The following is a 72,089-nucleotide window of genomic DNA, read 5'->3' as shown; positions in this document are numbered from 1 at the left end:
TCTTTTCGTTTTGTACGTTTTATACGTAAAAATTGTAACATTTTTTTTTTTTTTTTTTTTTTTGCTTTTTGGATTGAAAATAAATACAACAAAAATTCAATTTTATTTCCACAAAATGTTCATGGATCTCCAGATACTAGGATGAATATGCTTGTCGTGTCGTTGCTTTTATTTCTTTCAACTAAATCTATGCATTTATTGCTTTTGTTGATTTGTTTAGATGGTTTTCTGCGTTGGTGTTGTTTTTTTTTTTTTCGTTCAGTTTTTTGTGTGAAAGCTACTCCTACCAAAAATTAAATAAAAATGCTTATAGATAAATGTGTCGATTAAAATTGAATTTCATTGAGGATCAAGTGTTTAAGCACGCAAAAGCTTTTTCATTTCATGTAAATAGCAAGTGTTTTAGATAAGGAACGTATTCCAAGTGTCAGCTACATTGCAAAGTTGAGGGAATATAACATTAGCAAAAGCTTTCAATAAATCATTACTCTCCAGAAATTTTACTCAGAAGTATGCCAAAGAAAATGCTCACCGATAGGGACTCACAATAAGGAAATATACGTACCAAGCAACCACTTACTTTTCAATGGATACTTCATATGCATTACTTTTAAGTACTCTTATAATGACTTACATATAATCAGATACTTTGAGTTTGCCGTTCCTTTTACACATTTAATTTGAAAATTTAAATTTATTTTATTGAAAAAGGCTGGTTTGTGAGACGCACATGTGAGTACGACAGCGCACTAACGAACAAGAGGCCCAGGTTCGTATTCTGTGTGTACAACATTTTACTCCCTATTTGTAGGTAAGTACTTACTTAAGTAGTTATTTGTAAGCGAGTGTGGTAAGTACTTGCCTCCAATATCCTCACTGTGTTGAAATAAAGAGTTAAAATGTTAATGAATAAGAAGTGAAAAACGGCTTTTTTAGCCTTTGAACTCATAACTTTCCAATGTAAGTTTTTGCTGGGATGCTTTTTAAACATTCTAACAATTTGAATTTGTATTATATACTCTTCACTTTAACATTCTAACAACTAAAACAAATATTCTAAAATCTATTTATAATTGTTAGCATACCTTCCCTCTATCCTTTCCCACTCCTTTCGCTCCCAGAATATTCTAAATTTAATCTTACAGCCATTTGTTGAAATTTGTGTGTGTGTAACAAACGCGTCTGGCTTTGTGCAAGAAGAATATTTGTATCACAAAAATAATAAAAATATAAATAAAAGGAAATAAAGATAGAGAAACGAAGCAGACGGACGGACGGACAGACGGACTTACTGATAGATAGAGAGCAGAATAAAAAAAAAAGAAATAAGAAACATTAAATGGTTACGTTTACATTTAACTTTGTTGATAAAGTTTTGTGGTGTTTTATGCGAAGGATTCATGGCGGCAAAAATTACAGCGAGATACTGTTTTTGGGTCTTTCGTTACGTTTTAGGGGGGATTTTATGTCGATTACTCGCTATGGCCGCTATGTTGGTGTTGATGGCGTGTTGACGGCAAAGTCTATGACAACGACAACGACGACGTTGTTGATGGAGACAAAAACGAAACAAGTAATTTAAACTGGCAATATTTGTAAGCGCCACATTGTAAACTTTTTGTTTGTATTATTTTCATTTTAATTTTGCCATTTTTTGTTTGTTTGTTTGTCAGTTTATGTTGTCTTTAAAATTTGTTAAATGTGTGTTTAAGTTGATAATAATTGTTATTATCAGTGTTGCCGTAACTGTCTGGGAATGAGTTTTGCAAATCAGCAACAAAAACTTATTTTACAAAGTGTAAATTGTTGAAATTATAGCGAATTACAATTACGGGATAAATGTTTTTACTGCATAATTTTGCAATTTAAAAGTGTGAAAATATTATTGGTAACTATGCAAACTACTAAAGTAATCTATCACTATTAGAATAGCTATCAACACTTTGCTAGAATTTAAATACATGTTAGAGTAAAGAAAAATTAATGTTTGTGCTATTATAGTTAGAAAGAATTTAACAGAAATATTTTTAGAAATTCTTTCCCAGTAATTTATATTTATATAATAACAGAAACATCACAATTATTTTCACATCTTTTTGTTATTAAGAAACTTAAAGTGCTTTAAAGTTTAAAAAAAAAACATTTGATTTAAAACTTTAAGCAACTCTGCCTTTAAACCTGCAGCAATAAATAAGAAAAAAATATAAACACCGTATGATACTGATAAAATGACAGTATGTATACGAGTAGTTAGATTTGTATTTGCTACTGTATGATTTTGTGTTTAATACTCCTATTTTTTATGTGTACATGCTGCTTGGATTTCCACAATCTCTGCCTAACTGAGCTCCCTGACTCTGGCTAAAAACATTGTGATGGTGTTTGATAACAAGTAATTTTTTGTGTAGGCGTGATGATGATGATACGATACGTTAGTCCAAAATACAGAATACGAGAAAAAACATTAAATTTTGTTGGTTTTTGTGCAAAACTTATGTTCATGCGAACAAGTTGAGAGTTGGAAATACTCTTCTGCATGCATAGGAGGGGAAAAAGGATTTCACTTTGGAATATAAAGTGTGTGCAGGAAATAATTTGAAGGGACGGCTGTTATACAAAGGCATCGTAGAGTTCATTTTCATATATTTCGATTCAAAGTCTTGTCTTGTCTTAGTCTATAGTCTAGTCTATAGTCTAGTCTATAGTCTAGTCTATAGTCTAGTCTATAGTCTAGTCTATAGTCTAGTCTATAGTCTAGTCTATAGTCTAGTCTATAGTCTAGTCTATAGTCTAGTCTATAGTCTAGTCTATAGTCTAGTCTATAGTCTAGTCTAGTCTAGTCTATAGTCTAGTCTATAGTCTAGTCTATAGTCTAGTCTATAGTCTAGTCTATAGTCTAGTCTATAGTCTAGTCTATAGTCTAGTCTATAGTCTAGTCTATAGTCTAGTCTATAGTCTAGTCTATAGACTAGTCTATAGTCTAGTCTATAGTCTAGTCTATAGTCTAGTCTATAGTCTAGTCTATAGTCTAGTCTATAGTCTAGTCTATAGTCTAGTCTATAGTCTAGTCTATAGTCTAGTCTATAGTCTAGTCTATAGTCTAGTCTATAGTCTAGTCTATAGTCTAGTCTATAGTCTAGTCTATAGTCTAGTCTATAGTCTAGACTATAGACTAGACTATAGTCTAGTCTATAGTCTAGTCTATAGTCTAGTCTATAGTCTAGTCTATAGTCTAGTCTTTAGCCTAGTCTATAGTCTATAGTCTAGTCTATAGTCTAGTCTATAGTCTAGTCTATAGTCTAGTCTATAGTCTAGTCTGTAGTCTAGTCTGTAGTCTAGTCTATAGTCTAGTCTATAGTCTAGTCTATAGTCTAGTCTATAGTCTAGTCTATAGTCTAGTCTATAGTCTAGTCTATAGTCTAGTCTATAGTCTAGTCTATAGTCTAGTCTATAGTCTAGTCTATAGTCTAGTCTATAGTCTAGTCTATAGTCTAGTCTATAGTCTAGTCTATAGTCTAGTCTATAGTCTAGTCTATAGTCTAGTCTATAGTCTAGTCTATAGACTAGACTATAGTCTAGTCTATAGTCTAGTCTATAGTCTAGTCTATAGTCTAGTCTATAGTCTAGTCTATAGTCTAGTCTATAGTCTAGTCTATAGTCTAGTCTATAGTCTAGTCTATAGTCTAGTCTATAGTCTAGTCTATAGTCTAGTCTATAGTCTAGTCTATAGTCTAGTCTATAGTCTAGCTATAGTCTAGTCTATAGTCCTAGTCTATAGTCTAGTCTATAGTCTAGTCTATAGTCTAGTCTATAGTCTAGTCTATAGTCTAGTCTTTAGCCTAGTCTATAGTCTAGTCTATAGTCTAGTCTATAGTCTAGTCTATAGTCTAGTCTATAGTCTAGTCTGTAGTCTAGTCCTATAGTCTAGTCTATAGTCCTAGTCTATAGTCTAGTCTATAGTTTAGTCTATAGTCTAGTCTATAGGTCTAGTCTATAGCTAGTCTATAGTCCATTCTATAGTCTAGTCTATAGTCTAGTCTATAGTCTAGTCTATAGTCTAGTCTATAGTCTAGTCTATAGTCTAGTCTAGTCTATAGTCTAGTCTATAGTCTAGTCTATAGTCTAGTATATAGTCTAGTCTACTCTATGGTCTAACCTATAGTCTTATCTACAGTCTAGGCTTAAGGATTAAAACTAAAATAGAACTTGATTTTAACTGTTTCAAATTCCTTCGAACATATCCTTTATTTTATGTTCATGTATATGGGGTTTCAAGTGTGTGTGTGTGAGTTTTCATATTATCTAATAAAGTTTAGAATTGTATGTTTAAACCCAAATATTGGCGTCGTTTTCATTTCATTATCTAGATCAAAAAATCTTTTGAAATACCAAAAACTGTTTGTGTTAAAGCATTATTAACAAAGTGTCTAGTATAAAACGTATAAAAGTGACATCCATAATGGTTGGACTAAATATTAAATATCGGAACAAGTCTTTAACTTTATATATTTTTCTAGATTTTAAAAATAGTAAATAATTAAACCTGTTCCTAAATGTGTTATCCTCAGCAAAAGAAGGAATTTTCAAATTTCGTTCATAACTTCATCTAACTTTGAACTTTACAAAAAAAATAGATAGGAGGGAAAAATTTTAATTCGTAGAATGTTTTCTGTATCCTTCGTTTTCCTTTTCAGCAAGATTTTACTGTAATTTATAGCATTAAACCAACAACTAGCAATTACTGATACCAATACTGATTATTTCGATATTGCAACTTGTTATAAAAACTCTAAACAGCTAAATATAGCGATAACGTATACAAATTGGAAACAAAATGTTTAGAGAGTCTTTAAATGATTTCACACATATTGAACATGTGTAAATGGTAAAATAGTGTTAAATATTCAACGAAAAATGTGCGGGCATTCAAAATTTACACTTTATTAAACATGAAAATTTGGTCAAGTCCTTAGTTTCAATTAAGATCTTACCAACAATGTATGCAGCAAGAAGTTACTTTGAAAAATTCAGCAGATGTTTTTAAACCATTTAGTGGGTTTACAATTTGAAATTAAAAACAAAATTCGGCCTTAATTGTATTTGTACTGGAAACATTTAGCCTATATTATACGACTGCAAACAAAATATGTATGTACGTGTATTTGTATGAATATTTAATGCCAATGACCATGGTTTTACTACGCATACACTTGCACTTAAAACACATCCTCGTTAACCATGCAAAAGGATGGATGGACGGACGGACGTGTAAGTATTTTGTGTTGTATCCTTGTTCTAGTTTTAATGATAAATGTTTCCTTTTGGTTCAGTTAACCAGAATCTTTTACAGTAATAAGAGACGTTATTAAGTCGATTTTAAGGCATTAGATAGATGTAGCAAGAGTTTAATACAAGTACCAAAACAAGTGTTTGTATCTATGTGTGTGATTGTAAATACCACACACAAACATTTACAATTTGCGGTGGTTTTGCAACACATGGCAAGTGTTCCAACATATTTACTCGTTTACTTACGAGATCTGATAATCTAACTAAGGCACCATCTATGGAATAGCCAAACAACCAACCGACCAATGTTTAAGTCCTCTACTACTAAGGCTTTTACTCTTGTTCTGGCACTTTCATTATTATCATTATTACTATTATTATTCTCAGCATTGCAATTGTTGTTTGTATTGTGTTGTTAAAGTTAAATGCACATTTGTATGTTTAAATTCTTGTTGCTGCATGTATTTTTTTCATATTGGTTATATGGTTTAAACCACATTAACATGTTTGTTACATCTTTTAGGTTTCCTTAGCCCCAGTAGACAGACACCATCACATACGCATTCAATAAGAAATATGTAATTGTAATTTATATTTAGCAATGATTTAATATTAAATTAACATCAGTTTAAAGTTTATTTTATTGGAAGCCAAATTGTTTGAATAAATTGTTTAATATTCTCATATAATATATTTAAGAACCTTGCAGTTCATTTAACCGAAAACAGTGTTTTGTGTTAAACATACATATATTTGCTGAGGGTTAAATATTTTGTTGTTAATAAACTAATTTAGCTGCAATAAAATTAATATTGCAACTAAGTTAAAGTTGAGACTGGTGGTTAAATGTGAAAGTAGAGGAGACTTTAGCAGTAAAATGATTTAAGTAATTCTAACTTTCGTTCGTATTGGCTTGTATTTCATTTTGCTTATTTAAAGAAAGGTTTTTTATGTAATGCCACTTTATGTGTTAAAATGTCTGCAACAGAAGTGCTAGCGCGAGCGAAGCCCTGGACAAAAATGTCATTACAATTCGAATCCAGAAATTACATGATTTAAATGTATCGTTGCTTAATGAAAAACCATTTAGTTTTAAGCAATATTTACCTGGACATCGTAAGTAAAATCTAGAAAAAGGTGAATTAAAATATTTAGTTATGCATTATTTTAACTACTGCCTCTAGTTTAGCCAGAAAATGGACTTTTATGTTTTCACTCAAAAAATCGATCTTTAGTGGGAAAATAAAGTGATCACAGATTATCTTTCTTTTTGCCCTAGCTCCCCTAGTTTAACCAGAAAATGGACTTTTATGTTTTCACTCAAAAAAGCTATTTTTGGTCTGATATTCAAATGATCACAGATGTTCTTTCTTTTTGCCCTAGCTCCTCTAGTTTAGCCAGAAAATGGACTTTTATGTTTTCACTCAAAAAAGCGTTTTTTGGTCTGATATTCAAATGATCACAGATTTTCTTTCTTTTTACCCTAGGTCCTCTAATTTAGCCAGAAAATGGACTTTTATGTTTTCACTAAAAAAATCGATTTTTGGTGAGAAAATAAAATGATCACAGATTTGCTTTGTTTTTGCCCTAGCGCTTCTAGTTTAGCCAGAAAATGGTTTTTATGTTTTCACTTAAAAATTCGGTTTTTGGTGGAAAATTAAAGTGATCACAGGTTTTCTTTCCTTTTGCCTCTTGTTAGCTAGTTAAGCTAGAAAATAGACTTTTATATTTTCACTCAAAGATTCGGTTTTTGGTAGTTTTTAAAGTGATCACAGATTTTCTTTCTTTTTGGCCCTAGCGCCTCTAGTTTAGCCAGAATATGTATGTTAAATTAATTTCAATTATACTATTTGCATTCGCTTTTGGATTAGCAAAAAATAAAATTTATTATTTGCTTTCGCTAAACTGGCATTCGCAAAATCATACATTTTTTCATATAAAATTGTATTTTTCATATTGTTTTTAATTTTTATATTGAAAATTCTAATTCCAATTTTGAATAATTAAGAACATAGTTGTTTTATGTTTCTCCAAGACTTGAATACACTAGATATTCACCAAAATATAATTGTTAGAGAAATAACAAAAACATGTACTTACATTACTTCCTGACTTTTTCAGTTGCTTCCATTAACATTACCGATTCGATGAAACGATTTTAAAATATTTTATTAAACTAAAAAGTATACCGAACGCAAAAACAAAACGCTTTAAAACAAAGTTCATACAATCGCTCCGTTTTTTACAGAAACAAATCAAATTTAAAATAAGAAATAAGGTGATAAACCGATTTTCTAAATTTTCTTTATCCGAAAGCGTACACTTAACTAACCTTGAACACGATAACGACCTTTAAAATAAAATATACAAATATTTCATTATTTTTTCGAAATTTGTAAAAATCTGCGCCAACTTAAGTTATCATCGCGTACCGTACCGGCCGTACCGTATCCAACATGGGTAGCCATTAATCTGAAATTAAAAGTAAAAATTTTAAATAATACATAAATAAATGTTTACACAAAAATAGATTATTTAATTATTAACAATAAAATTTATAAAATACATAAAAATAAAAACTAAAAATTTATAATAAGAATCCGTCACCTCCTCGTCATCTCACTAACATTTGTTCATTTATAATTAAAACTCAATTTACAATAATTTTTAACGAACTTAATCCTCTTTAAACATCCTCTCGATTCGTTTGTCATAATTTTTTTTAAATGTCACAAATAATTTGAATTCTGTTTTGCAGTATGTATTGATGAAACCTGTCAATTGGATTTACAAAGTTGCCACTTAACAAGTTTGTAACCAACGGGAAGTGAAAAATGACAAAAACAAAACAAAATCTAAACACAGTCGACTACAACTTGTTGTGGCGTGTTGAATGCCAATAAATAGAAAACGATAGAGTAGCAGCACCCACCTCAAATAGGCATTTAAAATATTGCCACCCAACAACAGCAGCAGCCACAAACTTATATTAAATAATAAGAACAACAACGATGATGATGGTGATCACGAAGAAGACTACGACAGCATCCACAACAATAATCATTGACATCCTTTTTGGAAAAGACTATTATAACAAGAACAAAATGTTGTAGTCTAAAGAACATCTCTAGAGGATGACATGCTAAATGAGGCTTCTTGCTTATTGACATTCGCTAAACACTTTTACAAATTCAATTTGTGGCTTAAAGTAGTTGTAGTTCAAATTTGTTGTAAAGCGCCACCAAAATACATCAATATACAAAACAGTATTAAAAGAAGCTTGAGATGTTGGCAACAACAAAAACAAGTTATCGTAGCTATGCTTAACGTTAGCAATTGACAACAGTAAAAAGGGATTTACACTCAAAAATAATTGTTGGTAATGAGTTGAAAAATAGTTAAATTTTTAACAACATCTGTACAATACTCTAGGCTATAGACTTGACCAAAGTATGTACTATAGCCTAGATTATAGTCTGTACTACAGAATTAAATATATTCTAGATTACAGTATGTACTATAGACTGGACTAAAGATTGGACTAGAGTTTGAATTATAGTTCGAACTGTAGTCAGAACTAAAGTGTGGATTATAATCCGTACTATAGACTGGATAATAATCCGTACTATAGATTGGACCAGACTATAGTCTTTACTATAGACTGGATTATAGCCTTGTCTATAGACTGGACTATAGTATTGACTATAGACTGGACTATAGTCTTGACTATAGACTAGACTATAGTCTTGACTATAGACTGGACTATAGTCTTGACTATAGACTGGACTATAGTCTTGACTATAGACTGGACTATAGTCTTGACTATAGACTGGACTATAGTCTTGACTATAGACTGGGCTATAGTCTTGACTATAGACTGGACTATAGTCTTGACTATAGACTGGACTATAGTCTTGACTATAGACTGGACTATAGTTTTGACTATAGACTGGACTATAGTCTTGACTATAGACTGGACTATAGTCTTGACTATAGACTGGACTATAGTCTTGACTATAGACTGGACTATAGTCTTGACTATAGACTGGACTATAGTCTTGACTATAGACTGGACTATAGTCTTGACTATAGACTGGACTATAGTCTTGACTATAGACTGGACTATAGTCTTGACTATAGACTGGACTATAGTCTTGACTATAGACTGGACTATAGTCTTGACTATAGACTGGACTATAGTCCTGACTATAGACTGGACTATAGTCTTGACTATAGACTGGACTATAGTCTTGACTATAGACTGGACTATAGTCTTGACTATAGACTGGACTATAGTCTTGACTATAGACTGGACTATAGTCTTGACTATAGACTGGACTATAGTCTTGACTATAGACTGAACTATAGTCTTGACTATAGACTGAACTATAGTCTTGACTATAGACTGAACTATAGTATTGACAATAGACTGGACTATAGTATTTACTACAGTCTGAACTATAGTATTGACTGTCCTGACTATAGACAGAACTATAGTCTTGATTATAGACTGGACCACTGTGTTGACTACAGACTGGACTATAGTCTTGACTATAGTTTTGACTATATACTGGACTAAAAACTGGAGAATAGTATGGATTTTAGTCCGTTGCACTACAATTTCACCCAAGGACATGCCGTTTGTTCCTCATTTATCAGCAATGCCATAATATTCTAAATGCAGTCACAATCAGAACTAAGACAAAGTGTAGTAATTAATTTCCTGATTTACTTATCGATATTTCCTATTCCTCAAATTAACTAAGATTTCGATTGCGAGTGTCAACATTGAGTACGTTTGAAAATGTATGTATTAATAGGTGGCCTTACGTCAGAGTCCATTTGTGCGTGTTGTGTCGTCTGTTCGACAACTACAACACCAATATCATCTATTTGCAGTCAGTTACTAACAAAACCAATATTGTCACAGTCATCACTGGTGCTTTCTCTCTGTCAACGATTCACTTCTATTACAGTTTGTGCACTTGCTTCGACACAGTCTTCGTGTGACGTGTTTAGCATAAAAAAAACTTTGTTTTTGTAACACTCTTCCAGCAACGAGTGTTTCCAAGAAGTTTATAAGAATTTTTTTTTGTTCACTTGTTTTACTTTCTTGACTACTTAAGCAATTTAGTTCTAATTCCAAACTTGTCATCGGTTTATCTGTGACATTATACATTACATGTTCTGGGGATTTAGAGCACAAACATGTGAGATTGTCGTGTAATAACAAATTTCAAATGACACCAATATATTTAACAAGGACAAAATTCCCCAACCAATGTTTAGAGTTGAAATTACTTTTAACTCTTCACAATTGAAAAAAAAGGGTGATACTCATCCAATATACAGTTTAAGATATCTTCTCAATCGCAAAATAACTGTAGAGGAACCCATTAAGCGCAGAGGTCCTCCTCAATGCCTAAATTGCCAAGAGTTCGGTCACACCAGAACTTTCTGCAAATTACCATCTGTTTGTGTGAGATGCGGAGACATCCATAAGAGTCAAGATTGTCCTTACCCAAAAACAGATAACAATAAAAGAAAATGCAGTAACTGTGGTCAAAATCACACTGCTAACTATCGCGGATGTCCAGTATATCTACACATCCAACAATCAAATAAGGCCAGAAGACCTTTATATGCTCAATATAAAGCTTCTAACTTCCCAAGCCTTCCTAATACTTCTAGTGCTCAATATAGAAGTATCACAAATAAAAGCAATCAGAATAAATCGTATGCCCATACGACAAAAGAGGGTTCCGTTACCCAAATGAATGCAAATCAAACTTCTAGTGCCCAATATAGAAGTCTTACAAATAAGAATAATGAGAATTTGCAATCAAACAATGAAAATAATGCCCCATTATTTTCATATGCACATGCATTAAAAGAGGGTGTGCCTGCACCCGAAACAAATTCTCAAAGCTCTATTGAGAATCTAATTCAAACCATGAACAGTTTCATGGCAAATATGCAAAATATGTTTCAACAATTAATGCAGAATCAAAGCATGCTCATGCAGATCCTGCTAAATAAAAAATGAATTCTCTAAGAATTTGTTTTTGGAATGCTAACGGCCTTAGCCAACACAAGAATGAAGTAGAACAATTCCTGCTACTTCAGGAAATTGACGTACTACTCGTCTCTGAAACACACTTTACCCTAAAGAATTGTTTCAGAATTAATGGATACTACACTTATGATACAAAACATCCAAGTGGCAGAGCCCTTGGTGGAACAGCCATTTTAGTGAGAAAAAATATTAGACATTTCCCAATGCCAGAATACAAAAAGGACCATATCCAGGCCACCTCTATAAATATACCTGATAGTCGAGTTACAATATCTTCAATATATTGTCCTCCTAGGTATAATGTTAATCGAGAGCAGTTTCTCGAATACTTTAAAACTCTTGGCCCAAGATTCATAGCAGCTGGTGATTATAATGCAAAACATACATTTTGGGGCTCTCGCCTCATTACTCCCAAAGGCAGACAATTGCTAGAAGCAATATCGTACAACAGACTAGATGCCATATCTAGTGGCCAACCTACCTATTGGCCTACAGACCTCAATAAGATTCCCGATCTAATTGACTTTGCTGTAATCAAAAATATAAAACGAGAATTTATTTCAGTGATCCCTTCATTGGACCTCTCGTCAGACCACTCGCCTACAATTTTAACGTTATTAGAAACCCCAAATAAATTGGAAAACTATTGTTCTTGTTTCCCTAACAAGAAAACGAACTGGTTAAAGTATAAAATGTATGTTAGCTCACACCTGCCACAAAACATTTCATTGAAGAATGACCATGAAATACAATTCGCTGTCGATATATTTACGGATATCTTACAAGATGCTGTCAAAGTGTCTACACCCCCAGTCACCTTGGGAGACTTCAAAAAATCGAAATGTCCTAGGAACATTGAGTCTCTTATTAAAGAAAAGAGAACACTCAGACGTCAATGGCAACAATCACGATCTCCAAACATAAAGGTTAAACTTAATCAGTGCCAAAGAAGACTTCACATCGCTTTAAAGGATAATAAGGAATCTAATCTGAGAAATTATCTCAAAAACTTAGACCCTACTAAGAAAACAGAATATAGTCTCTGGAAAGCTGTTAAAAATATGCAGTGCCCTATTGCATATGAGTCACCTATACGCCTCCAGAATGGTCAATGGGCAAGAAATACGTCAGAAAAAATTGAAGCATTCGCCAATCACTTGGAGAATGTGTTTACTCAAAATGATACAGATTCTTCTATTAGTGCTAACATTATAAATAATGTGGTTCCACACCCAATAAAATTCCGGTTCTCTACCGTGAAGATGACAATCAAAGGTCTAAAGGCAGGAAAATCACCTGGTATAGATAAAATTACTACCACGATGATAAGTAACCTGCCCAATTCAGCACTGAGAATTATTTTGTTCATCTTTAACTCGATGCTACGTATTGGATACTTCCCTAACTCATGGAAAGTATCCGAGATTGTTATGATACCAAAACCGGGGAAAGATGTCACTCAAGTGACATCATACCGTCCCATTAGCCTGTTGTCTTTATTCTCAAAACTTTTTGAAAAGTTATTGCTTGAAAGCCTTTTAGTACACTTTAACGATAATCGCATTATTCCTGGCCATCAGTTTGGTTTCAGAAGAAAGCACAGCACTATCGAACAGGTACATCGAATAACAACTCTTATTCGGAAGGCCTTCGAGAGCAAGCAATATTGCTCTGCATTATTCATAGATATTTCTCAAGCTTTTGATAAAGTCTGGCACGATGGACTAATACACAAAATTATCACATTACTACCTGCGAATGTTCACAAACTGCTTAAAAATTACATATATGAAAGATCTTTTCAAATCAGATCTAAAGATGTGATCTCTTCACGTCGAAAAATATCTGCTGGAGTACCCCAGGGGAGTATTCTAGGTCCGCTCCTATATATTTTATATACTGCAGATATGCCAACGAGCGCACTGACTCACACATCTACATTTGCGGATGATACCGCTTTTGTAAGCATGCATGCAAACCCTTCAATAGCTTCTGAACAACTCCAGTTTCACATCGGCGAATTGGAAAAATGGCTGGACAAATGGAAAATAAAAGTCAATGCTACAAAATGTACTCACGTTACATTTACTTTAAGAAGGGAAAATTGTCCTCCCGTGCAGATAAACAATATAAAAATTCCTGAACAAAGCCATGTGAGATATCTTGGTATCCACCTTGATCGCCGCTTAACATGGACTCACCACATTGAAGCCAAGGTTACACAAATAAAATTAAAGTCAGCTCAATTGTACTGGCTAATTGGACCACGGTCTGCTCTAGACTTGGAGTACAAAGTGCTTTTGTACAAAACAGTTATAAAACCGATATGGCTATACGGCATTCAACTGTGGGGAACAGCCTCCTCATCTAATGTTGAAAAATTACAAAGAAAGCAGTCAGCACTGTTAAGGTCAATAACAGGTGCCCCGTGGTACATTCGCAATAGTAATATTCATAGGGATCTCAATGTCCCCATAATACGCGAGGAGATCAAACTCTCTTGTTTAACCTACCTGTCGAAACTAATGGATCACCCAAATCCCCTTGCCAGGGAGTTGCTGTCATTTGAGGGTCATAGACGACTGAGAAGAACGGAAACATTGGATTTTGCCAGATAATCAAATTATCGAGAACTTTTGTTGAAATTGCAGTGGCAATAACGACGTTAGTTATAGTTTAGGTTAAGATTTCAATACTTATTGTAAATTTCTATGTAAGAAAGATTCAATAAATAATAAGTAAAATGAAAAAAAAAAAAAAAAAAAAAAAAAAAAATGACACCAAGAGATGCTACTGCTCAAATCAAATAAGTGTCTGTAAGTATGTGTCCGTCTGTATGTCTGGCCGGCCTGTCAATCACAAAATACACTTGAGTCATCAACGACATTAGCATGTGTACAACATCGACGACGACTACGATGATGATGATGATGACGATTGACTGCATGGTCGTTCATTTAAATGAAAATTTGCGTTTTGTGTGTACATAAATAAATGAATGATGGAAAATGTAAAAAATGAATAATTGACCATTTAGTCACTGTAGAATAAAAGCAACAACAGCAACAAGAACAACTACATTGAATAGAAAATGTATATTAATATTCTACTCGAAATGCATGTAAATAAACGATAATCTCATTTTACTTTGTGAGGATTTAAACTGATTTTGTGGTTGAAACTCATGGAAAAAAAGGCATTGAAGCATTGGACATATTGTTAATAAATGTCTGTGAGATCACCACGACCAAACGACCGTCGAAACGACCACATGCTCAGAAATGCAGCCTGTAGATACGCATTCACGTACGTTTTGATACATGTTCATGTTCTCTGATATTATGCCACATTGGAGTTGGCACTGACCACACTGCCACTGATAAACGTGATACCGAGTTAATCTGCTTTTTTTGTTTATATGAACATTACATCTGTATTCACACTCATTCACTCACTCACTACTCTTAGATACACATGACCAAGTCGACATAATTAATTAAACATTTATTTGGCAGTAGCAGCAGAGATTTAAAAATATTAATTAACTGTTTACCAAATAGAACAAACATATATGTACATACATAGGTAAATACATACAAAAAATAAAAGGGATTTTAAAAAATTATGTAAATTTTTTAGTTGGGTTGCAAATATTGTCACATTTTAAATACTTTCTAATTTTCTACTATTTTAAACTTTCCTCTAAATTGAATGATGTAGATTTAAGTAAATCGATCAATTTAAAAAAAAAATAAAAATTATTACTCCAATAAAATACTTAATTACCAAATTATTGCAATATGAATTTACCATAACTCCAGTTACCTTTGTCCATTTAACAATTTATAAAATCTGTCACAGACTTTATTGAATGTTTTTTTTTTCTGTTATTTCTTTATAAGGTAACAATCAATTAAAATTGTGCTAAAATTTACTTCCTTCCTTGCTTTAATTCTTATTTTTTTACCTTTTTGGGGTTTATTGTTCGTTAGTTTGGAAACCACAATGTCATACTTCGAATGCTTTAAAGCAAACAAAAGGTGACAAAGACTTGGTTATTCATACAAAAAACTACTGTTGCAGTAACTAGCAGGTGTATAATAGTTGCAACAGGAATATGAACAAATAAATGTCACAACTTTTGTGGCCAACAACAAGAAAAACGTATTATACTCAATGCATTTAACCACAAATAAGATGAAGTAAGAAAAGTCAGTTAGCAAAAAAAAAAAAACCAAAAGAAAAAGAACATATAGAAATAAATATTTGATGGCTATAATTGCAAACTATACACTCAAGTGAACATAAAAACAGCAGCAAATAAAGTCAACTGCAACCCACTACGACCATCATTATTAACTACTCTCCTTGTGTGACTGACTGACCAATAACACTCCAACAAACCATGAAAATTAAGTCTACACCGGGACAAACAGCAACAACCAACCACCAACGAACTAACTATCAGGCAACTAAATAAGCATCCATCCAAATAACTAGCAAAATTATACGAAAAATCGGATTGTCCAAGTGTTTAGCTTGTTAAGTGTCAATTTGCACAAAAACGAAAAAACTAAATAAATAATAAAAATTCACAGGCAATTTCTGCGATAACATCTGTCGAATGAGCATCTAACGAATAAACGTACCAACTCGGTGTGTGAGCTAATAAAAGTGTTCCTTTAGATGCAACTAACTATGAAAATCCACCATCAGCAGCAACATTGTACTCTAATACTAATGTAACACATCTAATACTGGTGGCAACAATAATAACATTAATTCGGAAAAATACAAAATTTTATGAAATTTATACGAACAGCTACCGTATGCATTGATTCTGTGGATATTTTATATTCGACTTTATGTGTGAATAAAAATATGTCCATAATTGTATGCCAGTCAGTAGTGTTCAAGTACTTAACACATACACTCGAGTACATTTAGGCAGATATCATATCAAAAGTATTTATTTGCAATAAGGTGCCATTTAAAGATTTAAAATTATGATTGTGTATAAAATCGAGAGAAAATATTTTAATACAGAAAAAGGAGCCATTTACTCATTCTCATTAATCGGTATTTCCCAAGGTATATGCTAGGGAAAAGCATGGGTCCTGGACTAAAATTCAGAAGTTATTATCGCTGAATAGAGAAAACATCTGAATGCTTAAGTGATTACTTACGGGTCATTCCTTAGCAAGCAATGAAAATTCAGTACTTGAGTCTAGTCTATAGTCTAGTCTATAGTCTAGTCTATAGTCTAGTCTATAGTCTAGTCTATAGTCTAGTCTATAGTCTAGTCTATAGTCTAGTCTATAGTAGTCTAGTCTATAGTCTAGTCTATAGTCTAGTCTATAGTCTAGTCTATAGTCTAGTCTATAGTCTAGTCTATAGTCTAGTCTATAGTCTAGTCTAGTCTATAGTCTAGTCTATAGTCTAGTCTATAGTCTAGTCTATAGTCTAGTCTATAGTCTAGTCTATAGTCTAGTCTATAGTAGTCTAGTCTATAGTCTAGTCTATAGTCTAGTCTATAGTCTAGTCTATAGTCTAGTCTATAGTCTAGTCTATAGTCTAGTCTATAGTCTAGTCTATAGTCTAGTCTATAGTCTAGTCTATAGTCTAGTCTATAGTCTAGTCTATAGTCTAGTCTATAGTCTAGTCTATAGTCTAGTCTATAGTCTAGTATAGTCTAGTATAGTCTATAGTCTAGTCTATAGTCTAGTCTATAGTCTAGTCTATAGTCTATAGACTAGTCTAGTCTATAGTCTAGTCTATAGACTAATATAGGATCATTTAGTCTAAATCAAGTGCCACCCTAATATTGTCTGAACATGGACATTGCATGCATGCATGCGAACGTTACTCATTAAGATCGCATCTTTTACTAATAATGCTCAACGGATTAGTTATGTTTATTAAAAAAACTCAAACTACGCAAAACAAAACTTCTACATGCGACACATATGCAAAGCATAGTCTGTGCTACCGCCAGACTTATAATATAAGTATGAATCTGTTCAAAATTATAAACTCAACAAGACTTGTGTGTGATAGTTAGGGTAGTGTTGTTGTAGTCTGATGGTTTATGGAGATTTTTAAAATTTGATAACAACTCGTATTATAATGTAGATTATTCTTGGTTATTGTATTTGCAAAATTATTATAAAATTTATTTACACATAACAAACACAAACAGTTGTATTTAAATATGAAATTAAATTAAACACATATTTGTGAGAGGGAGATTTTCAAATAACAAATTATTGATTAATGTTGGTTGTCTACTTTAATTTAAAATTAAATTTTTATATTAAAATTATTTTTAATAAAATCTTATTTTAAGATAAGTTTTTTTACAAAAATGCAATTAACCAAGTAAATGAATTGTGTATACAAATTTATAGGAATTTGAAGAAAAAATAATAAAAAACAAGTTAAAGTGCTATATTCGGCTGAGCCGAATCTTAACCAGCAACTTTTGCATTAATACATTTCTAATTAATAAAATATTTGTAGAAATAAGTTTTCTCATGTCTTAAATAGAAAAATTCCAAGATTTAAACAGCTTAAATCTACTACAATTCCAAGATTTATTGAACATTAGAAACGCCACTTTCATTTAAATTTTTATAGCGCCCTAAGATATGCTTTAGCGATATCTCGTATTTGCATGTATGCATGTGTGTGAAAGATTTAAGGATTTTAAAAATACATACATATATATAATTTTGTTCTACACAAATTGATAATGCAAATAGTTAAATACGGTTAAAGGGCTTTTAGGGGCAGGACCTAGTATGAGAGATATGACAAAATATAGACCGATCGTGAAAAATTTTTGAAATAGCATTAAGTGCTTTTTGCATTACAAAATAGTATTTATGAACAAAAATAGTATTTATTTATATCATTATTTGGTAATGAGTTATGTGCCTTTAAGAGTTTTTTCTGAAAGGGACCTTGTATGGGAGCTATGATAAATTATGGATCGATAGGAAAACAATTTCACAGTAATATTTCTCTGTATATGAGCAATATTTTTTGCCAAACTTTATATGGATATCTTAATTTAGTAATGAGTTATGTGCGTTTAAGTGATTTTCGGGAGGGGACCTTGTATGGGAGCTATGACCAGTTATGGACCGATCGGAAAAAAAATTATCTGTAATATTTCTGTGAATAGGAGTAATATTTGTACCATATGGGTATCTTAATTACGTAATGAGTTATGCGCGTTTAAGTGATTTTCGGGAGGGGACCTTGTATGGGAGCTATGACCAATTATGGACCGATCGGAAAAAAATTTCACAGTAATATTTCTGTGCATATGTGCAATACTTGTACCAAACCTTATATGGATATCTTAATTTAGTAATGTGTTATGCGCGTTTAAGTGATTTGTATGGGAGCTATGACCAATTATGGACCGATCGGAAAAAAATTTCACAGTAATATTTCTATGCATATGGGCAATACTTATACCAAATTTTATGGATATCTGAATTTAGTAATAAGTTATGCGCGTTTAAGTGATTTTCGGGAGGGGACCTTGTATGGGAGCTATGATCAATTATGGACCGATCGGAAAAAAATTTCACAGCAAAATTTCTGTGCATATGAGTAATATTTGTACCAAATTTTATATGGATATCTTAATTTAGTTATGAGTTAAGCGCGTTTAAGTGATTTTCGGGAGGGGACCTTGTATGGGAGCTATGACCAATTATGGACCGATCGGAAAAAAATTTCACAGTAATATTTCTATGCATATGGGCAATACTTATACCAAATTTTATATGGATATCTTAATATAGTACTGAGTTATGCGCGTTTAAGTGATTTTCGGGAGGTGACCTTGTATGGGAGCTATGACCAATTATGGACCGATCGGAAAAAAATTTCACAACAATATTTCTGTGCATATGAGTCATATTTGTACCAAATTTTAAATGGATATCTTAATTTATTTATGAGTTAAGCGCGTTTAAGTGATTTTCGGGAGGGGACCTTGTATGGGAGCTATGACCAATTATGGACCGATCGGAAAAAAATTTCACAGTAATATTTCTATGCATATGGGCAATACTTATACCAAATTTTATTTGGATATCTTAATTTAGTAATGAGTTATGCGCGTTTAAGTGATTTTCGGGAGGGGACCTTGTATGGGAGCTATGTCCAATTATGGACCGATCCATAAAATTTTTCCTCTGAAAGAATTCTATTGATATAAGATTTTAATTTGTAAAATTTTGTGAAGATATCGACATTGTGGCGGAAGTTATTAACAAAAAACCTATTTTCCGGGAATATGTACTTTTGTATGGGAGGTATATGAAATTGTGGACCGATTCTGGCAATTTTCAGCAGGGATCAAGATCTTGTGCAGAAACGAATGTATGGTGTTTTCTATGGAATTATCTTGCATAGTTTTCGAGAAAACTACATCAGAATGTGTAAAAAATGCTTATTTTTTTCCGAGGTTGTTTTAAATTTTGATTCATAACTTTTCCCGGTGTGAACTGATTTTGCCGATTTGCAATACCAAACAACTTAGGAAAATGAAGAACATTTTGGGTGAATTTGGTTAAGCTCTTTTGCTTCGTTTTATCGTGAGCGTGTTTTACACAGACAGACGGACAGACGGACATAGCTAAATCGACTCAGAATTTGATAGGGACCCAGAATATATATACTTTGTTGGGTCTCAGATGAATATTTCTTGGTGTTACACACGGAATGACAAAGTTATATATACCCTCTATCACCACTGATGGTGGTGGAGGGTATAAAAAACTGTGAAGAATTCCTGTTAATATTAAAGGACATTACATGTAGCTTGTTTGCTTAACATTTATTAAAAGCAAATATAGTTTAAACATTTTTCAGGTTAAGAAAATATTTCTGTTGATAAATTAAGCTTTCAATGTTACAACAATATTTACTTTTAACCTTCTACTTCTTTTATGTTTATTTTAAACTACAAATTTCTATTATAGATTTCTATTTCCTCTTTTTTGCATTAAATGACCTAAATTCCAGATTTTTGTTTAGTTTTTTTTTTTTTTGTGGAAACATTTTCTGTACTGAAGTGCAGAATGCATATTCGTACTTCCCTTTTTTGAAAAAAAAAATAATAATCAATTTTCATGTTCACACTCACATAAATTTTTCAATTTGTTTAGTAAAATAAACTTTTTCGTTTTTGTTGTTGTTGCTGTAAAAGGAAGTGGAATATTTGGTATATTGAAAGACCATTTAAGGTGAGGGAGGACAGCAAGAGCACTACTGGGAACCAAAAAATTGATACATAAGCAATCTATTGTAATAGGGTGTTTCGGAAAATGAAATTTTCAGAAATTTTCTTGGTAAGAATTTCGCTGGCATCTTTATCATACTTCAAGATGAATTTATGTCACTTAATCAGACAGTAAAAGTTAGAGGTGTCCAATATGTGCATCTGGACAAAGAGTCTTATAATGCCACTTTTGCTTAAGTGTCTTTTGTACAAATTATAACACACAGTATGGAAGTTTATAAATTAAACAAGAAAAATATTATCCCTTTTCTTAACTTCTACCATTTGACACTGATCATAAATGTGCACCCACCTAATTGCTGCCACAAAAATTCATACTTGCAACAACAACAAAATGGTTTGGCAAAAAAACAAAGCAAACCGAATGATAACAAGGAATCGTCTCTTTCATGTTTGTGCCTCGTTTTGGGAAGTTGCAATTGCAATAAACTGCTGCACCAATACTAGGTGTTGCACCAGAAAAGATGGTAAACAGGCAGACAGCCAGTCGATCGGCCTGCCGTCTGGACTAGTCAGTTAACCAGTTCAAAAACCGCAACACTAACTGTGTACTTTTGCTACGTAAACATATGCGCTAATTGCTTAAAACAATGTATGATGTACTAGGTTATTGTAGTAGTGATGGTGTTGTAAATGTTGTTGTTATTGCATTACATTGCAGTCGAAATAACAAGAAAAAAAAACAAAAAAAAATAGACAACAAAAACATTGCGGCACGCACACATCTATTCTCAAAAGAAAACACAAAACTCTATAGTTACTCTTGTGTCACACAACAAACCTTTTATCCACCATTTAAGGCAAGTGTCGTCCAGTTTATTTGTTCATGGGTTTTGTGTGTGACAATGGAGAATCTCCAGTTCCATTGCGCTATTTGAGGTGCAACAAAAAAAATCACTGTAGTGTAGACGTGAACATTTGTTAAACTACAACAAGAAGAACTACAGCAATGAACACAAAAAATAATTGCTCCGCTCTGGGTTAATGGAGGCAAATAGTAAATGCGTTCAGTTCAACACATGAAAATATTGAAATAAATTCACAAGGATTTTGTTGATCTTTTTGATAAAAAAATATTTACCTTTCATTTTCAAAAATAAAATTTTAACAATTTTTTTGGAACTATCACACTGAGGGGGCTTATCAAATACAGCTTTAATACTTCAGTGCATGTTTCTTAACCCAAAAGAAAAACCATTTTAATTCAAAATTTTAATTTATTTAAAGCAGTAGCCTCACATTGAATTAATTTTCCATTCATTAAATCTCCATAACAAATCAAATATTTATCAAATGAAATCATACCATAAATTATTCAATTTAAATTCCATTTCCTCAATTGCTGGGAACTTGATGAAATACAAAAAATAAGAACAAATTCTATTACTAGGTGTGCTAGCTACTCTTTCTTATCTTTTCAACGAAAATTTGTCAATTTTGACATACATTTAATTTAAATTCTTTCCCCCAAAAACAGACAAACTCACACATTAAAACTGTAGACAGAAAAAATATATAGTGCGTTTATGTCTACCATCTTTAAAAGTTTATAAATCGAACAAAAAATCATTGAACCAAAACATTAAAGTAATAATACGAAAAAAAAAATTCAACGACAAAAAGAACAGTCTCAAAGTCGGATGTCATCATTGTTTTAATCAAAATTATTAACGAACAAATTTTCGAAACGTTAAAATTTGTGGAGGTTTGTCACAAATCAATAAACAATTTATTTAATTTAATCATTCATTCATTTAAAAAACAATAAAAAAAAGAAACTAAACGAATAAGAAACAATTAAAGCGTGGGTTCAGCTTTAAATTTTAAATAGAAATAAATGAAAAAAAAATTAAACATGAAACTAAAACTGAATTTAAAATATAAAGGAAAATCTATGCCAATGATATTGTCTTGTACAAGTTTGTAAGACTTCACTATTAAATATTAATTTGTTAGAACATACATAGTTTAAGAGATTGTTCTAGTACCGTCAGATCTGAAGTTGTTGCAAATAGAACGAACTTATATTATTTAATAAGCAATAGAACAACTTTTAGAATATATTCCGGATAGAAACGTGAAAGTCTACCTATCTATCTATCTATCTATCTATCTATCTATCTATCTATCTATCTATCTATCTATCTATCTATCTATCTATCTATCTATCTATCTATCTATCTATCTATCTATCTATCTATCTATCTATTTATCTATCCATCTATCCATCTATCCATCTATCCATCTATCCATCTATCCATCTATCTATCTATCTATCTATCTATCTATCTATCTATCTATCTATCTATCTATCTATCTATCTATCTATCTATCTATCTATCTATCTATCTATCTATCTATCTATCTATCTATCTATCTATCTATCTATCTATCTATCTATCTATCTATCTATCTATCTATCTATCATCTATCTATCTATCTATCTATCTATCTATCTATCTATCTATCTATCTATCTATCTATCTATCTATCTATCTATCTATCTATCTATCTATCTATCTATCTATCTATCTATCTATCTATCTATCTATCTATCTATCTATCTATCTATCTATCTATCTATCTATCTATCTATCTATCTGTCTATCTATCTATCTATCTATCTATCTATCTATCTATCTATCTATCTATCTATCTATCTATCTATCTATCTATCTATCTATCTATATATATATCTACCTAACTATATAGCTATCACAGATGTAACTAAGAAAGGAGACTGGTTGAATTAAAGTTTTCTACATTGAAATGGGTTGAGTTTAAGTTTTCTACTATAAAAGAATCCACTCTTTAACGTGGTTTTAAGCTAAACTAACTCATTAACTCGCTAGTAATGGCCTACTATTTAAATCTATATTGTCTCTACCCTTTAAGTTGTATTCCTACAAACAACTTTCTATGAAGACATTCTAATGTCAAACACAAGTACAACACAAGTATTTTTATAAACATTTTATGTTCGTTATTATTTTTTATTTAATGTCAAATAACGAGCTTAATATGTGGAAAATCAACAAATTCATTACCCTATAAAAATAATGACAATTTGTTTTCTATTAAATTGACAGGACCATTAACTTTTCCTATCAAAGAACATTTGTTTGTATATAAGTCAGACTATATATGTGTGTGTATTTTGGATGGGTGTATGGGTATAAATTGTATAAAGTTTTTGCATATAGAAAATATTGTAAATAAAATATAACATATTAATAGTCATAAAAATATATATTTTCATATGCAAAATATTGGTAAAATCGGCAATGGCGAATCTAAAGTATCCTTAAATGGAATATCAAAATTAATATTACTATTTGATGTATAAATAGAAGAACGGGTTTAGCTATTTAGCTTCAAATTTCATAAAAATCAGTAAAATATAATTTATAACCATTATAATCATAACGTTACAAACTTATTGAAGAAATCACTTTTCTTTTCTTTGATAGCGACATACAGATGTATCAACGGAAGTTATCTACCAAAAGAAATTAAATGGAGTGTAAAATCTGAAATTATAAAAAACATTACAAATTGAACACAACTCTTTTTTCGCAGATAATAGCAATCAATAACAACAATAATACATACATATAAAGCAGCAGCAGCAACAACATCTACAACAAAAATTTAACTTCAAACAAAACATTAATAATAAAAAAAGTACTATATTTTTGTTGTTTAAATATTAAACAAATTTGTCATGGAGCACGTTTGTGATTGACTCTTTTATCATACATACTATACGGACGGACCTACAGGCAGACTGTCAGTCGAAGTGGTATGTGTATGTTTAAAAATTTGTTAAAGGCTTATGTATGTTTACCAGTACTATGACCAGGATCAATACTGTGGCTGTGACTGTGGCAGTGGAGACAGCCAGACATAGACATAGTTTATGTTCGAGTGCCAAGTATTGTGTGAAATCGGGAATAATGCTCATTCAGTTTGCATGATTAACTTTCGTTAATAAATCCATTGATCACTTGATGACAACAGCAACAAAAATGGCAACATCAATGACAACAAAACGCTTTATGTTAAAGTCATATCAACAGTTGTGGCTGTTTTTTTTTTTTTTTTTTGTATTTTATTATTTGCCTACAACGTTGTATGTTGTACATATGATGGGCGCCCGTTGCCTCACATATTGATGCAGGAGTATGTATGTAAATGTTTGCAGAGTGATGGTAATTAAAATGCATCAATTAATTACGCTTCAGGCAAATGAATATCATCAGCAACACAAAAAAGCAGAGGTCTACATTTTCCTTTTTTTGTAGATTTAATTTGCTTCGCTTTTTTGCTGTTGTTAGCGGCAGTTGCTGTGGTTTAAATACCTAGTTCATGGATACAAATCTCTGTTGGTTTAATTAAAAAAGCCTATAAACACAAGTAGATAGAGATAAATACATAAGTAGTTGTAAGTGAATATGTAAACGAAATTGTCCGTTCTATTTTCTTTTTTTTTTTTGTCGAACTATAAAACAATATATAGGCCAATTGTAGGGCACAAATGTAATGCAGGCATATTATAAAAAAATTTCAATATGAACATTATTTTAATATGTAGTACTTCGATAGGCATCTTTTATATATAGAATTGATTAGCGATGAAATATCTCATTCGTTATCCGAGTTTGTAGGAATTGGACAAACGTGACTATTTGATTGGACGCATGTCGTTATTGCAAAAGTCACAAAATTTGTTTATGACTGTTCACTCTATAAAAACGTATATATATAGGTACAACCATTTTCTTGCTACATAAAAAGACCGCTCAAATAATGAAGGGTCTCCGAAAGTTCTCGATAAATCACGAGCATCCCATATAACATAACCATTAAGAAAAGAACTCGGTAATAGGTGGATTTTCTACCAACAACTTCGACTATGCCGAATCTTACATTATCAAAATATGAACCTTTTATGAGAACTTGTGTCAATTGTGGACCGAGATTTCTAGACGATTTATTGATAATTAAAAGATTTTCTGTAAGATGAGTTATATGGGGGTAGAGTTAATTATGGAGCAATCCTTATGGAGTTTAGTAGAGTAATTTTGGTTGTTTATGTCATCAAAAAACTTATACTTTTTTAAACCAAATATGAAAAATGAAGTCATTTTGGAAGGTTAGAATCTAACAATTGATCTACGACTAATATTTCGTTATGTTACAAATGAAAAGACAAAATAAATATACACCCATCTTTTTAATGGTGGGTATAAAAAACTGCATTTTCAGGACAAGGTCCTTACATTCTATATACAAAATAATTTCGTATCCAAAGGATAACAACGAACATTTAACATTAAGTATGAAAAATCCCCATAAAGAAAACATTAATATTTTCTCTGGCATTTCAGGGAAAAAACACGATACCAGCAATATTAATTGCAATTTTTATAATGAATGGCAATTTTTCAGTTTTTAATAAATTCCATGACAATTTAAACAAGAAACGCAATATTAAATATGATACAAATACCATGCGATGAGTTCGAGTACATGTACAAACAAATTACATTTAATAACGCACACACAGAAGACACAATACACAAAAATAAAAAAGAAGCAACAACTGTTGCAAACATCAGCAACAACTGACAGATATTTATCATATTGGGATTTTTAATATCGATTGTCATGATATTAATATTGTCAACAACAAAACTCGCTGACAACGATATAATATTGTTGTTGCTGTTGTTGTTGTTTTTGATGTAAACAATAAAAATTAATGATGAATTCACTGTTGAGATTAAAAACAACCAACCAAACACAACAGCGACTATGGTAGCAACAACATAAACAAACAAAAGATGAACAACAACAGCAGCATTAAATTGCTGCAGAAAAAAAAAAGACGAAATTAAATGAACATGATAATACCTGATTATTTCAACAATAATAAGTATAATGTCATTTAAATTAAAAACGAAAATAGTTTAATTATACAAACGTTAAAATATACAAATGAAAACGAAATAAAAAATGCATTATTTTTATTAACAAATAAATATGCAACAATTAAAAGTTATTATCATTCATACGGTCCCAGTAGCAAACAAATCAGATGTATGTATCATTATCTACTTGAGTTAGAAGCAAAAAGTTTCTTAAATTTCCCACCTAAATATTGCATGTAAATCGAACTATACATCCATCCATCCATTCGATCACCACGCTTAAAGTTATACTACCAAGTTTCAAATTACATACTAATAACATAATCATGAACTTTTTATAGGGCTTTCTAGACTGCCTTCTTATTTATCATCACTATCATCATTGTCATCGTAATTGTTGTCGATTGTCGTCATCAAACAACAATATTGATATTAACGGCAGCAATGAAAATAAACTTGCAAAACGTTTGACCCTATTTGGTAAATATTTTATAGCCTAAACACACAACAACAGCATCAACGAACAAACAACAACAAAAAACACGAATCCATAACTTCTGCTTTTACCCTGCAAAATATAGAATAGAAAACCAGTTACTTTATAACCTGCGCCAATTCATCATAATACAAAATGATATCTACTCTAATTCTACACAAGACCTGGTACTACAATAACAACAACTACTACTAAATATTACTACTACTGATGCTGGCGGTTGAATTACTTGCTGTTATAGAACTATTGATAGTAACTACAGAAGGTCACCATATATGGAGTCTCGAGACACTACCTTCCTTTTGGCGTCACAAAACTTAAAACTCAACCATGTTTTTTATTGCCTTATTTGACAAAATGCTCACAATTAATCTTTAAACTGCTAGACTAGACCCTCTCACATACACTCACAAATACTCTGTTCACACTAATGGTTACTTGCAATATTTGTTTAGTTAGTAGAAACCGTTAATATTAGTTAACCGACATACAATTGTACTTTGAATTAAATTTTTGTTTTTTGCTTTTTGTTTTGTTAAATTGACTTTAACTAAGAACCCGCCGTCATCATTCAATTCGTAACAAATCATCGAAAAAAAATCAAAAAAATTATTAATGCTTTAATCACAATTCTCTTGTCTTTATGGCTTAATTTTAACACGAATCTTATAGACAAGACACAAAAAAGAAACAATATGACGTATGTCTGTTAAAAATGACTATTGTGTCATAAGTTAAATGAATCTTTTGTGGCTGCACTAAGAGAAAAATATGTTAGTATTTGTCATACGTTATTTGGTTTTATTAAATATCAGAGTTCTTATAAAGATCAAATTTTTAAGAAATTTAATCACAATAGAAGATGTGTAGATTTAGTTTGACTCCATTGCTCACTACGGAGAGTGGGTCCAAAAATATAAGTCAAGTTTGCAACTTATAAGAGTTCTCCATGTGGATCCCAGATATAATACAGGAAAGATATGAAATATATTAATAAATATGCATAGATTAGGGATATTCAGCGATAAATATGACTTTAGAACAGTGTTGCCCATACACACACTGTTACACATTAATTTGTATTGGTAAAGCAGCAGAGAACAAAATGTAACCCAAAATAAAACTGTACTAATAAAATGACTGCATACTAAAAAGTATATTCTAACTGTCAAATTGATATTATGGATTTTGACAGAAAGCGTACATTAAAGTTCATATATAAAAAACTATCAGCTGTGCTCTCTCATTCACCTACATAAATTCGGCTTTCTCAAAATTTTGTTGTTGTATTTCTGTGTGGATTTTAAAAAGGATGCGTACAGATCTTACTTCGACAAATGCTGATCAGCAACTGAGTTGATTTTGTTTTGCAAGTTGAGAGATAATCAACTAGCACATGCACAAATAAGAAAATACACAAGTAAGCTTATAGTGTAGGTGAGTCAACGCAACGTCAGCAGAATATTCTTGCCCTATCTCGCGTGATAGGGAATAGTGATTTTGGGCACCATTGCTTTAGAACAAGTAGTGAACTCAAATTTCACCCCCTTGCACACCCCCAACAACATACCCGACCTAAATAGTCGAAAGAAAGGACTATTTACGTCGGGGAGTATTGATATTACAACTAAAAATTTTAGATTCTCTTACTTTGTTTTAAACTTCTCATGATACCGTGCTGCTTGTGAAATTGAAATTTAATTGTAGTCATTAGTATTCTTTCATATTTTTCTCCGTGTATTTATTTTCATACATTGAATTTTTCTTGCTTTATATTTTTGTTTTTTTAATTTTAAGCAATTTTGCAAATTATTATAAAAATTCAAATAAAACTCAATTACGTTATTAACTTTAGATCATAAAATTTATGTTACGTTTATTTATTTATATATTTTGTTACTTATTTTTTTATATATAATTTTTATACCCTCCACCACCATCAGTGGTGATAGAGGGTATATATAAGTTTGTCGTTCCGTGTGTAACACCAAGAAATATTCATCTAATACCCAACAAAGTATATATATTCTGGGTCCTTATGAAATTCTGAGTCGATTTAGCTATGTCCGTCTGTCCGTCTGTCCGTCTGTCTGTCTGTCTGTCTGTCTGTGTAAAACACGCTCACGTTAAAACTAAGCAAAGGAAATCAACCAAATTCACCCAAAATATTTATTATTATCCTAAGCAGTTTGGTATTGAAAATCAGCAAAATCGGTTCACGACGTAAAAAGTTATGAGTAAAAATTTCAGACTACCTCGAAAAAAATTACGTTTTTTTCATAATTCTTGAAGTTTTCTCAGAAACTACTAAAGATATTTCGATGAATTTTGTCACACATTATTTTTTCATGGCAGTGATCAATTATGTTGAAAATCTTTAGAATCGATCCAATATTTCCTATAGCCCCCATACAAAGGTATATATTCCCGGAAATTAGTTTATCGTTAATAACTCCCTCAAATATATCGGTATCAACACAAAATTTTGTACATGCAAATATAATATGAACAGAAATCATACTGTTAATGTAGGTCCTCAGTCGGTCCACAATTGGTCATAGCTCCCATACAAGGTCCACTTCCGAAAATCACCTAAACGGACATATTTCAATGATGAATAAAGCTATTGTGATAAAATTCGAGTTAAATATGTTTTGTGTACATACAAATCATTCTTCCAAATTTTTTACGGATCGGTCCATTATTGGTCATAGCTCTCATATAAGGCTCACTTCCGAAAATCATTTAAAAGCTCATATTTCATTGTCATATAAAGCTATCTTAATGAAATTCGACACAAATATGTATAGTCTAAATATAAATCAACCTACGAAATTTTTTCCGGATAGGTCCATATTTGGTCATAGCTCCCATATAAAGTCCCCTTCCGAAAATCACTTAAACGCATATATTTCTTTGAAATATAAAGCTATCGGGATAAAATTCGACACAAATATGTTTTGTATACATACAAATCATTTTACAAATTTTTTTACGGATCGGTCCATTATTGGTCATAGCTCCCATATAACCCCACTTCCGAAAATCACTTAAAAATACATATTTCATTGTCAAATAAAGCTATCGTGATAAAATTCGACATAAATATATTTCGTATAAATATAAATTATTCTACTAAATTTTTTCCGGATAGGCCCACAATTGGTCATAGCTCCCATATAAAGTCCTCTTCCGAAAATCACTTAAACGCATATATTTCATTGAATTATAAAGCTATCGGGATAAAATTCGACACAAATATGTTTTGTCTTTATATGAGTCACTCTACGAAATTTTTTCCGGATAGGCACATAATTGGTCATAGCTCCCATATGAGGTCCACTTCCAAAAATCACTTAAACGAATATATTTCATTAAATTCTAAAGCTATAAGGATAAAATTCGACTTGAATATGTTTTGTGTACATATAAATCATTCTACCACTTTTTCCCCGGATCGGTTCATTATTGATCATAGCTCCCATATAAGTCCCACTTCCGAAAATTACTTAAACGCACATATTTAATTGTCAAATAAAGTTATCTTGATAAAATTCGACACAAATATGTTTTGTCTTTATATGAATAACTCTACGAAATTTTTTCCGGATAGGCTCCCACTTACGAAAATCACTTAAACGCACATATTATAATAAAGCTATCTGGATAAAGTACGACTTGAATATGCTTTGTGAGCATATAAATCAATCTACCAAATTTTTTCCGGATTGTTCCATATATGGTAATATTTCCTTCAAAAAAATCACTTAAACGCACATATTTCATTATCAAATAAAGATATCTTGATAAAATTCTACACAAATATGTTTTGTGTAAGGTCATAGCTCCTATACATATAAAGTCCACTTCCGAAAATCACCTAAACGCACATATTTCATTAATTAATAAAACTATTGTAGTAAAATTCGACTTGAATTTTTTTTTTGGCATATAAATCATTATACGAAATTTTTTCATTATCGGTTGATAATTGGTCACAACTCCCATATAAGGACCATTTCCTTATATGGGAGTTGTGACTCAAATGCACATTAACAATCAAAATTATCGGGATAAAATTCGACATAAATGTGTATTTTGTATATATAAATCATTCTACGGATTTTTTCTTCCGGATCGGTCCATAGGTTGTCTTAGCTCACATATAAGGTATACTTCTGAAAACCACTTAATACCACTTAATTCGTAATTAAATGATTACATCCGGATAAAATTCAAAATGAGTATGTTCTGTGTACAGATAAATCATTATATTAAAATGTTATCAAACTGGCCTATTAATATACATTTTTCTCGACCTAATTAAAATTAATTTGACATATGCATAAATGTTAGTACCCTCAATAAGGAAACAAAAATTTTGACAAGTTATCTAAAAATTATATAGTTAAATGGGTTTCAATAAAAAGTAGCTTGCTGGTGGAGGTATTTAAGATTCGGCATAGCCGAATATAGCACTCTAACTTGTTCTTTATTAGATTTGCATGTGTGTTCACACTGAACGTTAGAAGTGTTGAGTAGAAAAAAAAACAAGCAGCATATACAGATTGTAGTTGCGTGATAAAAGAAACTTACAGTCGTATATCTTAAAATATTTATATTTTCATTTGATTTGTGTAGATTTTTTTTTTTTGCTGCTTGGCAAAGGTTAAAGTTATTAAAGTGTCAAAAGCATTCATACTGATTAATTTCATTGTTAAGGTAATATTTCTCTCTTTTCAGCGTTTTTTTTTTTTCTAAATTTTTGCCTTGTGTCTTTGTGCTTATAAGTATGTGCAATATATCCATAGAACGTTATTTAAGCTTAACAAGTTTGCTAAATTTTAACAAGTGAATGACACAATATATTTTATTGTGTGATTTCTTATTTGAAATCTATAGCAAAACCAAGTGCTTAAAGTAATTTGTTTGAAGGTAAAGTGTTCGACATTTGAGTGAATAACTATTTTGCATTAATTGTTATGGAATTTTGGGGGAGGTAGTAGGTGGACTATGTATTAAAATAAATATTAATAGTACAACCCAACTGATTCCTATATTAGTCTAAAAGCCGCTTAATAATAATGTGTTATATAAATACTTTCTAATTCATAAAGCTATAGAAGCTGTATTCGTTTTTCATACGATTTACACTGACTTATTGTTCATATTACTTCCCAGCAAAAAAGCGAATGACTTCCAAAAGAATAACATTTATCACCACTTCAAAAGTAGCAATTAGTGAATTTTTTTTACCTTCTGTGGAAGTGATGTTTAATGACTTCCGAAGAAGCGAAAATAGTTCTATTTTTTCAATGCTGAAGATATTTTTTTTTTTGTTCTTACATTTCTGTGAGATTAGAAATTTTATTTTTGTGCTTCTATTTTAAATAAATAAATGTTAATATTATTTAAGTCAAATTAGTTATATTCCATAATAATACAATTTCACTTCCGAATAACTTCCAAAAAAAGCATCAAAATTACTTCTTAAGAATGACTTCAGAAGTAGTGAATTTGTAATCAAATAAAACGGACATCCCTCCAATGACAAGCCTGTGTTAAAATCATCATTTCTTCAGGTCTTTTTTCAGTACTTCCATGGAGTAAATTCTACTTCTTTTTCGCTTCTTTGGAAGTTCTTTTTTTGCTGTGTTATAAGCGATTGTGTTAAGAATGTATACCTCCAATAACGTTACCATTTTAAAATAATAACTAAAATGCTGTTGTGTAAGTATATTTTACATTTTAATCCATTACTTGGTAATGAACGTTTTTTATTTATCTCGTATTTTTTATAACCATCATCTAAAAAGATGAGAAATATATTGATTTTGCCATTCCGTTTGAGACACATACGTATATTATGGGTCCTTATTATATTCTAAGACTATCGCCGATCTATTAAAAACACGTTAGGGGCTAAACGGAAGGAGCTAAAGGGCTTAAACAAATATTTTTTATTGAAGCTTAGTATTGAAATTAGTCAAGATCGGTCCACCTTGAAAATAATACTTTAAAATAGAAGTAAAGTTATAAAATTTTGTATGAACCAAAATCTATTTATCATAAGAAATTAATCGCCCTTTCAAATCCTAAAAAATTCGGTTTATAATTGATCCAAATCCACACAATAGAACCATATAAATTAAAGTTGTAAAGTTAAACGTTCAAAAACTAAAGAAACAACGAAGTATCGCATACAAATTCCAAATAGTCTTCTAAACAATAACAATAAATGAAGTCTGCAATTACCACCACAGGCACTCACATATTATTGCACTCATCCTAACAAAAACAAACACTCAATTCGATTTATAATTAACCAACAAACACACACTCAATTTAAATTGACTCAAAAGTGTGTTTAAGTTGAAATCACACATCAAATATAAAACAAACACCCACAGCAGCACAGTAGTACAAGTCGTATGTAGTAACCAACCTATCACAACAACTCTAATGAAGGAAAACACACTCGTCACTCACTCAAACAAAAATGCTAAAGAGATGACGACAACTATTGACAATAAACGCGCACTATGTGTGTAAGTACCCGTAAAGTACAATTGAAAAGAATAAGTAAAGTAAGTACTAACTACTCATACTAAATAGACTAAAGTAAAATACTCACTCACACTTACATATGCTCGTCGACGTACTTATGAAAAATCAAACAACAACCACGCTATTGTATTTGCAATGAAGAAATTAAAAAATATAAAATAGACAGACAATAAAACAAAAAAAAAAATAAAAATGTATAAAAACTCGTGTTGGTCGCGCGCAGTTAGTGGGTTTCTCGGTTTCTTGGTCTAGTGGTAATAGCAGCAACAATAACAACAAACACAACGGCAACAATAGCAACCAGCAGCAGCTACAACAACAATTATAGCAATAAAATTTACATGATGACGTTACTCATGCTCAATTGAGGTAGAGGCACGCTTTTTTCTTGTTTTTTTTTTTTTGTTGTTGGTTGGTTTCTTTAGTCTTTTGATTTGTTTGATTATTATTTTGTATTTAATCATTCATTCATTCCATTCATTAAAATAACAGCTCGCTTTAATACTTTTAGTTGAGTGTATTAAATGTGCTGGAAGATTTTTTTTAAATTTTGTTTTTGTTCAATGTACAACGGCAATAATAATAATAAAAAAACAATAACAACAAAAATAAGAAACAACACGAAACATTTAACTGAACACCGGACACAGCTGAGTGGGTTGGGATTGGTATTCACTTAAGTCAAGATCAAAACGCCTTAGCAAAACAACCAACCAACCACTCACTCATTTTACTTAATTCATGATCATTCAACAATAATCTGGCAACATTTAGATCAGTAATGTTGAGTGTTACAATATCACAAACATAATAAAATCGTTGTTAGCTTTTCAAACAGGAAATGAAGAAATTTCAAATTACATACTACTGTTTAATTAATAATTTTTGGATCTAATTATGTTATCGATCATATTAATAAATTAACAAAATTGTGTTATTCATTTGAAACTTGTTTGAATACTTCATTAAAAAGTTTAGAAATTGTAATTTAACGATAACTTTTAATTCCATTGTAGTCTTTGGCATACATATATTGGGAACGGAACTCGCAGAGAGAAACGATCCAGTTTCACTTTTGTAGAGGATCTTAATATGTATTGTCAATGGCCAATTGCGAAAATTGTTTTCGTCTTCTTTCTAAGATTGAGATATAATTTAGGATTAAGTTATCACGAAACCATAACGAGATATTCCTTCTCGGGATTGGCTGAGCTCACGTGTATATGCCAACTGATTTGTACAACATATTCCTAAGTGATTCGGTATTCACAATGTATTTATAGGTAACAACTTTAGTGGTCATGAAGATTATTTATGAATTTATTCTATTCTATTGTTTGTTCCATTTTCTTTTAGTGTTTATAGGTATTATGAGATATTCAGAAATTACACAGAGGGAAAAAGAAATATACACGCCTGGTACCAAATTGACACCAAACTGTTTATAATTTTTCAATACCATCCATTTCAAAGTATATACATAAGTACGACAACACTATGTAATGTTGACAACATTACAAAAATTCGTAGTCGAAATCTAAATTTTATACAGATCCGTTGTCTAAATGTTAACAAACGCTTACTATTGACAAACAATCCGTTGCCAATAGTTAGCTTACCACGTTTGTTAACATTTAGACAACGGATGTGTATAAAATTTAGATTTCTACAACGGATTGTTATCGTACATATATATGTACTTTGACAACGGTTGTTATTGAAAAGTTATAAACTCTTTGGTGTCAATTTGGTACCAGGCGTGTATATTTCCTTTTCCCTCTGTGTATGTAATTAATCAGCTTAAATGATCACACATCTCCTTAAAAACATATATAATTCCAGCAGCAATTTATAATCCGAAAAAATCAGAAGCTACGATCAGTTAATCATTCATCTTGTTTTCTGATATTCCCTTTGTATTTTCTCTTTCTCTCATTAAAACCTATATAATAACCACCAAAATATAATAAAAACGCTAAATTGATCACACTCTCAAGAGCACGTATATAAATTTTAAATGCGATGAAACTATAGAAACGTATTTTGTTAGCAACATCCAACATCCATCCATCCACCGATCGATTGTACGTATTGTGTTGTTCAACGAAGTAACAACAATATTTATGTGCGCCTCTGCATTGCGCACCAACACTCAGAGCAGAGTAGCTCAACACTCACACCGATCGCATCGCATATAGTTGTACAACTAACGATATAAAGAGCACACTGTATAGAAAATTGAGGCTATGATCGTTTTGGATACATTTACGTTGGTTTGTACGTTTATTGGCTTCGGCTAAAAGTGGTTTGTTATTGTTGTTTGTTTGATATCAAAGTGCTCGATACAATCAGTTTTAATACATTTGGATTCAGTGCAAATTTGACAAACCTCGCTAACGGACGTGCTTTACGATACTTGGTCTCCACTAAATAAAACACATGCATGCCGGGAATTGAAAATTGTATAAAAAAATATATATTGAACGCATGCCGCCGTTTTGTTTTTGTTGTCATTGAGTAGTAGCAAAAAATAAATAAAAAAGACGACAATAAATAAGATTCTTTGCTTCAATCTCCGTGTATAAGCAGAAATATACACACATTTAGTAGCCACCAAAAACTAAAAGGAATGAGCAGCAGCATCAGTAGAATCGTTCGAATCATTTGTATGTGAGACGCGTAAGGTTGTTATTTTTAGATGCGATCGCTCGTCAACAAAAAAAAATCTTAAATCTTAGAGAAGATGAAAATATCAACAACAAAAACTACAAAAATAACAATTGAAATATAAATGTGATAAAACAGCAACAATAAAAAGCATTTTTGTTTTTGGAAATAAAAACAAAAGAATTATGTATGTGAATATTTGAAACTAAAGAATACAATCACGACGATGATGATGATGATTCGATGATGTTGAGTATGATGCGGAAAAAGTAATGCACTCAATTTTATGTAGTTAAAGAAAACAACAAAAAATTAATAATAAACCTTGTATAGTTGAGATTTTGATATATTTTATCTCTCAGTAAAAACCAACAAAATTTCAAAAAAAAAAAAATCAGTTTAATGTGTCATCTTAAAAGTGAAACAAAAAATTTATAAAATTCTTAAATAAGACAAATTTCAGAAAAACAAAAAGAATTGCTAATATTAAAAAAATAATTTAAAACAAAAAAAGTATCACCTTAAAGCAAACAAAAAAAGTTATTACAATTTAGCAGCAAAGTGAAATAAATAAAAAATATTGTATTTGGTGCCAAAGATAAATGCGACAAATTACCTGTAAAGTGTGAAATGTTTACAAGTTTTGGTTTAAATTATCCAGATTGTTTATCTAATTCAACGTAAAATCTAAGCCAATTTAGGTTTTTCCTTTAACAAAAATTTATTTAGTAAAAAATTACTTGATAACAACCACGTTTTTCACAAATCTTATTGGAAGGATATACATCACGTTTTCCGGTTCATGAAAACTTAAGGTAAATATTGTAAAATAACATAAGCAACAACAACTGAAATTGAAAAATTGTTTATGCATGTACATTAAATATATAACTTAGGATTACACTGGAAAAATAAACACAAGTTTTAAAATGAGGTCGACAAGGAAGTTTAGGAAACCAATTGGGAATTCCAAAACAGTTATGTTAACATTTTTAGTAAGCAACGGTTTTTGGAAGATCTGTTATGGAGATTTAAATCGAGCTCTATAGAATTTGAGAGAGTGATTTATAGATTTATTAAAAATTAACAGAAATAAGAGGACTTATATGGAGGGTTGGGTGAATTATGGAACGATTCTAATGAAAGTTGGTTTATATTATACTGAAGGGGACTTAATAAAGAAGACCTTATATGGGGTCTGTGGCCTCCGTTACGTAGTGGTTAGTGTTCTAGTCTGATAGACCGGAGGTGGTGGGTTCGATAGGATGTCGAAGTGCTTTACGTGTAGCCCTATCTCACGGTGGTACTTTTTCAACCACTGGGTCAGTAAAAAGTAAACAACTCACCACTGCCCTTTTGTGTATCTTACACGCAGGTCGCAATTTTTGTACATGGATAAAGCAGGTTCATGTACAAGCACTTTGCTCGAGTACTTGACAATTGCTGCCCCGTTGCTTAACTTCCGAGATGTAAAACATCATTTCCGTTTACAACCACGCAGATGGGATGGACTCTGTTGATTCGGCAACAGCACCTAGAGACGTAACCGGTAGACCGATGTACGAATCCATCAAATAACCCGAGACTTTGTTCTTACTCACAGAGACACACTGTGGTAATTCTGATATGAACAGAGTTTACTCTGAACATATCTGGACAAGGAAGAAAATTTAATGGTATCATTTGTATATGATACCTTTCATCCATCATCAGACAACCCAGCACACTTCTCATTTATCCGACACATTCATACGACACATTTATTCTAGGTAAACGGGTGGGTGAGGCCCGCATACCCTACATTCATCCTGTACCATATACAATTAATACCAACTCATTTCCAATGCTTAGTCCCACAGTAACTCCTCTGTGGGGTATCTGTTGTTTCGGCAACAGCACCGAACTTATCCCGAAATATTGACTTTACCTTACATCAGCCTTTAAACCGCAACTCACTCTTTCCGCGAATTTGGGTTTAAGCCACAGCCACTACGTGGATCCCGAAGGAACCTCAACCAACTGACCGGACAGGACATAGTCCTGCGCGCAACTGACCACCCGTAGTATCAGATTATGTGGTTCTCTGGTTAGACCTCTTTCCAATTTATGCAAGGACTAAGCCAGGCAGTAAATTGTAAACACCAATTTATAGTCCCGGCCGACTAGAGGTATTGGTAGCACCTATCTACCCCCGGATTGCAATATACCAAGATAAGATCTGACATCAAGGATAATATTCCCGGGGGGAATGATAATATCTGGATTTATAAAACTAACAATGAAAAATATTTGTGAATATTTGAGAATATTGAGTCATCTAGGTCCTTTTTGGACCCTATCGTATTTTCAAAAGTTGGACGGACCATTTTACGTAATTTTCCATTGACATTGACTAAGTTAATCATTATTACTGCCCGTACATAAGTAATGTTGAGACTTTTTATTATTATCAGAGCAAATTTTTTTCTTTGGTTTCTTATTTAGCAGTTTTGGTGTGTTATATTTTTGCAATAACCACAAATAAAAACTTATTTATAAATAAAATTTTTAGTTCAACATGAAATAAATAAATTAAAACCAGACTTCTTGAAGCATATAATTTGCTATACCAGGTTGTTTTAAGAACCAAATTTAAAAAAGCTATAAAAAAATCCAAAAAGCGAAAAATTAAAAGAATTTAGAATATGTTTGTACTGAAAAAGAACTTAAGAAGCTATAATTTTAACACAGACTTGTCGTATTAGGAATGATTTTAGCAATTCGGAAGTCATTCATTACATTCAGATCATGCAGATGATGTAATTTCTATATTCTTTTTGGAAACTATTTGGAAATAGTGAAATAGCTTGATATTAGCATTTTCATAAAGAAAACATTAGCAAAACTAAATATTATTTATTGTTTTCAAATTTTATCGCTCACTTACTTACAGCAATAAATTCAGGTAACTTTCATTTTATAATTCAACCACTTTATTTTAACCGATTTTCTAACATAGTTCAATTGACATTACTAACTATAAGAATCCAAAACATATTTCAATAACAATAAAAAGTTCATACCCTTATAATTACTATAAAGGGTGTTCATATGTATATTCCTAAAGAATGATATTTAAAATTTTTCCTATTAATCAAATTATTTTCTTCAGTGTTCTTCAGTTTAATAAAAAAAAATAAAATATACATATAGGGTTGATTTAATAGTGTTGTTGTTTTTCTGGCTTTAAATTTTCCCATCTCATTAAGGTGGCAAATAATAACAAAACTCACACAAACACACAAGAATATTTATTCCAATAATAATTTCCAAAAATGTTTAATAAACGCCAAAAAATTTTATTATGTTTGTGTATATGCCCCCATCTAACTTTTTTTTTAAAAAGAATAAGGAAAAACAACAACAATGAACCAGCGACAAAACATTATGGAATTGAGAAAAAACAACAACAACAATATTATTTAATACAAAAATACCATAAAAATAAAAAATTTATTTAAATTGAAAAAAAACTTTTATGTGCGACGAGTATAAAACTAAATTTAGAGAAACTAGTGCCAAGACCAAGGCGCAGATGAAACAACAACCAACATTACATTACTGGAAGAGGTAGTTGACGACGGGCAAAGAAAATGAAATGAGAAAAATAAACAATTTTCTTTGGTTCTTGTGTAAGTTTTCGTTTGGTAGTGTTTTTTTCTACAAAATCTCATAGAAAACTCAAAGTAAAAAAAAAATGAATTCCTTTCTTAACAGACATTACTACACGTACGTATAAATGTGTATTTAGCTTAATGAAATAAAGAATAACAAACAGCTTCTGCTTCATTCTTCATCTAGAAATACATTTATGCATCATTATTGGAGTTCTGTGTTATCGTTGGGATTTCTTTTCCACTCACAAGTGTATAAAGAAATTTTCCTCATTTTCTTGCACTTGAAATGAATACTTGACTAAAGAGTGTGTGAGTGTATGAGCTTTATTATGCATCTTTAAGGATAAATCTACACACTTATTTATGCATACACCCAGCAAAAACTTATATTGAAAAGTAAGCGGTTAAAATGCTAAAATTTACTTGCAACATTTTTTAAGTCGTTGTTTTAACAAGAAGAAGACATTCGAGGCAAGTACTTACCACGCTAGTTAGTTAGTAAGTTAGTTAGTTAGTTGTCTTGCACTTGAAATGAATACTTGACTAAAGAGTGTGTGAGTGTATGAGCTTTATTATGCATCTTTAAGGATAAATCTACACACTTATTTATGCATACACCCAGCAAAAACTTATATTGAAAAGTAAGCGGTTAAAATGCTAAAATTTACTTGCAACATTTTTTAAGTCGTTGTTTTAACAAGAAGAAGACATTCGAGGCAAGTACTTACCACGCTAGTTAGTTAGTTAGTTAGTTAGTTAGTTAGTTAGTTAGTTAGTTAGTTAGTTAGTTAGTTAGTTAGTTAGTTAGTTAGTTAGTTAGTTAGTTAGTTAGTTAGTTAGTTAGTTAGTTAGTTAGTTAGTTAGTTAGTTAGTTAGTTAGTTAGTTAGTTAGTTAGTTAGTTAGTTAGTTAGTTAGTTAGTTAGTAGTTAGTTAGTTAGTTAGTTAGTTAGTTAGTTAGTTAGTTAGTTAGTTAGTTAGTTAGTTAGTTAGTTAGTTAGTTAGTTAGTTAGTTAGTTAGTTAGTTAGTTAGTTAGTTAGTTAGTTAGTTAGTTAGTTAGTTAGTTAGTTAGTTAGTTAGTTAGTTAGTTAGTTAGTTAGTTAGTTAGTTAGTTAGTTAGTTAGTTAGTTAGTTAGTTAGTTAGTTAGTTAGTTAGTTAGTTAGTTAGTTAGTTAGTTAGTTAGTTAGTTAGTTAGTTAGTTAGGTTAGTTAGTTAGTTAGTTAGTTAGTTAGTTAGTTAGTTAGTTAGTTAGTTAGTTAGTTAGTTAGTTAGTTAGTTAGTTAGTTAGTTAGTTAGTTAGTTAGTAGTTAGTTAGTTAGTTAGTTAGTTAGTTAGTTAGTTAGTTAGTTAGTTAGTTAGTTAGTTAGTTAGTTAGTTAGTTAGTTAGTTAGTTAGTTAGTTAGTTAGTTAGTTAGTAGTTAGTTAGTTAGTTAGTTAGTTAGTTAGTTAGTTAGTTAGTTAGTTAGTTAGTTAGTTAGTTAGTTAGTTAGTTAGTTAGTTAGTTAGTTAGTTAGTTAGTTAGTTAGTTAGTTAGTTAGTTAGTTAGTTAGTTAGTTAGTTAGTTAGTTAGTTAGTTAGTTAGTTAGTTAGTTAGTTAGTTAGTTAGTTAGTTAGTTAGTTAGTTAGTTAGTTAGTTAGTTAGTTAGTTAGTTAGTTAGTTAGTTAGTTAGTTAGTTAGTTAGTTAGTTAGTTAGTTAGTTAGTTAGTTAGTTAGTTAGTAGTTAGTTAGTTAGTTAGTTAGTTAGTTAGTTAGTTAGTTAGTTAGTTAGTTAGTAGTTAGTTAGTTAGTTAGTTTGGAAGGAGAATGTATCTTAGATAAAATCCGAAGAAATACACTTACCACTAACCTACCGGAGGCCACAATAGAAAGTTAAGTTAGTAGTTTTGTTTCTAAGAAAAACTAGTCTACGAGAATACGTCCACTATTAGATTTCACAAAAAGAAATTTTTCGTTTGTGTTAAAAAGAAACCTCGAAAACAATAGGCCAAGGCTAAGAAAGGAAGTACTTACATAATATATTATTTGTAAGTCATTACTAGACCCCCTCTTATATGTAATGAAGACGGTAAGTAGTAGCCATTGAAAAGTACGTTGTTGAGTAAGTACAAATCATTACCATATTTTTGCTGGGTACGAATGCATTTATGTAAACTTGTATGAGTGTTTATTGTTTTAAAAACGCATGCATTTTCCTTATGATTAAAAATGCAAAGTGTTACGCACACAATAAATACACAGGACAATAAGAAAGTTATATAAATTTCAATAATATTCAAATGAAAATTTAACTCTTAATAAAAGTAAATTGAGTAGAAAGTTAAACAATTACAATTTGCATTTCATTTTTGTAAATTTTGCAATAAGAAAACTTAAACAATTCAAATTGATCATTTTTCTGACAAAGAGTATGGATTAATTTTAAAAGACATTTCTTATATAGGATTGAAATTGGCTTCGCATTTTCACTCTAAAATAAATCAGGGTCTGACTGAGCATAGTAAAAACTGAATCAATCAGGAATTTCTCTTACAACTCTAAGAATCCTATGCTATATTTCTATCGTTTATTAAATTAATCTGTTTATCATTTAAGATTCCTTAAAGTTTCTAACTATCATAAACACTTATTATTAAAATATTCTGCACACTTTAAACACCCTCCCTTTAAACGTTTAATTTTATACACCATTTATATATCACACTCTCTAACTGTCTTTGTTTAAAAATATTTAAAAAAAAAAAACTTTTTCCCCACATTATTTATTTATTTAAATTTTCAAAGTTTTTGAAAATTTTATCTTAAAACAAATGCATATTTAATTTACCCCTACACCACATGATGGCTGTTTGGTGTTTTAGAAATATTCCACTTCAATTTGAAAACTTTATTTTATTTCTAAATATTATTTGCATTGAGTATCTGCATTTTCATAAACTACTAAAAAAAACTACCAAATTTATAAACTCTATACCAAAATATTATTTAAGACAAACTAAAGATGAAAGAATGTTTGAACGTGTTAAGAATCGTTTTTTTTTTTTTTGCATATCGTATATGCGGTATATGAATGCAAATCTATGAATGGCAAAGAAAGAAGAGAATGGGTTTTGTTTTGTATAGAGTAAGAGTATTAGTAAATTGCACAATAGAACCATGCATATGTGTAGATTAAGCTAAGTAAATAGAATTTTGAGTACTTGTTGCTAATACGAGTATGTTTTGTGTATAACCAACAGCCAAACTTAATCCACATAGACTCAATTACCAGCATGTGAACTTGTAAATGAAACATTATTATTATATGTAGTATATGGCAAGGAAGACAGACATACAAACAGACAGACTTATAGACCAACATTTAGCAGAGAGTTAGTTAACCAGTAAAGCCGTAGCCTTCAGTGCCTCCTCCGCTTATGCCGTTTTTTTTTTTTAATTTCCGTTATTGTTAGTATGTTTATGAATTAACTTTTTGTGTTATTTTGGCTTTTGTTGTTTTTTTTTTGTTGTTTGTGTTAAAAGTGGCTACAAAATTTGCACTTGCTCTAGCTCAAGCAAATTGCATGTGATTAAAACCAAGAAATACGCCACGCCGACAAAATTTTGCCAAAATGAAAATAAAAACAACATCAACATACCTACAACAATTTGCCAGTACCATAGAGTAATACTAAATAGATTGCGTATAAAGATCCATAGTATAAGGATGATACCAAGAATCTTTTAATTTACTAAATATGTAGTCATATCACTTATAATAGAATACAAAGCCCTCAGCTATATTAGCCAGTAATATTTTTTTTTTTTTTTAATTTGTTACAATAATCTATTTAAGGGGACAGCCTAAAATATTTGCTCTCATATGCATGCACTTGCATATAAAATATTTATATTTTAAACGCAATAGACAACATTTTATATAGACGTTCATACATACATACATACATATATATTTTTATAATTGTAGGAAGAAGTGTAGCATGTATATTAGCAAACATCCGTACAATTTGCATATATGAACAAAATAAAGACAAAATTCACTTGAAAAGAAAAAAACACATACATACACCTCAAAAATATTGACACCCACCCCGGGAATACAATACCAAACGAAACAACTGAAACCCTCCAACAAAACATAGAAACGGACGGGTAGACAAACTTAGTCTCATTAGTTATAGAACATTGATGTGTTTTTGATACCACGATACGAGAGGTGTTTTTTTTAGCATTTTCAACTTTTATTTCCACCAACCATTATTATCCCAGATATCGTGGAGCACACACTCCACACGAGCAAACAAACAAGAAAGTAAACAAGCTAGGAAGTCACTTAGGAAACTTAAAAGGAAGGAAATTGTGTATTTTTTCATTTAACTTCTTCTTCGTTTTATTTCTTGTTGTTATTTTTTGCTTCTTCCCAGGCACAGGAAGTATTTTGGATTTTATCGTTCATTGTTTCATTTTTCGATAGAAATTGCGAAGAAATTTACACGAAACTTAATTTTGGTTGACGTTGACATGAATGTTAAAAACAAAAACAAACAAAATATTTAATAACAAGCCACAATAACGACTACATGCAAACATTGTACAATGGTGTCGGTAACTGTTGGTTTGTGTGAGAGTAAAGGCTGGTTCCTTTCATATGTTGTTGAAATTTTTTGGGAAATTGGAATGTAAATATCTAGTTGGTTATAAGGTGCTAAGATTGTGGAACTGTGATCCTAGATATCTATATTTAGGATGGACTTGGATGGAGTCCAAATATGCAAGCATTTTAACATAAAAAACTTCAGAACTCAGATAGATTGGATGAACTCCTAATTAAACATCAATTTGAATTTTGGATTGATATGGGCTTAAACCCATATTTCATCATATACATATGTACATCAACTACTAACAAAATGGTTTTTGTATAAAGGAAGATTTATTTAGTTTTCAACATTTCCTGAATATGAGTAAAATTTTTTCGTAAATCGTTCACAACTAGAAACGTCAGTCTGTGGCATCTTGGCAAGAACTTTTGCAAAATATTAAATTTTGTTTCCATCCATATTTTATTGTGGCCACCCTTTACATAAAGTATGTTCAACTACCAAATTTCGAAAAAGGATAATATCTTTGTTTGATTTTAGTTTTTAAAGTTGTTGCCAACACTAATAGCAACACGGCTGTAATTTTTCGAAAACCCAACATATTTAGTCGTTGCTGATAATTGAAAAGGAAATTTGTATTTTAGCGCATTTTGAATACTTTCTTAATCCTTACACGAATTCAGCCAAATAAGGAGTGTGTACAAAGGCTGGCGGAAGAGGTGGAACAAGATTATTTCGATCACAGGATGTAGTAGTGGCGTGTTAATGTAAACATATTTAGCTCTTTCGCCTGTTATCAGGTGTTGTGGAAATTTTTACACTGAATTGAATTCAAACGAGTCTAGTCTTTAATGTACATATCAATTTGTTGTTTTTTCTGCATTTTTATATTTCCAATTTTTGTTGGTTGTTGGTGTTGTAAATATTTTTGCAAATTTTAACTACCAACTTCATCAACAACATCAGGACAAGGAATCATTCATTTGTACATACAAGCATGCAATTTCATATTATTGCATACAAAATTAAATATGTATGTATTATATGATGTATGTATGTATGTTTGTGTAGGAAGTATGTGAGAGTGATTTTCCAAAAATACTACGTACGATTCCGTATTTTGTTCATTCAAGTAATTTGAAATGTACATGTTGATTTGTAGGGAATCCATGAATGAGCAAGTATGTGTAGTTAGATGTATGTATGCGTTATTTTTTGGAACATTTCATACAATACATGTGTGAATACGTATGTATACGTGTTCAAATGTTTATCCTTATACATATTTACATGTACATATGTATGTATATAAATGTATGTGTGTGTGGTAGGATTCCATTTCAACTCGACTTAATTGCATGGATATTATCTGACATGGAAAGTACTTTGCAGAATGGTTTTTAATTAAATTTATACTGCCAACAAAACAACAAAATAATAATGAACGTATGTATGAATATATGAATGAATGAATATAAGAATATTTTATATATACCTTGTACGAATACGAGTATCCTGGAATATTTATAATGAAATGAAAATAAAATTGATTGTAATTACTTGTAGAATGTACATACGTAGACATTTTAGGCATTATTAATTTAAGTGTTGTTTCTTTCAAGATATTCTATAATCGAAAAGGTACAACTTAACAAGACATTGCTCTTATATGTAGTACATATAATACCTAGTGCCTTAAGGTAATTTTAAAATAAATTAATGAATGCAAAATGATTCTTATTTTACCCATTTACATGTATTGTGATTTGTATGTATGTGTTTAAGTGTCTTGTGTATCATCTTGATTTAGTTGTAAATTACATGTACTTGCTACGTTTTGAACACACATAGAAATTTTGATTATTGTCACATGATTTGCTACTTTAGAATATTGTTAATCTCTTACGAATGTTAATGGCTTTGACATGGTTACTAACGTTTTTATTTCGTACTTAAGTAATGTACTAGAATTTAGTATTATTTTCAGTGGCATGTGACTTTTGTATGCGTATCACTTGGAATTTGTTACTTTAAAACTTTAAGAAAAATTACAGAATTTAGTTTAACGAATTTTCAATTACAAAATCCTTGCAGAGTTTTTCTTGCTTTATCAGTACACAGAGGGAAAAAGACGTTTTAAAATTATACACGCCTGGTACGAAATTGACACCGAAGGGTTTATAATTTTTCAATAACATCCGTTGTCAAAGTATGTACGGATAGTTGTCAAACCAACAACAAAAATATTAATAATACACGACGTTATCAAATCAACAAAAAAATAACAATGTGTTACCAAAATGATAACGTTATGTTGTCAAACAGAATATTGCGTAGTCGAAATGACAACGATTCGTTGTCGCTGCTTGCCGAAATGACACAAAGCGTAATCGTAATGACAACAATGCGTTGTTGCAATGAAAACGTTGCATTGTCAAAATTACAATGGTAGTTATCAAAATGATAACTGGGTGTTATACACATCCGTTGTCTAAATATTAACAAACGTGGTAGCTCACTTTTGGCAATGAATTGTATCAATTTCGGTACTTTTCTACGTTTTTTTTTCCTCTGTGCACAATCATTTTAAATGGTTGACAATCACTTCAGTATACCAAGGAAAGGCAAAGCCCCTAAGTAATCTAGGGAGAAGTCAGCTTAAACCGTTTTTATACCCTACACCACTTTAGTGGGGAGGGTATATTGGATTTGTGCTGATGTTTGTAACATACAAAAATATTCGTCCTAGACCCACCTTAAAGTATACCAATCGGCTTAGAATCGTTTTCTGAGTCGATTAAGCTATGTCCGTCCGTCCGTCTGGCTGGCTGGCTGTCCATGTAGACCTTGTGCGCAAGGTACAGGTCGCAATTTTCAAGATAATTGAATGAAATTTGGCACGCACGTTTTATTTGACCTAAGGACGAAGCCTATTGAAAATGGTTAAAATCGGTCCATTATTTCACCTAGCCCCCATAGAACAGAACCCCCCGAATAGGGCTTCTGAGCTCATAATTATGTTAAATATACAGATATATCGGTAAAATACGGCACAACTAAGTTTTATAGAAGTCTTGATGACCCTGCCAAATTCCATAAAGATCGGGCCACATTTGACCCTAGCTCCCATACAAAGTCCCCTTCAGAAAATTACTTGAATGTCCCAAATTAGCTTATAAACACAAATATCGCGATGAAATTCAGCACAATAAAATATTATGTCAATATAAATATATTCACAAAATTTTATCGGACTCCGTTTGGACAGAACCACACTATTTGTAAGATGTATTGCCATATACATCGTAATGTATTTGGAATTTGGTACATTATATAATACATAAGTATTTAGTAGTGATTCCACATTACAGTTTATCATATAATAAATAACTTTTGCATAAACTTTTAATAATTATGCTATAAAATAATACATGAATCTTGAATTATTTAATGATATTTCTTACTCTAAACTATTTCATTGAAGTATCAATAACTATAATATCAAATATTATCTTAAATACTTGACCTGACCCTTAAATATGTTTATAGATACTTTTTTTTTAAACCTATAAATTTTAATAGTTTTTATATTGCAAAACTTAACTTTAGTTCTTTGAGAAATTAGCAATATAAAATGTTAATGTATTTTTTATTATTTTGCTATACTTTACAGCAGCAGTCAACGTTCAGTTTTCTATATTAGTTATTTGTTTAAACGAAAAGTTTTTGTTTTTATTCAATAGTAATGTTTTTTTATTTATTTATAAAACTTTTACAATTTACCAAATTCTATTACTTTTTCGTCTCTTATTACTACTACTACTACTACTTTTTCTTCATCTTTAACGTAATTCTTTTTTTTTTTTTTTGAATTTGTAGCTGCGGAAAGCCAATAACACAATAAAGTGCATGGTTAACCTATATTTCGTTATTGTTGCCAATATTTTTTTTTTTTTTTTGTTCCTTTTTCTAGTGATTTTTGCCAATATAAAATAAGGAAGAGAAATTATATTTAAAAAAAATTTTAAGAGTTTTTCTTAAAACTTTACCACACACACTCGTGCTACTGCTAACAGCAAGTTGTATAGTTTTTTTGTTCCTTCATATGTGGACCAAAAGGAACGACAGCAATCAACACACTATAATGTTCAAGTGTGGATTTATGTGAACGATATATTGTATCATATAAGAGAGTAGGTACAACAGAAAAAACAACACAAACTATTTTTAAGTAAAAAACTCGTATGAATTTCTAAAGTTTCAAGTAACTTAAATCTTGCATTAAACTATTGCAAATAATGGCATTAAAATGTTAAACTTTTTCTATATATTTTGTTCTTCTTTTATTTTTTTGTTTTGTTTGCTTTTTGTACTAACGTCGTCATTGCCACTGCTACTTACTATCAGTTTGTACTGCCACAACTGACATACTAAAAGCGTAAAAGCGTTTAAAGCATCCAACCAGAAAATATTTACAAAACAAAAAAGTGCAATTTGGAAAAAATTCACAGTAAAAACTATACTCTTTGGAGAAGGAAGGTCAGGTGAAGATGAAGCTTTATTAATTTTAAAAAACCATTTGACAGGAATTGAACTCCATTCCCTCGGACTGATATTTGTTTTAGCAAAGGATCTTCCAGCTTGAAGAGCTAAAATCTACAACTTTTATAATGAACCCAGCAAAAACATGGTAATTACTTTTACTTACTCAACAACTTACTTTTCAATGTCTACTACATACCGTCTGCATTACTTAAAAGGAGTCTAGTAATGACTTACAAATAACATATTGTATTAGAACAAACGAAAGCTGGGAAGCTTGTCTTCATAAGTTTCCTGGTTTTCCAAGCTTCTTCACTTATTAAAAGCTTTTACTGTTAATGATATGTATCTACCTGTTCTTACCTTAATATTATCAAAAAACAAGAAGTGTGAAATATCAAAGAAAGAAAATACAATAAAAAATCTCACTAGTATCATATCATTTTACCGAAAAACTACTTTGATTAAGTACCCACAAAATTTAAAATTTAAAGAATAATGTTGAACGAATAAAGTTTTTCGAACAAACAGTGTAAATTAAAGTAATTTTGCTTCTACAAAGACTCTACATTACGACCACTGCGTGATGAAGTGTTTATTTGTTCTTGTATAATATATAAGACAGAAATACTTAGTGGCATAGAGAAAAAAAGCAAACCTATCGCAAATGTCTAAAAATGAAAAACTTTAAATTAACTTGAAGCTATAATAGGAAATATAACTTTCCTGTTAAGTGTCGTTTGACTGACAACAAATGTGACATACTAAAAAACAATTTATGAAAAAAAAAACAAACAAACATCCAACATAAAAATATCTAGCAAATATTTACTTCAATCATATCGAATCAGAGATTCTTAAATGATTTCGACAAAGTTCAACTTTTATATAAAAATGAACCATTATAGTTTAATCTGCTCTATTAGGGTCTTATCAGAGCACAGTGGTTCAAAAACCATATCTGCCTGGATAAAATTTGTTGGCTGTTGCAAGTTAATCATTTATTGAATTACAATAGGATCTTGTTAATCTTCAAATTCGTGTTTTTTCCCTAACTTTTTTCAATTCCCGGAAAAGCTGGATTAAAAAATCTCTTTTATACTAGAGTAAGATATAAGCTGTTCGTAGAAATATATAATTTGATTCTGAAGACACCTATTTTTATAATTTTATCCACTTAGAACTTAAATTGGAGTCCCAGTAATGGTTCTACAATCAGATGATTCTGAATTTAGATATTTTATTAGGAATCATATTTTATAAAAAAAATTGGAAATGAAAATTGGCATTAATTCCCAAAATTTGATTAGCAAATATATAAACTTCAAAAATTCCGAGTAAAAAGTCATAAACATAATTCCAGTTTAAGAACCTCTGCTTAGTAAGTCGTACTGTATGTGTAGTAAGTTGTAGTCGTAATTGTAAAGTCCAGTCCATAGAGCGTCAGAAGAATCACATGTAACTAGTAACATATTATATGCCATCTTTGGCATAAGTAAGTCAAGGATACTTATCACCACCACAATAACTGCCAACTAAGTATAACTATGGCTGGCTACTTTACCAATAAGTATACTTAACAAAAATAAGTATCAACAACAACAAAACACATACACATATTTTTAAAGGCTGCAACACAGCATGTTGAGATTTTCAAGTAAAACATTAAATGCCTTTAAAAAAATGTCTTACAAATCACAAAAATTGAATACTTTTTTTATCATACAACTAATGAAAGCTTAAATAGAAACTTGCAACCAACCACCACAAGTAATACAAAGGTTAACACAATGAATGACCACCATACTGCACAATTATGGTGTGCTGCTGGTAGTGATCAAGTAGCAGCCAGTCGTTGTCAGTCAGCACCCCCAAACTAGAATTGACCAAAAACAATGTCATCCATATTTTGTTATTTATTTGGAAATGTTTTTGGAAAATACCATCATATTTAATAAGAAAAGCCAGTTGTAATCTATACGTTTAGTTAAGAGTCTTAAAACAGCAGTATTAAATATTATTTGGTCTTTACAACAACAACAACAATAAGAAATAATACAACAAAAGACCCCCAGAAAAATATATATATTTTTTTTGATATAAAATATATCCAGCTAATTACAACGTATTAAAGTGCCGTGAGAAAACTTCAAAAAATAATAGAAAACGAAAACATGAAGAAAAACAATTTTATCCATTGAAAATGAAACCAAAATGAAAACACTAATCAATTGATACTTTAAGTTAGTGGCTGTTTGTATTTTATTGCAATTGTATATTATTTTTGGTTTCGTTTTTCACCTTTTAAGGACTTGAATTATTAATAATAAATTTATTTTTTCGCTGCTTTTTTAACAAAAAAACATGTCATTTTACGATTTTATATTTAAGATAAGTTTGTGCAAAACCAAAAAAAAAAAAAGAATTTTATATTTTTAAAATTAAAAACATTTAATAAGTAGATAATAAAATAGCCAACATAGTTAACAATTGAGAGCGAATTTTTTTGAAGTACAGAAAAAAAAGATCAGTAATTAAAAGTTTTCAAGTTGAAATAAATACTTAAAGTGTAAATTAGCAGAATCTGAAAGTAAAATTTTAAGCACAGCGCCAGGCTTAGATGGTAAATGGTCTCAAATGTATTAGATTTAGTCTAAAAACATTTTGAAGGTAATTGAAAATGTTTGTAACACTTAAAATGTTTAAACGATATTTGTTAATACATAGTATGACATTATATTTAATATTAATGAGAATTCTAACATTGACTTCAAATTAATAATCTTACTCCTCCTCAAACCTTAATTAAAAAAAATATATAAAATAACTACAAATTAGTAGATGACGAATGACTCAGAATGAGTTAATAAATAAAATAATATTTTAATTCCTAACAAAGACATAAATATTTTTTACTGTTTTCGGTGACGAAATGCATATATTTATTTTAAATATTGCAAACAAAATATTTGCATTAATTTAAATAAGCGGTTTATAATTAAATTAATTTCAAAAATTGATTAATAATTTTAATGTTTTCTTTATTTACTAAAGAATGAAAACCATCAATTAGCTTTTTAACAAAAGAAGTTGAAATCGATTATTTACTTTTTATAATTATCACCCTCAGATGTTCATTTTTAGAAAGGTTTTTAAACCAGGTTTTTAAACAATGGCTTTGTTTGGTCCCGAAACTGGAGACCCACCCAATTGAAGAATTTCAACATAACCTCAGCATTTTTAAATCAAACTCACCTTCCTAATATAAAGTTAAAACTAAACTTCCATGACTCTTCTTTTTGCTATTCCTTTTTTAATAACATTCTTTGATTAAACACTTCACTATTAATAGTAGTATCTTCAATGACACTTAGAAAAGCTACAAAGATAAACAAAAAGACAAATGAAGAGTAAAAGCAATTGCAAACTGAGCAACAATTTCAATTTCACGCAAACAACAAAACTATTAGAGAACTTTTTAATTTACTTTTACTTTTTTTTTGAATTTTTATTATTTTATTACCTATTTAATTTATATGAAGTCACACGCGCTGCTAGCGCATTTTTTTATATTAAGATTTATATGATTTTAACTTGATTTCAAAACATTTGTTTAACCAAAAACATAATTAAATAGACTGTCAGAAATGCTTGTCCACAATATGTCGTACAATACCTTGTACATTAATTTGTAAGTCAGTCAGTTTTCTATAAACCTCACCTCATCCCTTCTTTACTCTACAACTAGAAATAAAACTGTCATTTGATGATTTGCCATCATGTATGTATGTATGTATACACACAAAATTGTTTGCCTTTTGGCTTTGCCAACAATAACAACAAAAATATACACTTGTTTAATAGTTAGCTACTGTCCCCTCTTACCGCCCTTGCTCGTAATAAGTCAATCATTTGATGATTGGCCATCATATGTATAACACAAAAATTGTCTCCCATTTCTAATATTTTAAATAGAAGCTATTTGTACACATGTATGTTTGCTTTAAGTGAACCTGTATGAAGTGACAAACAGACATACTGCCCTATATTACGCCAAATGTTCGTGGCAGTGTGACCGTAGGCTTTGCAAATACAAAAAAAACAAAAGAACAATTAGGACTCTATTACTGATATTTTCCATTTGTTAATTAAATGTTTAATTTTATAATTGCACTTAATTTTGCTTTTTAATTATGTTGCTAAACTTTATTACATGCATTTTTAAAAAGTTTTTAATTAAATTTTCACCTTGAACATTAAAATTAATAACAAGTAAGAAAGTATAGTCGGGCGTGGCCTACCATATGATACCGTACACCAGTTATGAATATTAAATGTGATTTATTTTTCATAATAAAGCATTTATCTTCAATATTCCCTTGTTCCGATACATTTAAGCAATTTTTGGATGAAAAACTAATTTTCTGAAAGAGGCTTTATATGGGGGCTAGGGGCAAATATGGACCAAGCCCGATAAAATTTTGTGAATATATTTATATTTACATAATATTTTATTGTGCTGAATTTCATCGCGATATTTGAGTTTATAAGTTAATTTGGGACATTCAAGTAATTTTCTGAAGGGGACTTTGTATGGGAGCTAGGGTCAAATGGGGCCCGATCTTTATGAAATTTGGCAGGGTCATCAAGACTTCTATAAAACTTAGTTGTGTCGTATTTTATCGATATATCTGTATATTTAACATAATTATGAGCTCAGAAGCCCTTTTCGGGGGTTCTGTTCTATGGGGGCTAGGTGAAATAATGGACCGATTTTAACCATTTTCAATAGGCTTCGTCCTTGGGTCAAATAAAATGTGCGTGTTAATCGACTCAGAAAACGATTCTAAGCCTATTGGTATACTTTAAGGTGGGTCTAGGACGAATATTTTTGTATGTTACAAACATCAGCACAAATCCAATATACCCTCCCCACTAAAGTGGTGTAGGGTATAAAAATGTTGTTAATTTATTAAATCCTCCTTTTTACGTTTGCCCAAAGAGATGGTGGTAGCATTACTACGAAAAAAGATGCCAGATGATCGTTTTTAGTGCAAATATACAAGATCATTTAGCTAAGATTTCAACCGGAATTTGTTAATTGATTTTGGCAAATAAGAAGGAAGGCGTAAAGAAGGAAACATAAAGTGAAAGCTATTTCACTTAGGAAACAATGAGAACGGGAAATTCCTTAAGTAAACTAATTACTTAATTTAATAAACTAATCATAATTTGTTAATTGTCAAATATATTTTTATGAAGAAACTCAACATAAGTTCATGGATCCATTATGACCTTCATTATTTAACTTAATTTGTTAGTTAGGTCATAACAAACATGTAATTAGTAAAGTAATGCAATTTAATTTTATATTTAAAGAAAAAAAATATAAAACTTAATTAACATAAATAAACAAAAAACAATCAAGAAAGAAACTCACCTTAATTCTAAACTGCAAACAATATGCTGATTTTTCTTTTACTTATTTGCTCTTTTTTACACAACTTTTTTTTCTTCATTAAACACTTCACTATTTCGCTATTAATAAAAGTGTCTTTTCAATGACACTAACAAAAGCAACAAAAAAAAATAACAAAACAAACTGACAGGAGAAAAGATGCAATTGCAAAGCAAACAAACAACTAAAGACTTTAATAAAAAGAAATACTTCTTTTTGCTTATTTTATTATTTCTTTAACACAAAAACAACAAAACTACATATTGCTATATTTTAACTTTTTTCTTTAGATTTTAATTTTTTTGTATAAATATTTTCTTTAATTTTTCATTAAATTTAAATTTTATTAGCACACGCGCTGCGACCGCGATTTTTATTACAATTTATTTAAAATTAAATTGAATTTTTTTTTAAATCATAATTAAAAAACTGCCAAAAATTGCTTGCCCTATAAATCGTACTGTCATTTAAACATACAAATATACATACCACATGCTTATCTAAACACCATTCCTATACAAAACACTTGTTTGCTTGTAAAAATAAATACATACATACATACATCTCCCTATACCACCTCACTCACTCCCTTGCTAGTAATAAGTGAATTGAATATTTTACTCTCATTTACAGTGTGACCATTTTGGCATTTTTGCAGCTAGATTTAGCATTTTTTATTTTAATTTAGCTGTAAAATTTTGATTTAGCATTTGGCATTTTATTTAGCATTTTTATAAAATATTTTTAGCATTTTTAGCTTTTTTTGCAATTTTAGTATATAAACAAAAAAAAAAAGACAAATTTTTGCAAAAAAGATTTATATTGGAAATAGGTTTAACCGGAAAAAATCAGAATTAAATGTCTACCCAAACACAAGCAACAAGAAATATGAGAAATGTAATAATTTACACTGTAATTCAAAATAATGCAAAAAGATTCATGAAGATAAATAACTTAAAATTACGCCAATACAAGTGAATACTTTAAAATGTTGTATTCTAAAATATTTTTCTGGAACCCAATACTTTTTTAAATTCGAGGTGATATAAATAATTCAAGAGATTTCATATATTTTTACAAATACGTTCAGTACGCTATTTTACACAAACTAATACTTTTTGTTTGCTCATGGAATGAAACATATAATTTTGGAAAAGGCTATGTATGACGGTTAATTAACAAATTTTATTTTTTCCTATACGAAATAAAGAGGTTTTAATTTTTATCATCCTTCAGGAGTTCTTGTTAATTTATTGAAAATAAGTATTGAAAAAAATCAATAATATATAATTAAGACTTTCTCATTCTACTTTCTGTTCTTTTTATATTTACCAAATTTTTAGTAATTTTGTTGTCACGCTTTTTTTTAAATTAAAAAAAAATACATAAATTTCGAAAATATTATTGACAATTTATTCCAGAATTACAAACTTACGGATTTGAATATATCTCTCAATTCATTTCATAGATTCTCATATATATTTTTCCGAAAAAATCTTGGAAGTATGAGTTATAAACCTGACATCTATTCACCGAGATTTAAAATTATTTCAACGGAATTTTCAATATTTTTGTGACATGAAAACCATTTTTAAAGTGTTTTGAGGAAGACAAATAAAATTGTTTATATAAAAAAGTAAAACTAGAAATATTATACTTTTCCTTCTGAAAACACATATAGGTTTTATACCATGAGCAACTAGTGTAATTAATAGAGTTTTAATGTAATTTTTGCATTCAGAAATATTTTAAAGTTAGAGACATTACATATTGCTAAATTTACAAAAATTTTGAAATAATTTTTAGCATTTCTGTTATCTTAATACCACGGAACTTAATTTATTACCCTACTCCACTATACTACGTTTGAGTATACTAATCGGTTAAGAATCATTTTCTGAATCGATTAAGCCATGTAAGTCTGACCGTCTCACAGTGGTATAGGAAAAAAAAAAGAGGGAAATAATTCGGTAACTTCTAAACGGTTAATCCGATTTTAATGAAATTTGGTATGCACAAAGAGGAGGTGTTGTCGAGTTTAGGTTTTGAATTTGGACCTTATAGGCCAACCAGGGGCCCGGCGGGGGGTCCTCAAATTAGGACACCTCGGCTATGTTAAATTTTTAAAACGATCCTATTTCTTCATTTGAGTTCCGATTTAAAAAAAATTTCGTATATAGAATCTCCTCATCGAGCACTATAAAAAATGTCGTAGCAGTAAATTATCTCTTATAGTTTAGGAGATATTCGCATTTGAATATTAAAATTTTAAAATTTTTACCGTCCTTACTTTAGTTTTTTTGATAATAGCAGGTCCAAATATTTCCGATTTTCGCCATTTTTTTTTATTTGCTTAACAACAAGTTTATATACCAAGCAGTGAAAGAATTATGTAAAAATCATGACTGAGTCCAAAGTTATAGGCATTTAAATTTAAAAAATTAAAAAAAGGCGATTTTTTGTCATTTTTTTGGGAAAAAAGTATCTTTTTCTTTTTAAGTTATCTAAAAAGTTTCTAAGAAGATGTATATAGAATTTATACTTTTTGGAAAGCTGACTTTACATAAAATACGATAAATGAAACAAAACCTAAAAATTTTTGATACCGAGGGGACCAGGTCCATCCAAAAAAACCCTATTTTTTATGGAAAATTAAATTTTGAGCAAAAATTCTCAAATCGCATAGTCGATATCAAATTATAGTGACCTGTTTTATATGACCCAATAAGTTCTTAATCATTTTGTAACGGGTTTCGATAACCCCGCCCCTGGTATGGATATAATAGGCAAAAAACCAAAAAATCCCATTTTTGGGATTTTTTAAAACTTTTTTGGGAATTCCGGGATTTCTAATAAGAAAATTCGAAATTTTTATTTAATTTTGGATTTTGAGTAAAAAAATCTACCTAACTGTAAAATTTCATCAAAAAATATTCATAAATAAAATTTTTATTGCAATTTGAAAAATTTGTATCTTCGCAAAAACTGAATAAAAAACATTTTTTAATTTTTTTTAAAAAAAGTATTCCGCGAATTTTTTAATTTTCAAAAATTATATACAGTTTTGAAAAATAGACAAAATTACCTTTCCATTGATATATAACATGCCTACCTAATGTTTTTTAAGTGACAAATTAATTAGGGAAAACTCAACATCTTTTAGAAAATTTACCTAGCACTATTATTTTCATCCATATATGTAACAAATTTAAGAGTTAACCTTATGGATGAAAATAATAGTGCTAGGCAAATTTTCTAAAAGATGTTGAGTTTTCCCTAATTAATTTTTTATAGTGCTCGATGAGGAGATTCTATATACGAAATTTTTTTTAAATCGGAACTCAAATGAAGAAATAGGATCGTTTTAAAAATTTAACATAGCCGAGGTGTCCTAATTTGAGGACCCCCGCCGGGCCCCTGGTTGGCCTATAAGGTCCAAATTCAAAACCTAAACTCGACAACACCTCCTCTTTGTGCATACCAAATTTCATTTAAATCGGATTAACCGTTTAGAAGTTACCGAATTATTTCCCTCTTTTTTTTTTCCTATACCACTGTGCGTCTGGTAGAGGTTGAAATTTTCAAAACAATAAGCACGTATGCTTTTTGATCCCATGACAAAACCTTTTAAAAATGGTTAAATTCCGTCCTTTATTTTACCTAGCCCCCATACATATACAAATGTATAAAGCCTTTCTCAGAAAATTAGTTTAAATATATCGAAACCATGGTTCAATTCAACATAAATGCTTTATTACGAAAAATAAATCAAATTTTATACTTATATGATCAACCACGGCAGAATATACTTTCTTACTTGTTATAAATTACAATGAATTTCAGTTACAAATTAATATGAATTGTTCATAAAAACACTTAAACAATTTTAGCATTTTTTTGGCATTTTAAAATCAATTTAGCATTTTTTCTAGCATTATTTTGGATGGGATTTAGCCGCAACATTTTTTGAGACCTGGTCACACTGCTCATTTATGTATAGTCACAAAAACAACAACAATCTTCACTACAGTTTTAACTCATCATTCATTTTCTCTCCTTAACAACCGTTAATTTGCCAAACATATGCACACACAAAAACTATTTCCCTTTTTTCTTTGCCTACAACAGCAACAACAACATAAATATTCTCTAAGTATAACAATTCTGTACGCATGCATATAAGCATTGAAAAACCTGCACTCACCATCTCACCTAATCACTGATGCACAGTCGCACTGACTGACCCATTTACAGACAAACAGACAGTCAGCTCACATTCGCATGGTTGTTTTAACAACAACAACACTACTACTTTTGAGCCTCCGGAGCACCTACGCCAGTACGAAAAAAAGAAAAACACACACAACCATTTTTTACACTACTGTCTTAGTTAATCATTTCTCTCCTACCACCCTTTAATTCCCCAAACATATGCATACACAAAAACTATTTCCCTTTTTTCTTTGCCTACAACAGCAACAACAAACAACATAAATATTCTCTAAGTATAACAATCCTGTACGCATGCATATAATCATTGAAAAACCTGCACTCACCATCTCACCTAATCACTGATGCACAGTCGCACTGACTGACCCATTTACAGACAAACAGACAGTCAGCTCACATTCGCATGGTTGTTTTAACAACAACAACACTACTACTTTTGAGCCTCCGGAGCACCTACGCCAGTACGAAAAAAAAAAAAAAAGAAAAACACACACAACCATTTTTTACACTACTGTCTTAGTTAATCATTTCTCTCCTACCACCCTTTAATTCCCCAAACATATGCATACACAAAAACTATTTCCCTTTTTTCTTTGCCTACAACAGCAACAACAAACAACATAAATATTCTCTAAGTATAACAATCCTGTACGCATGCATATAAGCATTGAAAAACCTGCACTCACCATCTCACCTAATCACTGATGCACAGTCGCACTGACTGACCCATTTACAGACAAACAGACAGTCAGCTCACATTCGCATGGTTGTTTAAACAACAACAACACTACTACTTTTGAGCCTCCGAAGCACCTACGCTAATACGAAAAAAAAAAGAAAAACACACACAACCATTTACACTACTGTCTTAGTTAATCATTCCTTTTCTCTCCTACCGCCATTTAATTCAGCAAACATATGCATACACAAAAACTATGTCCCTTTTACTTTGCCTACAACAGCAACAACAACATAAATATTCTCTAAGTATAACAATTCTGCATATAAGCATTGAAAAACCTGCACTCACCATCTCACCTAATCACTGATGCACAGTCGCACTGACTGACCCATTTACAGACAAACAGTTAGCTCACATTCGCATGGTTGTTTTAACAACAACAACAACACTACTTTTCAGCTTCCGGAGCACCTTCGCTAATACGAAACATAATATGTACTAGAGCCCTGCATGAGTAACTCTATTTGCTACACACAATGAGTGACTCATTGCTTTGCACTCAACTCATTGTTTGTTTAGAATAGTATTTACAAAGTTTTGTTATACTCAAACGTTGTGAGTACTATCAAGTGAATGTGCAACTACATTCAAATCGAGCGAGTAAACAATTTGTTTATGTTAAAACAATACAAAATAGATTGTTTGAATCGAATGAATCGATTCAAACTTTTTCTTGAATAAATGGTGAAAATTTTGAATGCTGTTAAAACTAGTTCCTGTGGCCCGAATTCGCTGAAATTTGGTAGTCTTGAGTACAATTGATGACAAGATAATATTATGTTCGAATATTCGAAATTAAGTTCGAAAATTCGAAGTTATGTTCGAAAAATTTTTTATGCTTTTAAATTATTCTTTGAGTCCAAAAAACTAAAAAAAAAATTTTCGAAAATTCGAACTCATGTTCGAAAAAAATTTAAAGCTGATAAAACCAGTTTCCGTGGACCAAATTGGCTGAAATTTGGCAGTGTTAAGTACAGTTGATGACGCTACTATATTATCTTCGACTATTCGAAATTAAGTTCGAAAATTCGAAGTAATATTCAAAAAATCTGTTAATTTGTCGAACTTAAAAATTGTTTTGCTTTCACTCGATTCACTCACTGTATACTACTTGAATTGAATCACACAAACACTCTCATTACTTGTTTCGTTTGAATTGAGTATTGACTAACATTCCTTATTTTCAAATATACCCCAATAAACATCGATTCAAACCTGTGAATATTTTTGAAAATTTTCTTAACTAAATAATGTATTTTCCAAATTGTTTTCAAATTTTAAAGTTTAGCCTTTGAAATAAACATGATAATTTCAAAAAAACGCTTAAAAAAATATAATGTGTGATATTTATAAAATTTTCAAAGTTTTGTTTTAATTGAACTTAGAAAAGTTTCTTTCAAAAAATAAATTATTTTAGAAAAATAAAAACAGAACATTTTTTCTACAGCAAGGGAGCAAAAAAACGTTAAATATAGGAGAAATAATCGGAGATATTAAACAAAAATATGCTAAAATAAATGTATGAATGTTTTATTTTCAGGTGATGTAAAAAAATATATGAATTTTGCAATAGTTAGCATTATAATTAGGGTTTGAAATATGTATGAAAATAATAATAAAGAATACTTGAAATACGTTTAAAAATTTTTTTAGTTTCAAGCTTACCTCTAGCCTTTTTTTAAATTTGAAATACATTTGAAAAATACGTTTGATTTCTAACTTTTCAAATACACATTTACATCATTTCAAAGGTTTTTGCTTATTGGGACTATTCATTTCATTCATAAAACAATGAGTGAGTCAAACACAGTGTTTGAAAAAAATCAAATGTTTTAATTTATTATTTAAGTCACTCATGCAGGGCTCTAATATGTACATATACACACAAAAACTATTTCCCTTTTACTTTGCCTACAACAGCAACAACAACATAAACATTCTCTAAGTAGAACAATTCTGCACGCATGCATATAAGCATTGAAAAACCTGCTCTCACCATTTCACCTAATGACTGATGCACAGTCGCACTGACTGACCCACTTACAGACTAACACATTTGTGTGGCTGTTTTAACAACAACAACACTACTACTTTTGAGCCTCCGGAGCACCTTCGCTAATACGAAAAAAAGCAAAAACACACACGAACATTTAGGATTCCATTAAAATTTTCACACAATTATTTGGCAGAATTTTTTAATATGTTAATTATTCGTTTAATTTCATATTTTCACTAAATATTTTTATATAATTATATTACCAACACTTTATTTAATATGTTTATACACTTTTTGATTTAATTTAACACTTGTAATTAGTAATTTCAATAAATTGACGAAATTTTCACGGATTTATTAAACTTTTACTTTTAATGGACGACGGCAACTGAGTAGTGTAGAAATATGTATGTAGATGAAGAAGAGATGACATCTAAATAGAGTTGCCAGGTTATAATTATGTAAATGTAACGGTTAGATTTGAATATTATGAGTGAAGAGTGAAGAAAATGTAAATTTGATTGGAAAGAATATTTGAATTATTTTTTGGAATTAAGAAAATTTGAAATATAACGGGTTTTTATTTAAATTTAATTAATTATTTTATTTATATAAGTTAATTTACAAAAAATTATATAACACCTTTTAGCACTTATAAGTCAATAACTTAGTCGAATCTTAACCGATTTTAAGTTTCTCAACGGATTATGAAAGTAAAAACTGAGGCCCTTATAATTATTTATATGATGTTTATATATCTAGGAGAATTATGGGTGCATTTTAACAGCAAACATAATTTTGATTTTAGTTTTTCACCGTTTTCCAAGTTTGAAGATATTATTGCACAGTTTTTTATATTAGAACCGTAATATTTATTAATTTATTAGAAAACTAAGTCTATTCATGAGCAAAACTTAATTTTGTTCTTAAAAATCAATTAACAATACTAAGTTATTGATCTGTTTCTTAATACAAAATTGTTCCAAATCTGATTTTCTGAAAGATGCTTAAATGGGGGATAGTGTTAAATAATATTAATTCCCCATAGTGTTTTAAACATTTAAGCAAATTTTTCATTATTTTATCATTTTACAAAACATAAATTTTAAATTTTAAATTTATTAAAATATTCATAATTTTTATCAAAATTTTAAATTAATCGGCAACTTATTTCTTTATTTAAATAATTACATATTTTTAATTGTTGTATGTTTTCTTATCATTTTACTAGCATGATTTATTATGGATATTTATAAAATAAAATCTAAAAAATTTGATTTATATGGTATAACAATTACGTGACTAGTATTTTAATAAAAAAAATAAATAAAACATTGAACTCTTACTATAAAGTGTAAACAAAATTTCATTTTCTTTCATATTATTTATATTAAATTTAAATTAAACGACATAGAAACAATTGAGTCATAGGTTATAAGTCTGCTGAAAAACAATAGCAGTATTTATAATTTGATTTTGTTAATTTTTATGCTCTATAGATTAACTAATTATTGTAATTTTATTTATGATAACTAATTTCGTATGTCGCCGATATCATTAAAACATCAATTAAAAAACTTTGAATTAATTTATAAGCGCACCCTAAATTATATTAAAATTAAACTAATACCAATGTTTCCGGTGTTATGACAAAGTTATGTTTAACTTCTTTAAATATTTATTTTATTTTATAAGTTTCATGTTTGTTCTGCTTCTTCTTTCTCTCTTTCTATATTCATCATATATCAACATAAATTTCATGCTTCATTAATCATGGTTTAAATTTGAAACAAAACAAACAATAAACATTTCTAAACATGGTTAGTAAATTTTGTTGTTAGTATTTTTTTATTATTATTGTATATGTATACCACGAATATTTAAATTTATTTTTTGAATATTTTTTTTTTTTTTTGAATCAACAAGGGAAATTAAAATGTGGGCAGAGGAAGACATTTTAATCGAATAAAAAAACATAACAAGATTTTTTTTTGTTAAAAAGATTAGTAAGAATTTATTTGTAATAATCTAGTAAAATAAAATAATAATTAGTTTTCAACGAAATTATTTTACTGGAAATAAAAAGTTTTTAATAATTAACTAAAGAGTTAAATTTAATTATCCCATTTATTGTGCCATTCTTTATAAGATGGCAATATTGGCATTTTGACATGACATTGATAATCTAGGAAGAGGAAATTTGCATCTTTTATTAGCTAAGTTTGAAATGCACTGGAAATTAATAGCATTGAGGTTCTAAAACTTTCTAAATAGAAACATCTCAATTTTATATGGCAACAGTGTTACCATATGTCAAGTTTTCCCTTTTTTTGCAAGTTTTTTGAGATTCAAAAAGTTTTCAAGTTTTATTCCAATAAAAAAAGTTTTTTGAAAATTTATACAGTTTTTCAGTTTTTATTTTATTTAATCAATAAATAAGTTTAAAATAAAAAAACAATGTTTACCATTAACAAAATAATATTTTATACCATTAATATTCGAGATATTCCTTAAAACTGAAAAAAATTAACCGGTGTTGATGACCTTAATCCCTTAGAATAGACGTTAAGGACACAATGCACTTCGACCATATTGTAGAGATTTTGTGCAGCCCATTGGTTCACCATACTAGGCCAAATTCGCGCATGAAGATAAATGGATTAATCGGTGAGTGTTTGAAGATATCATCTGGGTCTGGGTAAGACAAAATCTTCGTGTTTCGAGTTCCCAATGATGGGTAGTTACAAAAGTTCAGAGGTTTCCTCTTGTAGTACACAGAATCTACATAGATTCATCATGACATTTCAAGTGTAAATTTATGGTGTCTAAGACCACAATATCCAGTAATTCCTTGCTACTGATGTTAAGGAAAAGTTCTGTACCAATTATCATTAAGCTATTTAAAATTCCTCAATTTGCTCATTTTTTCACTAATTTTTCTTGGGTATTTTGTAATTTTAGTACAAAAAAAGTTTTTTTTGTTGAAAAAAAGTTTTTTCATAAAAATAAAAAGTTTTCTTCAAAAAATATATGGCAACACTGTATGGCAATGACCTAAAGAGTAGGAAGTTGTCATATTTTTTTAGCATAAGTTTAAAAAGCACTGGAAAACTGATCAAAAGGGAAATTCCGCAAAGAAAAAAAGGGACAAAGTTTGAGTTTTTTAGAATTTATGCAGAATTCTGCTATAAAAAATACTAAAAGTTTAGTTTTTTCAGTTTATTACTTTTTATTTCATAATTTACTAGCATTTCAACACAATAACAAACTGACAACACCCTCTACCTTTAGAGAAGTAGTGTAAAGTAAACAAAATATACAATCTTATTTAAGTATTTCGAACTTAACCCTCTCTAAATAAATGTTCTAAAGACAAACACAGAAGATCATATGGGGCTTTGGAAAAGATTGGAGAGCGCCAATGGTAGAAGTGTAGTAGGTGTGAATAGATGTCTGACTACATTTGTATGCATTTAATCATTTAAACATTCGTTCGTCAACGTTTCATTTAATAAAGACTTTAAGTGTTCAGAGATTTTTATGTAAATGTTACTGAGACAAAAATACAAAAAATATTGAACCAATTTGCACACCCACGTAGAGTTTTTTTTTCTTAACTGACTTTTTATTTTCGTACCTGTATCAGTTTTTTTTATTGTTTTGTATGTTTTATTATTCAAAGTGTTTTTTTTTAGTGCAATTGTCATAAATTAAATATTAAGAATTTGATTTAAATCGCTTGATATAAATATGGTTATTAACAATATAAATCAATTATTTTTATTTATTTACAGATAGAACCCCCCAAATTGATTTAATGGCCAATATGGATAGTGAAAAGTATTCATTGCGTCAGAGACAGAAACGTAAGCACATCTTAACTAATAGCAGTTTAGATTCCCAGGGTTATGCCAGTGATAATTCAACCGAGTCCCTTAATAACTCTAGGGACAGTACACAATATTGTCGAGCCAGCAAGAACTCACAGGCGACAAGTGGTGCCACGGCGGGTAGTAAATCGAAAACAAAAGCGGCTCCTTTAAGCAAATATCGGCGAAAAACGGCTAACGCTAGAGAAAGAACACGCATGCGCGAAATTAATACTGCATTTGAGACTTTAAGAACTTGTGTGCCACCTTGTATAACGAATGAGGATTCCGGTTGTACTAATGAGAAATTAACCAAAATTACCACTTTACGTCTGGCCATGAAATACATTGGTCTCTTAACGGAGGCTTTAGAAAATCCCAATGAGGCTGATTATGATTTACTATACGAATGTACACAACCCAGAGTTAGAGAACCTTTAATAACCGAAGAAAATTTGGAACCGGTGGTAAAGGAAACAAAAGAAAAGTCCTCCAAATCGAATAAAAATAATAAAAATACTAAAACTACAAAACCTGCAAACAACTCACGAAAATCTTCCACGTCTTCTACACCCAAAAGATCAGTGAAAAAACAAAAAATAACTAGTACTGAAAATGCATGTCAAACCTCACCCATTCCCAATAATTATCAAGAATCTCCCGCTTCAAATGCTTCTTCAGCCTATGCCTCGCTCTCTTCCGCCTCCGAATCTTCGGCCTCGCCCATATCGAATTCTTCGTATATGTTTGAGCAAAGCGTAGCCAATCATCACTTTACCTATAGCCATCCTCAACATCACAATTCCATGTCAGATTTAAGTAATTTAATGCTAGAATCTGATGGAGAGTCTCTTAATCTTTCCGAACGCTGTCTAAGCCCTCTACAGACCACGAATAATACCAGCAATACCCGCAACGAACCCTACGAATGCTCACCTACCGAAATGCAAACTTTGGAAAATCCTTTAGAATTGAGTTTACGTTTAATGGAACCTGCTGCTGATTCCTTAAGTTTGTCCGTAGATCCCATTATACCACCTTCCTCCTGCATCAGTCCTCTTATGAATCTAGAGCCATTTAATGCTTTTGATTTATTCCATACCGAATTTAACGAACAGTCCGCTTTAGATCTATTTCTAACGTGACTTTTGAAAATTCTCCATATTGTTTTAAGTGTAAATTTTTATTGTAAGAATATTTTAAGATTTTTGGTCCATTACAAAATGTTTTTGAAAAAATTCAAAACAATTTTAATTGTACGTTAACCTCCCTAAAAGTTTCGTTAATATTTTACGTCCCATTTAAAAAAAATATATTTTTTTATTATATTTGTTTCTGTTATTAATAATTATTATTTTAACATATTGCTTAAAAAATATGTCTGCATGTAATTATTTAATAATTTGTTAATTAACTTTTAGCCTCTTGTTTCTTTCTTGCTATAAATTAATTTAAATTAGTTATTTTTTTGTTTTAAATGTATAGTTTTACCTCACACTAGTTTGAACTTCCATATTTTATTAGTTTTCATCATTTTTTTTATATTGTTTAAAAGTTTATTTATGTTTTTTATTTTTCTATTAAGTTGAACGTGTTACGAATTCTCATTTAGTTTATGTTAAAAATGTTTTAAAAGAGTTTAAACTTTATATTGTTTTTCTTTATTTTTCGATTTTAATTTATTTAGAATTATATTTAAAATAAATCCACTAACATTTCAAATTATTTGCAAATTTATTTATTATATTTTTTTATAATTTTCTAGAGAAAAATATAATAAATATTTTTTCAAAAAATAATACATATTTAATAAATTAAAGTTTTTTTGTGTAAAAAACTTTTGAAAACTGAATTCTCTTGTGTCATAAAACAAATCTCGTTTATATTTTAAGTAAATCTCTTAGATCTTTAGACTATATCTAAAAAATTATTCAGATAATTAGTTTTAATCTTTTTTATATATATTTCTGTAAAAAAAAACAAATAAACATTTAAAAGCTACTTACACCTGCAATACCATTCTTATCACAAAATTTTCTTCAATAAATTGTTAAAAATAAATTTATTTCATTGAAATAAAAAAATAAAATTAAATATTTTTTATGTTAAAAATTTAATTTAAAGTCTTTTATTTATTTCAAAATATTAATTAAATATTTATTTATTTTTCAAAATTTTGGATTCAAATTTTGTTAAAAATTTTTACTTTGAAATTAGAAAATGTAAAAAGTTAAGGGAATCGTTAAGGTCTCGAGATTATTTCAATAACCTTAAGTTTTTTTCGAACATCAAACTTAACTTCGAATTGTCAAATTTAGTTAAAAATTTTTAATCATAATATGGCTTCCTAAACTTGTTTGGAAAACTTGGATCCTTCCCAAGAAATTTACAAAACAAAATACTTATAAAAATATTCAAAATTTTCAGTCAACTTCAAAACATGTTTCAAGATCCCATATCAGCAACCACTGATGGCTTCATAAAAGGAAATGAAAAACCAAATCGTCGTATAATTGAAGAATTGTGTCAACCTTTGCAGTTGGACATTGAAACTCTTACGAAAGTCAAAGAACTCTTTTTAAAAGATCTTAAAATGGGTCTAGGGAAAAACACCAATGCCCAAGCCGTAGTCAAATGTTTTTTAACGTATGTCCAGAAACTACCCACTGGTTGTGAAAAAGGTAGATGTTTGGTTTTGGACTTGGGCGGCAGTAATTTTCGTGTGGTTCTTATGAACTTTGATGGTCAAATGAAATATAAAATAACCGTAGAAAAATTCAATATACCGGATAATCTTTTAGAAGGTTCCGGCCTCAATCTCTTCAACTATGTGGCCGAGTGTTTGAGTAATTTTGTGAGAAACTTAAATCTTCATATGGAAGAAATGCCGCTGGCGTTTTCTTTCGCTTTTCCCATTAAGCAGAAGGGTTTACATGACGGTGAACTGGTGAGTTGGGGAAAGAATTTCAATTTGCCCGATGTTATAGGTCGCAATGTGGTGGAGTTGTTGCAAGAGGCAGTTGAACGTAGAGGTCAAATTAAGATTAGTACTTATGTGCTGATGAATGATACCACAGCGGTTTTAATGAGTTGTATTTTTAAGAATCATTATGGTAAAATCGGTGTTATAATGGATAATGGCTGTAACGCCTGTTATTTGGAGCAGGTGAAATATATAACAACTTTTCAAGACAAGAACACTATACCCACCATACCCACTATGGTCATTAATACAGAATGGGGCTTTTTTGGTGATAACGGTTCTTTGGATTTTATACGCACCAATTGGGATTTGATAATAGATGAACATTCTTCAACTAGAACTAAACGTACATTCGAAAAAATGGTGGCTGGTTTATATCTAGGAGCTCTAGTGCGTCTTATAATGTTGGATTGTATAAAATCGGCCGTACTTCTGCAAGGCGAATTGACAAGCGAACTAAAGAAAACCAATAGTTTTCAGACGTCTTATGTCTTTGATATTGAATCTCAAAGTTCAGGTAGCCATTATATTACCCGAGAAATTTTACATATTCTGGGCTATAGAAAACCCTCGAATGCGGATTGTGAAAATGTGCGCTTTATTTGTAAAGTTGTTTCTAAACGTTCGGCTGATTTGGTAGCGGCCACATTGGCCTGTCTTATAGATCGTATAGGAGATCCTTTTGTCACTATTGGCATTGATGGAAATATTTTTCGTTGCCATTCTCTTTATGAGAAATATTTACGGGAGAAACTTCGGAATCTGGTTAAACCAGAGCACAAGTTTGATTTTATTGTGTCGGAAGCAGGAACGGGCTGTGGTGCCGCCTTGGTGGCTATAAGTGTAGCCAAAAATAAGAAGATAGTAGAAAAAAGAAAATCTCAAGTTACCAACTGTGGTGTGATATTAAATAATGCCAATGAGAAGTTACCTAAGCAAAAGAGCAAAGTTTATAAGAAATTTAAAACTAGAGTTAAATCAACTAAAAATTTTAAAGTTCGCTGTCATTGTAAATAATTATGAAAATCAATAAAATTATGAAAACAATTGTATTAAAGTCACCCGAATGATTTCAAACACCTTGATATCTAGGATATTTCCAATTTATTTTTTTCTGTGTACAAATTAAATTTAAAAGAATACTAGCATTTCAAATCATATTTTTTCAACAAAATTTTACGTTAGAAATTCTTGTAAATTTTATAAAAAAAAGAAAAATTCTTATAAAATGTCTCTCGAAAATGATGAGCAAAAGAATCGCGATATCGTTTTGGAAATTTGCAAACCTTTAGTATTGGACGACGATACTTTAAGAAAAGTCAAAGACTTATTTCTAAACGACATCAAAATGGGCCTATGTAAAGCCACCAATCCCCAGGCCACGGTCAAGTGTTGGGTTACTTATGTTCAATCCTTGCCATCAGGTTGTGAAACCGGAAAATTTCTTGCCTTAGATTTGGGAGGTACTAATTTTCGTGTCTTATGCATACATTTGGAGGGACAAACCAATTTCCGTATGGATTTTGAAGTGTACGCTATACCAGAAAAATTACTGGTGGGTCCTGGTAGAGATCTCTTTGATCATATAGCCGAATGTTTGGCAAAATTTGTAAAGACATTGGGAGCACAGGAGGATGAAGTACTGCCAATGGGTTTCACTTTCTCTTTTCCGCTTAAACAAACTGGTTTAATTAAAGGCGAGCTAGTGGCCTGGACAAAGGGTTTTAATTGTCCCGGAGTTGTGGGACGAGATGTAGTGGAATTATTACGTGAGGCCTTAGATCGACGTGGAGATGTTAAGGTCGGAATAACAGCTATACTCAACGATACTACGGGCACTTTAATGTCTTGTGCTTGGAAAAATCCCAATTGTAAGATTGGTCTCATAGTGGGAACTGGCTCAAATGCCTGTTATTTGGAACAGATTAAGAATATCGACACTTATAAGCCCGAACCAAATAATAGAGTACCTACAATGATCATAAATTGTGAATGGGGTGCCTTTGGTGACAAGGGATGCTTAGAATTTGTGCGCACTAAATATGACCGTCAAATTGATGAAACTACACACAATCGTGGTCGACAAGTTTTTGAAAAGATGTTGTCCGGTATGTATTTGGGTGAGTTGGTGCGTCTAATCATGCTTGATTGCTGCAAAGCTGGTGCTCTCTTCAAAGGCAACGAGAGTGAACAACTGCGTAAAGGAGACTCCTTTAAAACGAAATATATCTCACAAATCGAAGAGGAAAATCGCGGCACTTATGTCATTGCTAGAGAAATCCTCGAGACACTGGGCTATAAAAATCCCACCGATGGCGACTGTGAAAATGTACGCTATATATGTGAATGTATTTCACGCAGATCGGCTCATCTGGTGGCTGCAAACTTGGCCTGTCTTATCGATCGTATAGGTGATCCTTATGTGGTCGTGGGTATTGATGGCAGTGTCTATCGTTTTCATCCACATTATCATAATCTTTTGACGCAAAAAATCAAATGTTTAGCAAGACCCGAACATAAGTTTGATTTAATGTTATCGGAGGATGGTTCGGGTCGTGGTGCTGCATTAGTGGCAGCTGTTGCAGCTCGTATAAAAAGTAAAGAAATGGAGAGAGATGAAAGTAAAAAGTCGGGTACGTCAAGACGTTCTGAAGCTAGGAAATCAAATGTAATTAGTTAGTAAAAATTTGCATATTAAAGAGTATTTCGCATATTAAAAATGTTGGTATTTTCATAAAATGTAGGGATTTTTTATTTTCCGTTTTTATAGGGATTTTATTGCAATTTTTAAAAAAGTTTACACACACATCGTTTTGTTATTACGTCACGTAATTTACGTAAAGTTATTCCAAAAGTTGAATAGTACCTTGCTATATGGTTTGTGCCTGCGATAAAAAATGTTTTTATCAAATCTGCAGCGGGTAAAATATGGAAACAAGTCATATAAGTGTATTTCCAAAAACGATAATTATCGATAATCGATAATTTGTATAAAAACAGAAATATGAAAAAAGGTGACCACATTTACTGATAATTTTATATATATCGAAAAACTAAACAAGGATTTCAAAATTCTGAATAAAAACTGACATTTTCCTACTTTTTTTTTCTATGTATGTATGTATGTATGTATGTATGTATGTATGTATGTATGTATGTATGTATGTATGTATGTATGTATGTATGTATGTATGTATGTATGTATGTATGTATGTATGTATGTATGTATGTATGTATGTATGTATGTATGTATGTATGTATGTATGTATGTATGTATGTATGTATGTATGTATGTATGTATGTATGTATGTATGTATGTATGTATGTATGTATGTATGTATGTATGTATGTATGTATGTATGTATGTATGTATGTATGTATGTATGTATGTATGTATGTATGTATGTATGTATGTATGTATGTATGTATGTATGTATGTATGTATGTATGTATGGATGATGTATTTTAATTAATGTCTCTTAATTTTATGTTGTTATGACTCTCAAACTGTGTTCAGTAATATTGTAAATAATTCATCACCAAAAAATGTTTAATTGGGTTTTTACTTACAAAAATTGCTTTAGACTATGTCATTTGATTGGGTAATTATACCCTACACCACTTCAGTGAGGAGGGTATATTGGGTTTGTGCTGATGTTTGTAA

General features: G+C 30.4%; 3 protein-coding genes across 4 annotated transcripts; all 3 read left to right on the top strand.

Moving 5' to 3' along the window:
* Positions 1–35,994: 35,994 nt before the first annotated feature.
* On the top strand, positions 35,995–67,556 carry LOC119600310 (helix-loop-helix protein delilah). Of its 2 annotated transcripts, none has more exons than XM_037950469.1 (2): positions 35,995–37,165; positions 65,372–67,438. In XM_037950469.1, the coding sequence occupies exon 2, from the start codon at positions 65,391–65,393 to the stop codon at positions 66,585–66,587; it is 1,197 nt and encodes a 398-aa protein (XP_037806397.1). In that variant the 5' UTR covers positions 35,995–37,165; positions 65,372–65,390; the 3' UTR covers positions 66,588–67,438. The 2 variants fall into 2 exon arrangements, with proteins under 2 accessions (XP_037806397.1, XP_037806398.1); XM_037950470.1 differs by having other exon boundaries at positions 35,996–37,165; positions 65,368–67,556.
* Positions 67,557–67,864: 308 nt separating this feature from the next.
* On the top strand, positions 67,865–69,495 carry LOC119600301 (hexokinase type 2-like). Its single transcript, XM_037950454.1, has 2 exons — positions 67,865–69,421; positions 69,484–69,495. The coding sequence occupies exons 1-2, from the start codon at positions 67,883–67,885 to the stop codon at positions 69,493–69,495; spliced, it is 1,551 nt and encodes a 516-aa protein (XP_037806382.1). The 5' UTR covers positions 67,865–67,882.
* Positions 69,496–69,545: 50 nt separating this feature from the next.
* On the top strand, positions 69,546–71,145 carry LOC119600311 (hexokinase type 2-like). Its single transcript, XM_037950471.1, has one exon. The coding sequence runs from the start codon at positions 69,654–69,656 to the stop codon at positions 71,103–71,105; it is 1,452 nt and encodes a 483-aa protein (XP_037806399.1). The 5' UTR covers positions 69,546–69,653; the 3' UTR covers positions 71,106–71,145.
* Positions 71,146–72,089: the final 944 nt, after the last annotated feature.

Source organism: Lucilia sericata, unplaced genomic scaffold (assembly GCF_015586225.1).
Source record: "Lucilia sericata isolate MDLA Ls3-8-SP2 unplaced genomic scaffold, ASM1558622v1 Contig000110F_arrow, whole genome shotgun sequence".
In the NCBI taxonomy this organism is placed as follows: domain Eukaryota; kingdom Metazoa; phylum Arthropoda; class Insecta; order Diptera; family Calliphoridae; genus Lucilia; species Lucilia sericata.
The sequence above is the reverse complement of the archived record's forward strand: the minus strand, read 5'-3'. Positions and strand labels throughout refer to the sequence as shown.

Bases quoted from the DNA above. Each gene is read 5' to 3' on its own strand.
- LOC119600310 (XM_037950470.1), top strand. From the start codon at position 65,391: ATGGCCAATATGGATAGTGAAAAGTATTCATTGCGTCAGAGACAGAAA.
- LOC119600301 (XM_037950454.1), top strand. From the start codon at position 67,883: ATGTTTCAAGATCCCATATCAGCAACCACTGATGGCTTCATAAAAGGA.
- LOC119600311 (XM_037950471.1), top strand. From the start codon at position 69,654: ATGTCTCTCGAAAATGATGAGCAAAAGAATCGCGATATCGTTTTGGAA.